At 50.5% G+C, this 50,689-nt stretch overlaps 1 protein-coding gene across 2 annotated transcripts; it reads left to right on the top strand.

Annotated features, from left to right (window-relative positions):
• Window positions 1-12,727: 12,727 nt before the first annotated feature.
• On the top strand, window positions 12,728-50,482 carry LOC116791233 (transmembrane protein 121). Of its 2 annotated transcripts, XR_004358655.1 has the most exons (3): window positions 12,728-12,832; window positions 28,838-28,842; window positions 33,723-33,735. XR_004358655.1 is itself a non-coding variant. In XM_032697034.1 (2 exons), the coding sequence occupies exon 2, from the start codon at window positions 46,922-46,924 to the stop codon at window positions 47,858-47,860; it is 939 nt and encodes a 312-aa protein (XP_032552925.1). In that variant the 5' UTR covers window positions 12,728-12,832; window positions 46,281-46,921; the 3' UTR covers window positions 47,861-50,482. The 2 variants fall into 2 exon arrangements, 1 of the variants encoding a protein (XP_032552925.1); XM_032697034.1 differs by lacking the exons at window positions 28,838-28,842; window positions 33,723-33,735 and adding an exon at window positions 46,281-50,482.
• Window positions 50,483-50,689: the final 207 nt, after the last annotated feature.

Genomic DNA, 50,689 nt, shown 5'->3' with positions numbered 1-50,689 from the left:
CTGGGGACAGAGGGGCACGACACTGAGGAGATGGGCTGGAGGAGTCCAGGGGCCTGGCAGAGAGCCTGAGGACCCCAGGGACTGCTCAGATGCCATCCAGCACACCTGCTGCAGAGGTTTTGTGTTTTATCCCCCCTCTGATGGATCGCTGGGTGATTTTTCTTGGCTCTGGAATGAGATGCAGAAAGCTTGACAAATGGGGAGAAGAAAAATTTCTCACGCCAGAATAATTCAATTTTATTGTATTCTTCACTGCACATCACGCTGCCTCAAACTTGCTGGGGGGTGAAAATCATTTGACAGAGAGTATAACATGCGGAAAGTGTCAGAAAGCTCACTAGAGGTGGCTGTGCTTTGGTCCTTCCCTGCTCCCAGCCCCAACTGCACTGTCAGGGTGGGAAATGCAAAGTAATAGGGCTCTGGGTGGTGTGATATTGGTGTCCTCTCCCTAAAATCTTGGTCTGTGTGTTGGACCAAAATGGAGCCCCAAGCATCTCTGATGAGCATGTATTTCCTTGTCAAACTTCCAAGTCATCCTTACTTTACAGCTTCAGTCACAGCCATGGTCTCTGCTGGGTAATGGCATTTTCTTCTTCAGAATTCTGCTGGAAGTTTGAATGAATGAAAAACTTTCCATTCTGCCCATTTTAGGAGCTGAGATGAAGGAAAAAAACTGTTTCCTTATGGCATGTGGGGTGGCTTGTTAAGCCCTTTGTGATGCTCTGCCATTAAGAAAGAAACAGAAATGTCAAACTCCACTAGCTCTTTTGTTTTTTGGCAGTTTATCATTAGAAGGTCCAAGAGACACTCCAGGCAACCAGAGAAGGATAAAAATTCTTGGAAAGAAAAGTCAGCCCACCATTCCCTTGTGTGATTATTTTTAGCCCTTTGGACCTAAAAGTCTGTGCTGGAGAGTGGCAGGTGACAGCGTGTGAGATGAGCACAGCCATGCCTATATTGGGGTGATGCAGGAGATGTGGCACTCAGGGACATGGCTCAGTGGTGGACTTGGCAGTGCTGGGTTAACAGGTGGACTTGATAATCTTAAAAAAGACCTTTCCAACCCATGATTTTTGATGCTGTCTCTCCCTGACACTGGGGAGGCAATGGACCACCTCTGGAGCAGCAGGTCCCTGCTCCATATCCTACCTGCCCCCAGGGCTACCTGGCATCACCCATGCACAGCTCTGCCTCATGGGCCTTCTCATTTTGGGAGGGATTCAGCATCTCTCCCTGCTGTGATTTTTGAAATAGGTGCTAGTACCTACTCACTGCAGGGGATGTGTTTCTTTGAAGGTCTCCTGATGCTGCTGCACTTTTATGAACTTATGTGTCTGGAGAGGAGGAGGAGCAGTGGGGAAAAATTAGATCTATTTGAAGTATCTCAGTAAGTGCTGTTAGCAGGACTTGCACAAAGGGCAGAAAGCTCCTGCAGTGGGATGGGCAGTACAAGACAGGAAAGGATGTGCAGCAAAGCTCTCACTCTGCTTCCTGGACTGAAAATATGGCCCTGTCCCTTTGAGCATTCGTGTTTGTGTGTGAGGGCTTGTGCATGATCAGAGGACCACGCTTGGGCACTGTTCAGTGCCTGGCATCGTTGCCTGCCCATGGTGTGGGACATCCCAGAGGCCTCCCCATATCATCATCAGCATCCCTGGGTGATGACTCCCTGCTGATGGCAATTTCTAGCCTGGCCAATTTTTCTACCTCTTGACTTATGCTTCATTGATGTTAGGCAGTACTATTTTTCTAAAATAAAAAAATGTTTGCAATGCCTGAATCAAGTGTCTTGCAAAAACCGGGATGGCTAAATATAGTCAATTTGCACAGTAACCTTCACCTGCCAAGCCAATGTTAATCAGCAGGAGAGCCAAGACTTTGCTTGATGGGGGAGCCTGGGGGCTGGATTTTAGCTCCTCCTTGTGTAACGGCACTCGTGGAAGGAGGAGCAGGCAGAGGAACCCGGGGGAATGCTGTCAGGAGGTGGGCAGTACAGGCAGTCCCAGTGTGGATGGTGGTACTATGGAGGTCAGGCAGTTTTGGAAGGATGTGGACTGCACCAGCTTGGCTGGCCTTGGGGTGAAAGAACCATCAGCCTTGCCTGTGTGGGGTGAGGAAGGTGTGAGGGAAGGTGACCCTTCCCTGGCTGTCACAGCTGGATCCTGCCGTGCCTCAGGTCACTCTCAACATCTCTTCCCTCTTCACTAATAGGATTTGGGAGCTTAGCTATGTTTCTGCAATAATGACAGCTTACCCCAGAGTCTTTCAGGCATGGCTGCTTGGCTGCCTAAAAGCCTGGAAAACCACTAATGAAAACTAATTCCTGGCTGGAGCTGTGGCACCCAGCACGCCTTGGGAGGGTGATTTGGCCACACGTGTGGCCACTCTTTCTGCATATGTTGCCCACAGGGGCTGCCAGCCCCACACCACCCCACAGCACGTCGTGTCCTTTGGGGACACAGCTGGTCTCCCCATGCCCATGCCACCCATGCTGCTCCACAAGTCTCTCTAGCACAGTCTTCCAGAGAGCTGCAGAAGGGCAGAGGCACTGGTTATGGTTGCAGAGCCCTACCTAGCAAGGGGGGCAGCTCTAGCAGCAGAGGGGCTTTTAATCTCACAGAAAAGGCTTAACAAAATTCAGAGTATGGAGCATTTCTGGCTGGAAGTGAGGAAGATGTGAGTGTGCTTTCGCTTTCCTACACCCAAGGCTTGGCATCCATCCTGACCTCCTCACAGATGCCCAGGGAAAAATTCATGTTTTATTTAGCCCTCTTGGCCTACTGAAGCAGTATTTTGTCTCCCCTCCCTCCTTCCCACTTAGCTGTTTCCTTTTCCTCTTCTTTGACACAGCTTGGTGCCTCCCCAGGTGCCTCCCCAGTGTCTCTGCCACAGGAATGCAGCCTAGTTCTGCCCTGCAAGTGCTGCTGAGTCTAGAGAATGATTCTTTTTTTAATTTTTGCCAAAAAAAGATGAACCTTTCAATTATCATCCTAATGGATGTGACTCGTTCTCCACGTACTGACACATAACATATGGCGCAAGATTACATCCCTCTAAATGATTCATGCAGTTCATCATCACTACGATTATCTGCTCCTTTCCACAGCCATCTCTTCCATGCAGCTAAAATTCACACCCCCTCTCCCCATGGTCCCTCCATTACTCCAGCTGCTGTGATATTTTCAGCCTCAGGTAGATGTTGGGCAGCTTTGCCCATCATACAAGTCATCTCCAGCCTGGCCATTTGTGCAATCCAGCCAGGTCACAGAGCATGCAGAGTTGGCTTCACTCCTTTCTTCTTTCATCACCTTTTGGCCAGGCCAGGGCTTCCCTGCCAGCACCTCCTTGATGAGGCTGCAAGGGCTGGGGACGCACATCCCACAGGTGAGATGGCTGGAGCAGTTTACCCACAAGAAGAATTTATTACTCCTGTAATGGAAAATTCCTTCAAGGAAAAAAGTACTCATTGCAATGCAAATTCACTATCCTTTCTGCAGAAAATAAACCCATTTTCCCCTGCACAAAGCTGCAGTAACCTATTTGTAATAGCCCCGCTCAACAGTGATATCTCCAGCTCCCCAGGAAAATTAGTGCACATTAGCACAGAGCAATGTGTGGGAACCAAGAGCAGCGTCCTGGCCTTGCTTATCCTTGGGACATTCAAGACGGAATTAACACAATTTAACTTTTCTGATTCGTGCATTTTGCTGGAGAACTTTAAATGGGTTTTTAATATAGAAGCCTGGTCTGCAGCATGTGAATCAAGAGCCTCTTGGGGGGCATTTACCAACCAGCCTGCTTTAATAGAAAAACCAGACCACGGTGACACACAAAGCTCTGTATTACAGGAGGCAAGGTAACGACGTTATATGCTGCTAACTTATAACTAACAGCTAATTATCCAATGAATTCCTTGGGAATGGAACTGATACTGAATTATTTAAGATCCTACAAAAAGCTCTTTTAAAAGAAAACATCACTCAGGCAGCAAGATAAGTACTCAAATGCTGGGAAAGGCCAGATTTGCGGTTCCTGCACAACTTTAATTTTGCTCCGTCTGCACTGGAATGAATGAAAAGCCTCAGGAGAAAGGAGTAAGTGATCATTTAACTAAACGTTGCGTAATAATATAGATGGGGGCAGAACGAAGATCAAGTCAACTACCATAAAACTAGCCCTGCCTAATTTCTGATGCTTGAGCTTTCAACCTTTTAACAGAGAGTTTGGTGAGATTTCCCAATTTTATTTTTTTTTTAAGTTTTCCCATGGCTCCAGGGAAACTCAAGGGAAAGGAGTGAAACTGTTCAGAGCTTTCCTGTGCCTGTGCCATACCAAGCCATCTGACTCGCTGGGTAAGGAGCAAGGCCAGCAGCTCCAGTCCTTGGTTGACCTGACAGCGTCAGCCGGGGTGTCAGATTAATAAACCTCAGCTGTCAGATCTCCCTCATCAGACAGATGTTCTTTTTGTCCAAACAGCTCTGGGCCTGAATCATTTGTCTCTTTCTAAAGTGTATCGAAAGGCTACCAGTTGCCTCCCAAGGTATTCCTGGGCAGTTTATTTTGCCAGGGCTGAAACCTGTCTGCCCTTTGTCCTGCCAGGAGTCTGGGGCCACTATGGCCTGTACAACCCCCCTTCCCCTGGCCTTCCTCCTGCCTGGGACCTCTCTTCCTCACTGAGCAGAGAAATCAGCACTGTCCCAGCTTCTGAAAAGCTCAGCAGGTGCCCCTATGCTTTTTGCAAAGAGCCTTAGATATACCTCAGCTGTATCCCCATTAGCTCTCAGTCTGAAATCCTCCAGGAAATCAAACAGCAACCCTCCAGGCATTTGAAATTAAATATAACCCAAATTTGCAGCTGCCTGGGCTTCTGCGGGGAGCTTTTGTCTCGCCCGCACAGTCTCCAGCCGTGCATTCCCTATACAGTCATTTGGCCCCCAACCATAAATCGCACAGTAAGACTGTACCTTGTCTCAGCTCTGAAGGGTTTGGGTACAAGAGAGTATTTCAGGGTATCACTAGCCTCTGATAAGACCTGCAAGCCAAAGCAGCCTGTCCAGGCAGCCTGATTTAAAAATATTTATCTCTAGTAAATATTGTTTAGTGCCCTTAATATCAGTTAAAAATGAACTGGGAAGTATTTCACGTAGCAGAGGAGCAAGAAGAGTAATTAGCAATAAAACCCCCAAATCCACCAACAGCCAGAGTGGGAAAATAGACAGCAATCAATGTGAAAAACAGCAAATTGATCTGGGAATCAGAAGTAATGACTGGAACAAATCGCTGGTCCAAGGGGGCAAGAAAGCAGCAAAGGGGATTTTCCAAGCTCTGAAGGAAGCTGAGCTATGCGGTGCTGGGGGCTGTAACCCCAGAGCTACACGGATGTGAAAAAGGCAGAGGTGGACAGTGACTGCTCCTGGTTTTCCTAGGGAGTGCAGCCAGCCAGTTGGACAACCATGCCCTGGTAGGAACAGCCTTGCCCTCCATCCCACTGTGAGCTCCCAGCCACCCATCCCCCTGCCTCCACAACCGTGCCTGCACAGCCAGCAGCCTGCCAGCTCCTCTACACCAGCTCTGTATAATTGCTCTTGCAGCTATAAATAATCTTTCTCTCCTTCTCTGCTCTTCTCATGACAGTCCCTGGGATGCAGAGGTTTGGCTTCCCCTGACTCAGCCCTCAGCGCTGCTCAGCCCCTTGGGTGCTGACAGGTGACTGAGCAGTGAGGACAGGCTGGGGACAATGGAGAGGTGGCTCTGTCTTGTCTCTACAGCTGTGCAGAGCCACGTACTGGCCACATGCTGCATCCCAGAGGGATGGACCTGGGGGAAGGGGAAGGCATTTCAGGGAGGGAGGTACTTTTAAGTGAGTTTTGTTTACAAAGGTGAAAAACAGAACAAAGAGGAGAAAGAGAAAGAGAGAGAGAAAGAGAGAGAGAAAGAGAGAGAGAGACAGAAAGAGAGAGAGAAAGAAAGTGAGAGAGGGAAAGAGATAAAAAAGAAAGAAAGAAAGGAAGGAAGGAAGAAAGAAATAAAGAAAGAAAGAAAGGAAGGAAGGGAGAAAGAAAGAAAGAAAGAAAGAAAGAAAGAAAGAAAGAAAGAAAGAAAGAAAGAAAGAAAGAAAGAAAGAAAGAAAGAAAGAAAGAAAGAAAAAGAAAGAAAGAAAGAAAGAAAGAAAGAAAGAAAGAGAAAGAAAGAAAGAAAGAAAAAAAGAAAGAAAGAAAAAAAGAAAGAAAGAAAAAGCATTTTCTTTTCCCGCGTGCTGATTGAAGCAAGGAGAGCTTGCAGGGATTTGTCTCCACGTTCTGTGCTCTAGAAGGAAAGTGCTAAGGAAAGCTGCGTTTTCACCAACTCCTCCCCTTGCCATGAGAAGGCACCACTAGACTACAGTCACTGGCATCCGCATCCCTGCGTGAGCTGTGCCCACCTTACCCTGGCACCCACAGCAGCAGGAGGCACCGTGCCAGGGGTGTCCAGGGGGACGAGTGTGGAGTTCCTCTCTACAGTGAGCAGTACCAGGAATGGCATGTCCCCATTCTTGCCCTCATTATCCCAAGACATGCCAGGTCTTGGCATCTCAGGAGGCATTTCTCAGCCATGGCTGCAGGAGCAAGGTGTATCACCAGCATGAACTTGGCCATCTCCTCATCCTGGTTTGGATGCAGATGCACCCCAGGGAGCCCATGGGGACAGACAGCTGCTAACAGGCATGTAGAAACCTTTCAGTGGAAACATTGCTCTCCAGAGAAACACTTTTTCAGCAGCAGCTGTGAGATTCAAAGTCATTTTCCCCCCTTCCATTTAAGAAGATACCAATAAAAAACAAGCACAAACCTACACCGTGGCCCCATTTTTTCAGTGTAGAGGAAAGCAGAAATTACACTATTTTCTAAGAAAGTCATGACCCAAATGCCCAGGGTTTAAAAAAGAATTTTCCCTCTGAAAACAACCGCTTTCAGCAGCTGGAGGTAAAATCCACGAGGCTTCCCACAGACAATTTCCTGGCTCTTTGAAAGCACCAGCTCCCCACTGGGTGCCCAAGTGGGCTTGGTGTCACCCCACTGGAGGACAGTGCTCAGTGTGACCTCTCCCTGGGTACCCAGCCCTGGCCGCTGCCCACTCACCAGAGCCAAAGCCGGCTGGTAATAGGGACCTAATTGAATCCACTGCAATTACCTTTCCCCCAGTTCTGTTCCCCCCCTGGAAGGCTGTGCTGTTTTGGGCTGACGGCAGCATCTGAAATTATCAGTGCTAATTCCCTATGGCTCTGTTTATTAGGCCAGAGGACTTCCCCAGAGTAATCAAACCCAGCCAGAAGATGCATTAAGCCCACAAAACAAACATCGGTATTTGCAGCACAAAGACCTTCCTGTCTCATTAAGATCAATTAGGTTGTCTTGAGCAAACTTTCCCCTTTCTTTCTGCTAAGCCGGGACCATTAAGCCCATCCTCCACCTAAACAAGCTCAACAGCAAATCTGAAGGTGAAAAATACCCGCGCATCACTGCTTTACTTCCAAGCAGGCTCTCTTCAAAACGGTCTGCAAACATAAAGGCATCAAGGTAGGGTGGATATTCAGGACACCTCTCTCAGAGCCCTCTTCCCCTCAGGAAGGACGCACACACACAAGTCACCTCCTCTCCATTGCTCGGGGGACCATCTCACCGAACCCTGGCACAGGTTGCAGAATCCTCTCTGGGTTGCTCAGATGGTCTGACAGGATGCCATCCCTGCTCAGCCTGGGTTGATATCTTAGTGTATTTATTGGAGGCCACAGCAAAGTCTTCCAGCTGGTGTAGAATGGCACGGCTCATCTGTGGCGCTGATTTACATGGAGCATCTGCTGCAAGGGGAAGGGAGGAATACATTAAAGCACTGTAAATTCAGGTGGTGGAGCAGCCCTGGCAGCCCTGGCTCCCCAGCAGCCAGGGTTAGCTGTCCCTGGCAGAGTGAAGGGTCTTGGGGGAGGACAGCCCCGAGAAATGGGGAGAAGTAATGAAAAGAGGTATTGGTTGGTCCCCTGGCACCAGCTGTGAGTGGGGCTACATCTTGGGCTGCATCCTGACCCTCGTGGGCTGCACACATTGACACAGCAACTGCAGCCAAACAGGGAGGGATATCCCCTCTCTCTGGGTCATAAGGACCACATGCCAGCCTGGCATCAGCGAGCAGAGGCTGGGTGTAAGCACCCGAAGCAGGTACTTCCACTGCCAATCCTCAGATCTGCAGCCTCCATCTCCAACTCCCTGCTCTGCAATAAGCCCACTTTCTCCCAGGCATGGCTGAGAATCAGAGAGAAGAGCAGATGTGACTTTGCTGAGAGCCAGCAAGAAGAGAAAAGAAATAATTAAACTCCTGACTCTGGCTACAAACACTGCATAATGAAATTAGCCCCTCAGTCCCAGACTGTGAACTTCCTGCAGAGCAGGCGAGCGCAGACTGCATAGCAGCCCTCTGAGGCTCCCACAGCAGTGTCAGCTCACCTTCAGGGGTGTTCATTGGCCCCACTCAAGGCTGGGCATCTGCTGAGCTCCCCACAAAATCACTCCCCCAAACCACGTGAGGCTTGTGGGTGCCCTCACAAACTCATGGGGTTCCCTCACCTCCCCACACCTGATCACAGACAGCAAGCTTGTGTGCTCTCAAGTGTCCTTTTCCCATTAAACTTAAACATAGTAGGACTTCTGTAGGGATTTCTGAATCACCCCAGGTTCAACTGGAAGAGGAGACTCTCATTCCCAAAAAAGTGGAGCCTGGCACAGGACAGCATATACTCCAGGCAGCTCCTGACTCCTGCTGCTCGGAATCCCCAGCATGGGAGAGAACAAATTTGCAACTGCTTGTGAGCCAAGAAAATCTTTCCAAGATGATATTACAGGGGAAAGATGATGTTAATTCAATGGAGAGGGTGTCTGTGTGTTGCTTGGGGGTGGAAGAAAAGGAGGGAGGGGAGCTGCCCCTGCCAGATCTGAGAACCAGAGGAGAAGCTGATAGGATTTCTGCTAGAAGGAAAATAACATCAACCAGCCTCTGGAGATTGATCTTTTTCTCAGAAATTTTAACATGCAAGAACTGGCAAATAAACAGCAATTTTAGAGAAAACACAGAGGGTTTTTTTCCCTCCTTTTATTTTGGAACCCAGAAGAGGCAGCCATGCAGGTCTTGCCCGATTACTGTGCCAGGATGCCTGCAAGGGGAGGACCAGGACTCATGCAGATGCAGAAAAAATTACATGCTTACGTGGCCTGCTTCAAGGTTCATGCTGTAAAAATGGAATTAAGGCCTGGCTCTGCCAGGCACAGCTGGAAGCTGGTGTTGGATATTCCTCCTCTGGTGTGCTTGTCCCAACCTTCTGCTCCGTCCCTTCACCAGCCCAGCTGTGTGGGCAAGAGGCAGCATCTCTGCCCTGAAAGTTGGCTTCACAGGCACCTGATGGGACTAATCCAACACAGCAGAACTGCCGTGTGGAAAGAGCCTGGAGCTGATGGTGCCATGCACATATGAACTTGCATCTTCCCCTTCCACTGGGGAAGCAAAACTGCTAAGTGCCCTTGATCCCAAATGGAAGGTGTTAGCTGAATTCCACTTTGAAAGTTCTGTGCAGCCTGGAGGACCTGTATCTGCAAGGACACTGAGAGGAAAAGAAAGCTTTGCAATGTGAAGTATAAAGTAGTGGATTGACAGAAGAGCCCCGGTGAAGTGCTCAGGCTGTTTTGAAGAGCAGCTTCTGCACCGAGCCCAGGAGAAATCCATGGGGACTCATGCTGGAGTGCCAGAAGCGTGAGGTGCTCCTGCAAATGGGCAAAGCCATTGCCTGAAAAATTGAGTGTTTGCAACTAATTATTTTCAGTAACTGACCAGGTTTATGGATGGTTGAATAATATTCATCAAATAAATTATTCATGATTCCTTTCCAGTGATCAGCAAATCAATTAGCCACAAACCTCCCTCCAATTATTCATCCAGCTCGAGCAGGATAAATGGGGAGATTTATGACACAACAAACTTAATGCATATTTCCAAACAGGGACCCTTAAGATCCATAAACCTTGTTCTGAGCTGGCTCAAATAACCCAGCACTGCGAGTCACAGTTAAACTCTCCGAGCTCACACCTTGTGTGCTGCCTGCTCTTTAATGTCTCCTGTTACCCACCATGCCTGGGAGGGGAAGAAGTGTTGATGTGTGGGCACGGGGCACAGAGGCACAGTCTCAGGAGGTTCAGCAGGGCTCACAAATGATCTGGAAAGTGAACACAGACGTGTTCCTTGAACAAATTGGTAGATATGGCCAAGGCAAACACGAGACCTGATGCAGAAGTAACAAGGTAAGCAGCCTGTGGTGTGCATAAGATCAAGTGTGATGACATACAAATCTCTACAGCTACAAACTCCACAGATATGGGCCTGTTGGAAAGCTGCATTTGTGCAAATTAACCTCTAGTGTTATAATTCACTGTAAAAGCATTCACACACCAAAATTAAAGAGTGTTGACAATATTAAGCTGCACAGTAAATGTAAGTAAGAGTTATTAGACTAACAAATAGTCGAATTAGCATAAGAGCTGCCTCTGCCTTGCTGGAGTAACAACATTAGAGGTTGTGTAAGTGAAGCATAATTCAGGGTAAGTGTGATAAGTGACCAGAACTGCAGAGCTATCTCCAAATTGCCCTGCTTTGCAAGACTTCCCATTCCAACCATGCTGGTGCTCCAACTCAGAATTGAGGCCTTCCTGCCACACTTGGCATGGACACAGATCTCTCATGGTAATCTACAGTACTGCTTGTTAATATGGTTGGAAATTAGGGTTGTGGCTGGCCTGCACAGATAAAGCAGGTCCAGATGCAGGAGGGCAACTGCTGTACATGCCAGGCAGAGCTTCTTTGCCTGCAGTGATGTAGGAACAGGCACAGGAATAGAAAGGCAGTCCGGAGGAAAAGCATCACTTGCAGCTTTGATTGATCTGGTTAGTGGATTAAGCTCATATTCATCTAAATACACTTGCTGCCTTAATCTGCTTTCATTCTGCTGCCTGGGAGGGCTCCCGTCTCACATAGTCCCATCCATCACTCCATAGGTTTCCTTCATTTGGAGCAGCTTTGGTTACAGGCAAAAGTCTGTGAAGACATCCGCCTTCTGTGTGATGACCTGGTGCAGAGCAGTCTCCTGGCTTTACTTCCAGAAGTGCTTGGTTTGTCTGGGTTCACTAATTCTCCTGTAGTTTCATACCAGCAGAGACAAATCGTAGTCACATCAGGGACCTGTCAGTCAGCCATGAGAGGGGGAACTGCAGCTTGAGAGGAGTGAGAGACTCTGGGCCAGCCGATTCTGCATTCCACAAGGGTCCCCCATTCCTGACTTGAAGGGACAGTGCTTTCCTTTGCAAAGTGTGAAGGTGCAATGGTTCCCTCTCCGCAAAGTGCTGCGAGCCTGTGGGTGGGAAGGTGTGAGCAGGGCTCGCAGTCCAGTGCCCCTCTGCCCTACACCTTTCAGTGCTGCACGTCCACGGTGATGAGGACAGCTAACCAAGGAGCAACTTGTCCTGGATCACTGGTTCTGCATCCCAGGAAACACTCAAACTGAGACTGGATGCCTAAGAAGACAGGACTCACCACGCTTCAGTCGCCACTCTCAAAAGTCAAGGTCTGTGGAGTTAAAAGGTTTATAGTGGCATCAGTTCCCATCCCTGTAATCCCCACACAAAGACCACATATGGCAGGATGCCTTCAGTGCTGTTCAGGTTGGAGCTGCCACAGCAATGAAGCATCGTACCTGTGGCTGGGCAGGGCTCGGAGAGGTAGGAAGGCAGAGAGCAATGGCAGTAGGGGAATTGCAAAATGGATATTGAGATAGGGCAAGGGCCTTGGCTCCCCGTGGGATGGTGCAGGACCTCTTGTCATGGCAGGACAGGCTACGGGGTGGGGGAAAAGACTGGGCAGCCCTCTTCCCATTTCACCTTAGAGCTGCTGAGCCACACTCGGGGTACAGCCAGGAGAGGGGCTTAAGGAGAGTGTCCGGGGCTCTGGGGCTGACCACAGCTTCCCAGGGTGGTAACAGGGAGTCCTGGGCGCTGGCAGCGGGATCAGCTCCAGAAGTAGTGTCTGAGGACTCGGTGGCTCACGAACTGACAGCAGTGCCCGGGGATGGAGGCGGGGTGAAGGAGGCAGGGGGTCTGGGATGGAGATGGAGGCAGGGGGTCTGGATTCCGGTGTCTTTTTTCGGTCCCAGGAATGGGAACACCTGTCCCGAGGTCTGGGACCAATCCCAGACCCCAGCGATACATGGAGTGGATCCCAGAGGACGGATTGTTCCCGAGTGCCGAGAATGGGGATGGGGGACACCGGCCGCCGGGATGGCGGTGGCGGAAACCTCGGCTCCAGGTGACAGAGGTCCCACGGGACGGGGCTGCGCCCGTGTCCTGCAGGCGGAGCGGCGGGCTCCGGGAGGCGCTCCCCGCAGCGGCCGGCACCCCCCCCGGCGGCGCGGGGCGGAGGGGCGGTGGGCACGGCCCCGCTCTCCGCACCGCCCCGCCGCCCGCCCCCAGCGCGCCTCCCGCGGACGGCGGAGCGCGGCGCGGGGCCGCGGGGCCGGCGCGGGGCGGCGAGCGGCGGCGGAGCGGCCCGCAGCCCCCGACGGCAGCGGCGGCGATGCGGCGGAGCGGGGCGGCGGGCGGCGAGGCGGGGCGGCGGGGGCGGCGGGCGCCGCGGGGCTGAGCGGCGGGCGGCCGGGGCTCCGCGGCCCCGGGGGGGGCACCCGCCCGCCCTCCCGGCGCCGCACACGGCACCGCACCCGCCACGCGGATTTACGGCGCGGACCGCAGCCTCCGGGGCTGTCCAGCAGGTAAGGCACCCCCGGCAGCACCCGGCGGCCCCCCGCCGCCCCCGCTGCTCGGCACCGAGCATCCCCCCTTATCTGCCGCGTTATCGACTCGCCGGGCTCCGGACGCGGCGCAAGTTTCCCCCGTTGCGGTCCCACCGGTCCCACCGGCTCCTTCCCGCTACCCCCCCGCCGCTCCGCCATCGGGTGCTGCAGGGATGGGGCTGCCCCGGACTGCGCCCCCCCGCCGGCTGCTCGTCCTCCCCTCCGCTCCCCGCTTCGCTCCGCATCCTCCGGGCCCCCCCGGCGGGGCAGCGGCGTGTCCCGGGGTTGCGCTCGGGACCGGCCGCAGTGGCGGGGCTGCGGCCAGGGGCGGGGGGAGAGCACAGCCGGCTGCTCGGGGTGGTGCGGGAGAAGCCTCTGTTGCTCTTGGACCAAACTTGGCTGCGGGGAACCTGCTCTAAGGGTGAGAGCCCCGGGAGGGACCGTGGGACTGGAGAGCCCCGAAGGGCATGCCCGGAGCCTACTGCTGCGCGGGGTGCGGGTGCCTCGCCCCACGGGGTCCGTCAGGCTCCTGGGGATGCTCTCCGCTAGGCCTTGGCCAGAGGATGCGAGCTCGGTCCTCCGCAGGGAACACGAACTCCCTCCAACCTTCTGGCAGCAGGGCTGAGTGCTGGGAGGCGCGGGATGTTCCCGTCTCCGCCTTGGAAACACATCCCCTTTGCAGTCGACCACAGAAAGCGAGTGTGGGAGACGTGTCATAGCCCGTGGGAGAGGTGGCACAGCCATGGGCACGAGGAGGGGATCGGGTCTCCCTGGGGATGCTGAACATGTTCTGAGGGGAACCTGTCCCTCTCCTACCCTGGTAGCAGAGGCGCTGCACACCTGCAAATCTGATGTGCACTGAGGGACGTGGGTGCTCCTGGGGGTCCTGCCTCACCAGTGCTTTTTGGTGTGGATTTTACTGCGGGGTTTTCCTGCGTGTGGAAAATCCCTGTTTGCAGCCTTTTCTTTCTTTTTCCTACTCGGTGGCAGACTGTCACCATCGTGCAGATGGGCTGTGCAGCTGAGCTGTGACTCGCTGTGGGCGTGGGGTATCGATCTGCAGCTCTGCCCTGCGGAAGGTGCACTCCGCCTGGCACATCGCCTGGGGAGCCTGATTCTGTGCTCCTCATCTGGAGGGAGGTCAGATCTGGAGTCCTCTCCTGGGACATGTCACTGTCATACTTCTCATCGGGCAGCTGGGCTGCTGACATGAGGGTTTAGATGTCCCGTGGTGGTTTATGCTGGGAATCTGGAGCCACTTTCACATGGGCCCACGGTAATGCCCAGTCCTGGTACCATCCCCTCCATACCTCCCAAGCTTGCTGACCCCCCCAGGGTTCTGAGTGGCTCCTTAATCTACCAGCGTTGATGCTGTGCTGGGCTGCATTCAGGATGCGGAATGTCCAAGCTGTGGCCACATGTCACAGGTAGCACTTGGCTTCTCCCTTGGATTCCTGTTGTGTGCAGAGGGTGCTCTGGGTTTATCTGCAAGAATGGATGGGAGTGCAAGACTCTTATCACTGCGTGCAAAATCCTCCTCCAGAAATCTCTTTCTCCCCAGTGTTGCTGACATAAGATGAAATAAGCACAGATCCTGCAATTTTAGGGCTCTCTACCAACAGTAGATCGGGCTGAATATAAGCCGTGTTTTTGTGTTTCACCAGGTTTTTATCTGTTTCCCAATGCAAAGCTATTGCTGTCAGAATGAAAACAGATGTTTAGCTGCCTGTTTAAGCCAGTTTTACACAAAAATGCCTCTGGTTAGGACACTACCAGTATGAGGATCTCCAGCCCCGTCCCATTTACCTGTGACTTCAAGGGCTGGCTGAGCATCACTGTTCTTAAACTCCTCTGGTTATCAGAGACGTATCTCCCTGTTCCCTTTAGAAAATAATATAAAATACAGAAAGATGTGCAAATGGTGGAGGAGCAGTGAGCTGAGGAAGTGAGGAGCTGAGGAGCATTTCCTCAGAGTGATGAGCCGAGAAAGCGAGCGTGGCTTGGCACAGTGTCTCACTTGGAGCTCTAGTCTGGCACTGAGTCCCCAACGCTGCTTCCCTGTGTCCCCATCTGGCTCTGGGTGCCTTGCTGTGCACTGCAGGCACCCCAAGGAGCTCTTCAAAGGAAACCCAGTGAAGGATCTGGGCCCTTGCCGTGGAGAGGCAGCAGCAGCAGTGGGATGGATATCCATCCCCAGGAGTGCCGTGAACACATACTGACCTGGGAGACATCCTGACTTATTCTGTTATTTAGCACATGGATCCAGAGAGAGAGTGCTTTCCTGTGTATGTTTTTCTGCTTTAACAAACTGATAGATTGCTATTTTGCTATGGGCCACCTAAAAGCACAGCCCGTACACTGTGTTGGAGCTCATCATCTTGCTGGTTTTCTTGTAGCTACTGAGACTGTAATTCTGCCAAGGGGTGGTGGCAGGAGAGTCCTGCAGGTCCTGCTGCAGGCTTGGGGTCTCTTGCTTTGTGCACAGGGGTACAGAGCAAGCTAGCACTGGCCTGAAAGGCCACAGCAGGGCTCTGCTGATTCCCAGCTTCCAGGTTGCTCCCTTTGCCTGTGCAGCTTGCTCCTGGTACTCTGACAAGTAGCTTTGTGTGTAAATGGGGATTTCTTCAAAACTCCTGGGAGGAGCAGCTGGCAACAAATAGCTCAGAGTGGCAAAAAACCCGTGTGTGTGTGTGTGTGTGTGTGTGTGTGTGTGTGTGTGTGTGAACTCCAGTCTAAACGGGAGAGGGAAAACATCCAGAGTTACAGAACTAATGCAAATGGAGTTGGCTTTCATCTCTCCCTGCAGCATCCTTTGTGGAAGGCATTTGCATTTCCCCAAAGTCAGTTCACTACCTATCCTTCAAGCAAATCCAGAGCTACAGAGCAAAGGAAAGCCTGTTTACAAGGTGTGGAGTGTCTCTCCAAGTCTGAAGAGAGCTGAACTCAAAATATTTGAGAATTGAAAGATCTTATTTTAAGGTAGCAACACTGAACACAGCAGAGGATGGCACACACAGACTGCGGTGTGCCTCACTATTGAGTATAGGGTCAGGGGATCATTTCTGAGCTCTTCATGTGGGAGGGTGACTGCAGAGGGAGGGGTGGACGGGACACTCATGAATTCCTCTGACCTCCCCCTGGCACAACTCTGCAATGCCACCATCATGTATGTGTTCCTGCAAGTGGATGCTGGAGCTGTCTAGCCCTGGTTAGATGTGTGGGAAGACTCCTGTGGCTCCCATCTAAGATCTGCCGGTGTTGGGGGCCCCAGGAGTCCTTAGTGGTGTATGGGTCTGCTGGGGCTGGGAGCTGCAAACAGCTGCCATTCCGGAGGAAGCCTCCAGCCCAGCAGAGGCACAAACAAAACAGGATTTCATGAGCACTCTAGCAATAGCTATTAGCTATGCTAAAAGGATTAACAGCTGTGCAGGAGTCATCAAGTGTTTAAAACATAACTCAAGCATCAAAGGCAGCTCTTATAGGCTCACATTTTCACATCAAGTAACTGTGAAAATTTCTATCCAACTTAATTAAAACATCCACTAGGCTCGTTAAAAACAACAAAAAAAGAAAAAAAAACAAAGGCCTTTCTTCCTTGAGTACCAAGACATTTTGAAGAGAGGAGTTTACAGCAAAGTACGCAGACTTTTTTTTAAAGAATCGCTTTTGTGAAAGTCTCCTGTCTCCAGATCAGTGTGGCTGATTAATCTCAAGCTTTCCAAAAAGGAAATAAATATGGTTTTGGTTTTGGTTTTGTTGTTTTGCTTTTACCTTGGCTAGGGACCACAGAAGAAAGATGAAAAAGTGAGAAGAGCTTTGTAGAGAAAGTTAGATAAGAGGGTGGAGGAGTGTCAAAACTAGACCTATAATAGGAAACAAACCACTGAAGTGCTGGTGAAAGTACCTTTCATCTTGAACACTCCAAGTGCTGTGCAGTGCATGAATACACACAGGAGCTGAAAAATAATCAACAACTAGCGTCACCACCTTTGCTGTTACACAGTCACCCCAGGCAGGTCACAGGCTCACTTGCCATCAATCCCTGACTGCCTCTTCACTTTGGATTCAGTTTAGGGCCTCTCCCTCCAAGGAGGACGTTGAGGTGCTGGAGCATGCCCAGAGAAGGGCAACCAAGCTGGTGAAGGGTCTGAAGCACAAGTTATATGAGGACTGGCTGAGGGAGCTTGGGGTGTTTAGCCTGGAGGAGACTCAGGGGAGACCTTATTTCTCTCTACAGTCACCTGAAAGGACATTGTAGCAAGGTGGGGGTTGGCCTGTTCTTCCAGGTAACAAGTGACAGAACAAGAGGAAATGGCCTCAAGGTTCACCAGGGGAGGTTTGGGTTGGATATCAGGAAAAGTTTCTTCACTGAAAGGGATGTCAAGCATTGGAACATGCTGCACAGAGAAGTGGTTGAGTCACCATCCCTGGAGGGATTTAAAAGATGTGTAGGTGGGGCACCTAGGGACATGGTATAGTGGTGGATTTGGCAGTGTTCAGTTAGTGGTTGGACTGTATGATCCTAGCAGTCATCCAACCTAAATAATTCCATGATTCTGTGATTCCATGGCCAAGATATGTTGTTGCTAATCAGCCCCATCCCAAGCCCCTGCCCTTGGGCACTTGGTTCCAGGCAGTAGCACCCTCATCTCCCATAGGAGATGTGATTTAATTCTCCTTGCCAGTGATGTGTCCAGTCTCAGTGATGTTGGGTCATCCCCAGGCTTCAGCATGTATTCCTCCCAGCCACTCCCACGCTCCTCTGTCTGCCTCAGAGGTCTCAGTTATTTCAAGTGCCCGGGGGAGATATAAAATAGGTAGACAGACTCCCTCTGTACAAGGTATAACTTGGGTGGTGCCACTGGAACTAGGGGTGCATTAAAGACAATATTTTAACTCAGTAAATGCTTTTTTGACATCCATAGAGGCCTTGAACATTACAGGATTTCATCCCATTATGCTAATTTTCTTGGTTTTGATTAATAATTAGCACCCCCCCAAAAAGAGTTAAATAACTCCTTTCTTTCCTCTTGTTTATGTGTCAGTTTGATTTCTTCCTCTTCACACTGTCCTGCCTTGTCAGAGGTTGCCTGGAAGGGCAGTGCTGTGAAATGCCACCAGGAGCTGAGCTGCTCCTACTGCGTCTTCCCAAGAGGATTTGCAGCACTCCTTCCTTCTTTCCTTCCCACTTGGCCATTTTCTCGAGGCAGATTGTAGGACTTGAGCAAACAGCTTTCCGTCCCTGGGAACCCTCTGGGTTGCCCCTGGGGACCAGCCGTGCTCCAGTGCCGTGGACAGCAAGCTGCTGTTGTTCAGGGCTGGTGGCATGGGAAGGTGTGCGAGCACAGGCTTTATACCCGTGCATTCAGTGCACAGTTGGGAAGTGAAACGCAGGAATTGGGAGGTAGACAGGGTTTTTCCATCAAGCGTTTATAGCACCTTCCTCACTTTGTGTCTAGACATAGCTATAAATGCGGGAGAGGGCTATTACCTAGGAATAAAAGTACTGAAACTAGCCCTGGAGAGCTCATTGCTGTATTTCCAAGGAACTGGGAGATTCCTTATGATTAATGCAACAATATCAAAGGCTATAAACTCACCACAGTTGGGTACTGAGTCAGGGGATACACTTACGATGTACCTGCCACTTGCAGCCTAGGCTAAGCATTAGCTACGGTCTCTCATCAGCCCCTGGCCATTCCAAGGGCTGCTGCTTGCTTACAGCTCAGGGGTTGAGCTCTGCTGACTCCACCAGCTGCAGTGGCATCATAAAACAGCCCAGTGATCACCAAGGTCCAATTTCTCATTGCAGTGTGGACCAGCGGTGGTGTGGAGGAGAGGAGAGGTCGTGAGTGGAACCCAGGCTGTGTAGCTCCCAGGGAAACAGCCTTCATGCCTGGTAACTTCAGGCAGGGGCAGCAGAAGCTCTGCTGTGTGCATGGCAGCACCTGTGCAGATGGGAAATGCCTGGGATCAGATCCCAAAACACCCAGTCCCCATCTCGATCCCATAAATAGTAGTGGGAGAAGTTATACCGCAGAGAGCTCATTTTTTTGGATGCAAATTCTGTTCTCTGATCTCTGCTTCTGCCATGTCCAGCACAGCAGGGTCTCAGTCCCTGCCTAAGGCTTTACAACACTGTTATAGCATCAGCAAAAGTAATAAAGAAGAGAATGGGCTCCCTGAAAAAATACCAGGAAGCAAAACACTGACACTTTCTTGACAGTGTCCACAGCGAAAACACAAAGACTTATTTTTTTCAGCTAAGAGGAACCTACCTACACTACTCTGAATGATGGAGCGAAGTGGCAGGGGATGTCTCTTCTGATCTCTTGGTTGAAGGGCTGTGATTACAGAATGAAAAAGGGGAGGGAAAGGGTCACATGGACCTGCTAGCCCATGGCTGACCTGCCTTCTGAGGGAGGAAAGGTGTGAAGGAGCAGCATGGCAAGTGGTTGTGCAGCAGGCAGGAGGTGGGAAATTTGGGTCAGCACCTTTGTGTCTGCGGGAGGTGCTCTCCAAGTTAGGTTTCATCCCCCAGGTTAGGTTTCCCCCTCCAGATTAGGTTTCCTCTGGAGACTGGGCGCTGTGTCTGGGTTTTATTCCCTCTGCAAAGTTTTCTTGTGTTGCATATTCAGGATTAGGAGGCACCTGGATAACATGGCCCCCTAAGTACCCAAAAATCTATTAAAAATTGCTCTCATTTGACTCCATAAAGAATGCCATTGGGAATACAGCAACGTTTCTTGGATGTGAGTAAATATTGGCCTTGAATGAACTTGCTGATAATGGGAGATAAGTTATCAACAGCTGTTTAACCTAATATTACTTCCATACAAGATAACACTGAGCTTTTTCAAGAGGTTAATAACTAGATGCAGAATCCATCACTGCATACACAGACACCTGACAAAACGCAGCCTTAATTTTTCCCCTGGAGCTTTATTACAGATGAAGGAGCATGTAGCAGGGAAATGTGCTGGGTGGGTCAGGCCTGGCTCCAGCAGCAGCCAATGTTGTTGAGCTTGCGGCTCTGTGCAGTAATCAGGGGGACAAGGGTGCTTTCCTGAGGGTCTAACTCCTCCAGATCAAAGGGGCTAAGATGGCATCATTATATTAACAGAGCTTTTGCTGCTGCTAATCAGCCTTGAATGTGGGCAATGCTTGTATTGCACATCTGAGCGCAGTGATCACAGAGCAAAGACTGAAGGAAGGCACGTGGGTTATGCCTGGCATTAATACAGATATTTGGGAGGTGGTGTCAAAACACAAAGTGTGGATTAGTTGTGGATCACAGGATCACCATGAAAGGGATTGCAGCTGATGCTATACAAGATTTTAGCCCACAGCTGTGGGTCTGTTCCAGCCTGCTGATGGACCTGTAGTTCCACAGGTTTTTAGAAAGAAGAGTTTGGCAAAGGCCAGAAGCACACAGGGAGACTGGAAGGTTTCTCTGCAGAAGGACTTCTTCCCAGGCATCTCCGAAAGCATGGAGCTCAGGTAGAGGGTCCTACATGTCTCCAACCACCTTCCCACTACCACAATGCAGGACTACACTGGCTGTTTTAATTATGTTCCTCTCACTTGATCCTGGCCGTGGATGCTGTAGACTTTCAGCATTCAGCTTCACAAGTCAGAGCCAACTGCAGAGGGAAGGGCTGGGGCGGGATGTGGAGGGTGTGGACCACAGTCTGATTTCTTCTTCCTGCAGGACCCACAGGGCATCTTAGTGCTTTCCCTGTGTTTCTCACCAGTATTAATGCCTGGCTGGGACATGCCTTAGATGTCTCTGAAGACACTGATCCGCTTGACTGAGCCCTCGGTGGAGGCTCCTGGCAGGGCTGGGCTGGCTTTTGGTGCTCCTGGCTCACAGCCCCTGCTTTATCCGGCAGACCACACTGCTGCTCAGCAAAGCTGGCTGCAGGTGCTAGGACAGCAGCTGCAGTCCTATTGACCCCCGTGGGGAGGATAAGTCCAAATGAAGACCCTTGGAAATTCAGCACAGAAGACAAAAATCTGGCTGCAAATCTGAGGCTCAGACTGTGATAGCTCTGCAGACAAACACATGTGAGACCCCAGCTGTGCATCCACAGAGAGCCTGTTTTGAACATGGATTTGATGCTTGGGATGCATAAGGAAAACTTCATCCTTTCCCATGAGCCCATCACATCTTTTCCTTCTTCCAGAGGAAGCATCTGAAGTGGATCCAGGTCCCTGCACCCATGGAGGAGACAAATCCTCAGCTTCCCTGGGACCAAGGGGTTCTTCCTTGGGTCATGAGTCTGGAGGGAGCAAACAGATGAGCACCTTGGAAACATCCAAACTTCTCATGGTCTCAGGGCTGGAAGGGTCAGAGAAACATTATGACCCCCCCAAATGAAAGAAGTCTCTCCATGTCCCACCACTACAAGAGCTGTTGCACAAGTAGATGGGCCCATGTGTGGTTTCAGGCCATGTTGCACTCCTGGTGTTTATATCCTATCTGTTAGAATAGCTGGGAGCAAGGGCTGTGTGTACTGGAGGCACTCTGGCCTTCCTCACTCTCCGTCATGTTACACGCTCCAGGTAGTTGCTTTTGGGCCAGCCCCATTAAATGGTTCATAGCGTTCCCTGCTTAAGCAAGCACATCTCTGGAGTCTTGCTAGTAGCTCCAGTTAAGAAGAAAGCTGTGCTATTAATCCTTGTATGTGGCTCCTTTTTCCCAACTCGGGCATTCCAGCTGAACTTTTCCCACCGTGCTGTTTACAAACCAGGCAGCGTGTGAGTGTGCCCTCACCTTCCCACACACCAGACCCAGCAAGGCAGCAAACAAATGGCAGGTCCCTGGTTGTCCTTAGCAATTAGCAAATAGCTCCAGCTGCCACTGCTGTTGCTCTGGGATGGCTTTTCTCTTTCCTGTGCATTCATTTCTGCAACAGCAGCAGAGCCAGGCAGTGCAGGTTCGCTCTTTTATAGCTACCCCCTGCCCTTGCCCATCATTTACACGGCAAGGTTAAAGTGCAGTGTGATAGCAACTTTATTATTAAAGATACTGAGTTGTTATGTTATTAAAGTTAGGTCAGCCTGGGCTAACCCTTGTGGACTTCTGTGCCTGCATTTAAAAAGCACGAGAAATTCCTGTAGAACTGTTAGCTTTCCTCATTCTAGGGCTGGGCAAGTTCTTTGTCCAAGCAGCTGCTCCCTGCTGTGGACTGTAACCTTGTGATTCTCTTCTAGAGCTGGATTTTAAGCTCCTGCTGAAGTTTGCCTTTGCAAGCAGGATCCTGGCAGGCAGCAGCTTCCCTGGTTTTCTGCATTTCTAGGAGAACCTGCTGTGTCGTGGTTCTGCTGACCAGCACGTCCCCTTGCCCTGTGCCATCTTCATGCCAGCACTTCAGCTCCTCAGTGTGCTGGTACTGCTACCAAAGCTCATGCTGCTGCTACACATTCTTTTCCTGGGCAGCTTCCACATAATTAGTTTACCTGCAGAGCTATTGGCTCCTGTTTTAAAGCTTTCTTTTAATCCCTTTGCAAAATATCCAGCTTCTGGTTTACTCTTGTTTGAATTCCCCTGATGTATCTTGAATTTCTTGGAGCATGACCACTCGTTTTCAGGATGCAGCACAGCAGCAAGCACCTCGGGCTCCCCGGGAAGGGGAGCCTCTTCCTTCCACTCCTCCCCATCCCTCTGCAGTTCCAGCGATATAATCACTGGCTTGCTGAGCTCTCATTTCCCTGATAGAAATCAATCTCATGTTTTCTTTGGTGTCTCCTTTGATATCTTGACTTTTCTGATCTTCTCCCTTTTTCTGCAGCTACACAGCTCACCCAAACTAATAACCAGCACAATTTTTCGCCTCATGTAGCATTGTGTGCCCTCAGACCTTGGGCAGTGCTTGTGACTCCCTCGCTCAGGATGGAGGTCATGGTGGGGCTTAATCACTTTGTAATTAATTTTGTCCTCCTGTGTAACCAGGCTTTGGCAATGAATCCATGCAGTCCTACACAGGTCTTGCCTCAAATTGATGGGTTCACAAGAGTAGCGTTGCTTTGAACTCCTTCTTCACACCTAAGTCTAGTAGGGGGAGTATAGGAAGTTTATAGCTGCAAAAGAACTTTGCAAAGTTGCATTGTGCTCGATTTCCATGGCAAAGGAAAAATAAAACAATGCAGGAGAGAGGGAAGAAAAAGTAGAGAAAAATGCAGTAGACATAAACAAAGAAAATGATGGAGAGGGGAGAACAGGCACCCACACTGTGGATTTGTGGGGAATTTATAAACCTGAAGCCAAGTAATCACAGAGTTTGGGCAGTTTAAGTGACTATTGGGACTCATTGTTCTTCATTAACCTTCCAGCCACCTGAGTTCAGGTGTCAGCTCAACATCAAACTGCAGCTGATCAAAATTTTCTCAGTTTGAAAAATTGCGGGGAAATTGGGTTTTCAAGTGGCTGAATGTCATTTTAAGAGGCCCTTGCCTTCCTCAATATCGTTAAATCATTCAATATCAAAAAATTGAAAATGGATATTTGGGCCTGAAAACTCAGCTCTGGGCTCCAGCTGAAAAGAGCTGAAAAAATGCTGCAGTGTTTATTTGTAAGTGAGGAGCCTGTGTTTTTCCCCATGTGCCATGGGGGTTTTCTTCCCCCTGCCTCCCCAGAGAGCTGGGGCAGGATTCAGGTGTTGTCTTGCCCAGAGAGCAACACAGAAAGCAACTTCAGTGAATAACCTTGTTTTTCATCTGCCTCAGCAGGGGATGCTCTCCGTTGCCTCAGTGGTAGAGGATGTGCAGGGAGAGAGTAAGAAAGACACCATCAAACTGGGAAAGCCATCTGGCTTGAGTAGCTCTGGGATGGGGATTGTCCATCATGGCTGTTTATTTGTTTGGGAGGGAAAGTGGAAGTGGGTCCAGAGTGTGAATGAGGCTTTCCCCGAATAGCTCGACTTGTCAGGGGCTGAGAGAGACATGCCATGCAAACCCTGGGTCTTCTGTTTTATTTATGTGTTGCTCATCTGGAATATAGGAATTACTGCTGGAGTGACAGGGGTGTCAGATGAAAACTGCCGAGTGAGGCATTAGTTGTGGTGGATGTGGTGAGGAGTGCCCGTCTTGGAAGATGTGGTGGAAGCCAAGGTGAGCAGCCTGGATGCAGGCAAAGTGACTGAGGGAGTCACCGTGGGTGCTGATGCCACCAAGGCACCCCTGATCAAGGCCTTTCGGTTCCATGGTGGCCTCCTACAAAATTCATGGCCACTCTACAGCGCAGTGGGACTGACCACACTTCTGCATTACATTGACAGCAGAGCAACCTGGTCAGAGAAAGTCATAGACAAAATGTATGAGATCAGGCATGCAATGTTCTTGTAGCATTCCCCAAACTCAGTGGGACCCTGTACCTGTGTGCTTGTCCTATACTTATAGTGAGAGAATTAAGGGGCCCTCCTAAAACTTGCAGTCTGGTGTCATGCTGCTGCTCAGCACTGAATGGGGCAAGCTCTGCCTGTCTCCTGCACTGGGGTATTCTTCAGTGGCTGTTGCTGTAAAGGTCGTAAGGTAATGCAAAATCCTACCAGTAGCTTCAACTGATCTTCTGCACCACGTTACTGAGTTTAAAACAAAGTATTTTCAAGTCGTCGCTGGGAAGGAATTCATCGTCAGCCGGCTGTCAAGCTTAATTGGGTTGTCCTGTAAAATATCTTGCATATAAGTAAATCAAAAAGAGTGGGGCTCATAAAAGGGCCAGCGTGTGGCACACTGATGTTATTTATAGGCTTCTCTGTGATGCTCATCACCATGGCAGCTATGAAGGTCGATGCTGACAGTTATACGGGAATGCCACATATGTTTTTAGAAAGCCAAGTGTATGAAATGAAGCGGTGCTTACGTGTTCCCGTGGAGCTGGGAGGCAAGGCTTTGGTGTCCTGCAGGGAGGCCCCAGCCCCAGGACCATGGGATGGGTGGGGAAGGGGACATGGCAGGTGATAGCAGGTCTGTGGGCTGAGGGCTTCCGGGGTTGTAGAGCCCACAGCTTTGGTGCCCTGGGTGATGCATCCTGACATCTCCTTGGGAAAGCTGGGAATAAGCCAAAGGGGCCAAAAGTACCCATGTAGAGGAGGATGGAAATGCCTTCATCCAATTTCTCCTCTTCAGGATGAAGCACTCATTACCAGCCTGTTTTTCATACCTTTCTGTTTAATTATACTGAAACCAGTGGTCATTGCTCTGCTAGTGTCTGATAAAAGCTTACTTTCTACAGCTGGCTTTTTTATAACATTCTTTCTTCTTAAAAAACGAACAAAAGCAGCATCTCCTCATGTCAGTTCCTTAACTGGCACATAAAAAGCTTGCTCCAGCCACATCCAGGCAGAGCTGGTTTGAGCATCTGCACCTCAGCCTCCACCTGGAAAGCAGCCTCTTGCAAAACTGTTATCAGTCCCAGCAGCAGTGCTGTCTCCAGCAGCGATGCTCCAAAATTACTCTCAGGGAGATGTATAGCACACCCTCAACGTGGTCCTTCTATTACAAAACCACCTGACCTTTTAGATGGGCCAGTAATCCCAATTCCTCCAAATACATGGTCAGGGGCTTTCATTGAATACATCTTTGTCTTCTCGCTTGCATCAGGATGTCACAGCTCAGCTGTGACCCTAGAAACCCAGGACTTTAAGCCAGTCCTTCATGGATCTCTCTCTCCCTCTGAGAAAAGCTTGCTATAAACATACATCTTCCTTCTCCTTAGCTAGCTGTGGCTTTCCCTTATTTTGTCAGGAGTTTTTTCTCCAAGGAGAGGAGGGAGTCTCTTCAAGGGGGTAGTTTCTCAGCAGTGTCCCTGTCGTGCACAGTGTCTTTCCTGTCATCCCTGCTCCTCTGCAACAGAAGCCAAAATATGCTGTATTCCTCTCCTATGCAGGTAAGCAGGTGATTCTTCTCCTTCTGTTCATGTCTCCTCTCCTTGCTCTCTACAGGCAGCCTTAGTTCCCTGGCTGCTGTTAGTGATGGACCTTTTGTTTCCACTAAATAAGTGCTGTTTCCCCATGACAGCCACCCCTGGGCTCTAACTGCTCCCAGCCCTGCACCTGAGCTGTAGCGAGGACACGTTCCTCACTGTGTCAGGAAAGCCCCAGGGGACATAAAAGTCATTATTAAACTCACTGTTTCCACCTGTTGATGGTAACAGTATTTCTATTCCTGCAGGAGCATGGAGGCTCTCACATACACGTTTGTAAACATTCAATTTATGCTTTCTTCATAACATGAAAGTGCCTTTGCCAAAGGCATTTGATAAAGAGTTGAAGTAAATAAACTCACCGGGAATTTTGTTTTTTCTGGGAAAGTCAGGGGCTGTCCTGGAGCTTATACAACCACTCCCAACCACAATAATTTACTGCCCTGGCATCCACTGTTAGTCCCACAAACATGATGGGACCTGCTTGTAGAAATGAACCCATGTGGGTAATGAATGTTAGGCAGTTGGTGCGATGCTTTCTCTGCCTCCTACAACTCCATTCAAGAGCTCTTCTTGCAGAGCAAATACATGGGGTCTCTTTTTGCTCTAAGACTTATATGGTTATTAAGCTTTATTCAGTGGAAAAAAGATTGCAAGGCGATTCAGCTTGCTAGCTAGGTCATGAATCCATGTATATGTTATGAATGGAAACTATATGCATGTGCCCTGGGCTTTGCCCAATCATATCAAGCAGTAATACAAGTCAAGATGAAAATAAATCTTAATACCAACATACCCTACATGAAGGAAATACTTATTTTAAATAAAACCTAATTTTAGCACGTCAAAACTGTAGCTGATCCACTTTGTCTCACCACAACTTTACATAATGACATACATACAGGTATGAATATAGATATTTGTATATATGCTCCTTTCCCCCCTATTTTTTTGCTGAATGTAAGTGCCCCAAGAGCCAGGACTTGTTCTCTCAGCGGGGACTCTCTCTGCACACTCTCAATCCTTCTCTCCCTCACCTGGGCACAGGGAAGGCAGCACGGGCACCCAGCCCTGCCATGTTAACACACAGCGTGATTTCTCTGAGCAGCAGCAGCCGGGAAATGCCAAAGCATGGCTTTAGTGCTGATTTCCAGCATCGCTGTGATTAGTTGAGTAAAAGGAAAGGCTGATGGGCGTCAGGCCCAGGAGATGCTGGCAGGGGATGCTGCCTGCAGCCCTGCCTCCGTTGCTGGCCACAGCTGGCCCCGCTGTAGTGATTTCAGTGCTGGCAAAACAGCACCATCAAAATTGCAGCATGGGATTGAACAGAGTGCATGCCCTTTGTCTGGAGAGAGAGCGTGGGGAACGCCAGAGGTTGTGAGGGAATGCCCTGGGGGAGTTAGAATATGCTCCAGTGCTTTGGAAAAAGTAGCAGAGAGTTTTGCTTTTCAGCATAAGAATAAAAGTACTTTCCAGCGTTATGCTTTCCTGCATCCTCCCCCTGCAGTGTCGGAGTTCGATTATGCAGCTATATTAACTTCCACTTCACCTTTCCGTGGGGCTTCCTTCCCCTGCACACTTTTTCCTGTGAACAGCCCAGACTCCTTGAGCAGAGATGGCTTTGTAGGAAAGGTTTGGATGTCCAGCAGTGAGATGGCATCAGGAGAAGCCCGTCTCGTTCCTCCCCAACCACGCAGTGATTCACACAGCAGTCTGTGCCAGCCAGCTCCTGGGGACAGCCCGCAGACCACAGCCATGCTGGGGCTCACACAGCCTCTCCCCGTGATGCTTCTGCCTGCCTGAGTCCTTCAGGGCTGAGGTGTGGGGCTGGTGATCCCCATGGTTGCACTAAGAGCCTTGTGATCCTTGCTGCCTGGGAAGGCACAATGCTCTTGTGTGGCTGCAGGAGGATTTTGGATCACACTGGGAGCCAGTGTGAAGTGTCTAACGCTGGTGGCTGGATATAAGGCTCTGCCTGTGAGCCAAGCCAGGCTTGCAGGCTTGGGAGCCAAAAGCAAAGTTTTTGGATCCGTTTATAGAGTACTGCTGTGATTGTAAAGCCTCTCACGACAAGACTGTTGTGGGAAGCCCAAATGCTTGGGAGCAGCTACTGGTGCTTATGTGAGGCCGTGGTGGTGGAGCAGCTCCGGAGAAGGAAACACCCATGGGAATGTGTACAGGTGTGTGGATTCCCAGAAGCTACTGGGAAGGGCTGTGCTGGGGTACTGCCTTTCTAGTAATGGAGAAAGGGCTGCCAGAGCCATCCTGAAAGGAGAAGAGAGGTGCTGCTGCCCTGAGAAGGTGCAGTCCTAGCCCCACCACTGGAGGAGCAGAGCAGGTAAAGGAGATGAAATGACCTGCTACTCTCTGCTTATTAAAAGAAAATGGTATTTTCTGGCAGCACTACAGATCTGACACCTTGATCCATTGAAACGTTCTGAAAATATAAATCAGGAGGCAGCGATCAAAGCCCCCGGTGCAGGGAGACTTTCTCCTCCCCCTGCTGCCCTCTCCCAGGGTAGGAGAGCCCCAGTACCTGCTGGCAGGTAGATGTGGACAGAGTGGATTATGAATGTGGGCTCCCACCGCAACACCAGTTTGTGGGGAGGTTTGACTGGGTGATGCATCACTGAGCCCATCACTTCTGGCTCAGCCCGAGCAGTTCTGGAAGGAGAAACTGATTGTGATTTAAAGATGTCAGAATCAGGAAATCCATCATGTCGCTCGCTAATCTGCTGCTGTGATTGATTACCCTCCCCATTAACTGCCTGTTACAGATATACACCTTATTTCCAACCTAAATTAGTCCCTGGGCATGGCAGCATCATGTAATGATGCATGGAGGAGTGTGCAGGGGCTGAGTGGCAGCAGGGGAGCACAGGCTGAAGGCATGGGCACCTACTGCCATGCTTGTGTGGCTGCTGCCAGCACCCATGGGCCAGGAGCAAGGGGAATGTGAGTCCCCGTGATGGATACTCCCAGAGCAGCTGGGGATGGGACCCCTGCTGAAGGGCTCCGGGACTTTGCAAGGGTGGTGGGGTCTGCAGGAGAGGGAAAAGGGATGGTACCCTGCCCCAGCCACTCAGGGGAACATGCTCAGGACCTGCTCTCAGAGCAGTACATCACGTACCAGTCCCCTTCCCATGCAGAAGGATCTTCTGGCAAACAAACAAAAAAGAGTCTTGCTCTGGCTCTGAGCTAAATTGTGCAGTAAATTAAGCCTGATCTGCATGAAATTTCCTCCACATATATGTTCCAGGGTGAACCTGCAAACAGGTTTTATCCAAATTCTTCTGTCTTTTGTCTTTAATTTAAAAAGTTAGAATCTCCTGTAATTGCCTCTGCACTCGTGGAGAACTGGGTAACACTAAGAAACCCTCTGGTGGCTAATTGAATGCCTTATAAATGTTCTGACTGTAAGCAAAGTTCCCTGTCTTACATTATAAAGATATTTAGGTCCAATTCTGTGCTAGGGTGATAATTTTATGAGGGATTTTCATATCTTTTGGATGCAATATGGAATGGATCATTACCTTTTTTTACACTTAATTGCTTTTATCATCCAGAAATAGTCGGTGTTTAATGATAATAAAGAGTGTCTGTTAAGGAGGCCAAACACCACAGCCATTATTGCCTCGTGGTGCTCCAGTGCACAGCTCCTCGGTACAGCACGTCGTGTGTCACCCACCCCCCTGGGCAGAGGGGGATGCTGAGGCCAGGGGAGCAGCAGCTCACCACAAATCACCCAGAAGAAAAGAGCCCTTTTCCAGAGGCTCGGACCAAAGACCTGCAAAATGGGAATTGTCTTGGTTTCTCTAGCATCCATGTTTCCTGCCTTTCTGGTACCTTACCCCCGGCAGCCAGTGCACCAGGAATGCTTCTGCAGCAACTGGATGAGGTGGCAGAGCCCCCTGGTCCAGGCACCAGGCTCTAAGAGGGGACCAGGAACAGTCTGCTTTGGTCCAGCACATGGCAGGCACAGAGCTTCTCTGGAATCTGCTGGATTGCCTTGAACAAAGGAAATTTGCTGCTCTTCAGGCATCCGGATTGCCTGCTGGGCCGAGCTGGCACCTCTCTGCCAGCTTTGCTCCTTGGAGGCAGGGATGCAAATCCAGGTCCAGATGTTTGCTTACTCATGTTGCCCATAGCTTTCTAAGAATGCATTTTTCAATGGCCTTCTACAGCTTTTAACTGAAAGCACTTACATCATTTATTGATTAATTATTAACTCTTTATAGATGCTTGCGAGGCTGTCATAGACATCAGTAGAGTCCTACTGCTGCTTATAAGCTCATCAGCAGTTATTGTAATTGATGACAATAAGCAATCTGCTGACCTGTTGGGCCCTGCAACAATTGATTAACTATTCATTAAAACATCTAGAAATTATTTATGAACCTTTTATAAACTATTTATAAGTGAGTAGGGACAGATTTATTCGTTACTGTGTATGGGCATGCAGTGGAGGGATGGAAGGAGCCCTGAGCTGAGATTCCAGCAGCTCAGCTCCAGGCAGAAGGAAACATGCCCAATGTCACAAGAAAGCCTTTGTTGCTCCACCCATTTTCCCAAATTACACTGGCTTCCTGAAGGCCCAGGGGGTCAAGTTCCCTGATAGATGTGGGTCGTTCTCCCAAGGATCAGAAATAACACAGAATGGAGAATTTTCTGCTATTTTGCAGAGTCAGGTAGTTTAGCTAAGTAGAGGCTGGCGAGAATCCAGTAGCAGCTTTTTAATACACTGTTGGGCTAAACTTAGAGGAGAGGATGAGCAGGCTTGTGTGATGCTTTGCTTCTAGTGGCATAGGATTAAATTACCATCCCATTTTCCTTCATATTAGTATGCATGGATATAGAGAGCCAAAGGCAGCAGCTGCCAGCAAAACCCCGTCGGCTGCTGGGTTCTCTCAGGCAATGAGCTGGTTCTTGGGTAAATTGGGGATGCAGTGCAAGGGTCAGGTTCAGGGCTTACGGCTGAACATGACCATACCATGGATTATTTAGTTTTTAGGTTTTTTTCCAACTAGATAATGAAAAAAAAAAGCTGTTTTCTACTACTTTTAGTGCAGTAGGGGAAGGAAAGGTGGAGTGGCCTCACTCAGCTTGGACTTCATGATTCTTTTCCATGTTCCTGATATGTAGTGTTTGTACCAAGAATGGAGGCTTTTCCAGGGACTGCCCAAAATGAGTAATGCTGCTTTTGGCTGTGGAGTCCCAAAGCACTTACTGCTGCTATGGGTTATCTCCAGCCCACAGAAACATGTATTGCTTGACACTGAGGAGCCTCCTTGTCGCTGGAGCTCACCATCTCACCATCACCAAACAGAAGTTGCAGATATAAGCTCCCCATGTGTTGACAGATGAAATGACACCTGTAATGGGATCTTAGCATCTACAATCACTTCTAACAGTCCATCCATAATCTCACCTGCAGCAGATGCTGTCTGGCAAGACACAGGGATAAGTGATGACTTCCTAGGAGCTGGTGTTTGGTATAGCATGTCTATCAGCTAGCAGGGAGGGGACAGATGTGCCCTTTGTTTATTGTGCAAGGTTCACTCTTTCCTTCCTCTTTATCTGCATTGTTTTCTTACTGAAGATGCTCAGCTGGGTGCTGTAGGCCAAATCATGGACTAACTGCAGGGCTGGCTTGTTGCTCAGCAGAGAAGGGGATCCCAGCATTAGGAGCAATCTGACAGTGGCAGATTTGTGTGGTGAAAAATGGTTAGTTGTGCTTCAAGACCTTGTTTAAATTTACAGAAGGGGTATGTTTATACACATGCAATTCATTCAGTGGAAAGCTGTATATAGTTATTCAGGTATAAACTGGAGTAATTCAGGATTGGCACTGTATGTGCCCTAATCAGTTTAAAGCTGAACTGAGGTCAAATTAGTGCAAGCCTGAATCTAGCTGTGCTCTCCCCATCCTGCTATAGCCCAGGGCCTGAGGCTTACAGGGTATCCTGCGGGGGGTACCTCACATGAACATCATGCGGAGTGTCACTTGTGTTCCAGCACAGAGAAAAGAAAAGCCGGCTCTCCACAATCTCTCCTGCAAGTACACTGGAGCTATTTTGAAGTACAGCACAAAGAAATCAGCTATCCACAGGAAGGGAACACAAAGGTGCACCCAAAAAGCCACATCTGGCTCAGTACTCATGTAAGAACACTCAAATCAGTGTGGTCCTCATTCCCCCAGGAAGAGGGGAGATTTGGAGAGTCAGAGGACCCACCACCCCAAGCAGGAAGCAGGACTGAACCAGGGGGGATTGTATCCCCCCCAGCTCACACTGCAAGCTGGAGCTGCCTCTCTGGGGACAGGGAGCAAGCCTTGCCCAGGTCAGCTCACTCTGTTCCTGCAGGAGGACTGCAGAGTTTAGTTACATGGTTAGAAACACCCAATTGTCACTACAGGAAAGATGGACAGCCATCATCACACAGGAGTAGAGTGATGGCTGTGCCACACAAAGGAGGCTGGGAAGAGAGGGTTTGAAAGAAGGGAGTCTAGGGAAGGGCTCTAGGGCTCCCAAGGCAGGAATAAACACCCAGAAATTGAACTGAAGAAAAATACTGGGGGAAGCAGCCCAAAGAGCATCTCACAGAAGCAGAGATGCCCTGGTGGCCAAGGTCTCCTCTGAGTGATGTCTCATCCCTGGGCCAGCACTTGTCAGGGAGAGCAGCAGAGTGGGACAGAGCTAATGGCACTAATGGATGTCCCCTGGGAAGGAAGCACAAGTGCTGTGGTGTCAGCCAGACGCAGTCTGGGAGGACAGTCCCTCCTTTGGCAGGAGCCCACAGTTGAGTAAGCAGAAAACAGCAAAGTACTGAACAACTTGAGCTGTGCTCTCCTCAGGAGTGGGCCAGGGCTCTGTAGGACATGGTGCAAGGAGAAAGGAGGGTCCCACCATCCCTATGTCCTACCCCACTGTACTGGTGGTGGGTGCTGCTTGACTGGGGAGCGGGGCAGCTCCATCCCAAAATCAGAGCTCCCCTTAGCAGAGCATCCAGGCCCCAGCCATGGTGGGCAAGCACCACAACGGGGAGCACCATCACCCCCAGACAGTGCACCCTCATGGTGCACAGCAGGAGCAAACAACCCAGCTGCCATTCTGCACTTAGTTGGTTCACCAAGGCCTGAAATAACAGAAATTGCATTGAAATCAGTCCCCAGGGTGCTAGAAATGCTCCAAGTCTGGAGAGAGCAGGAAGCTTCTGGTACTTTCCCTGGAAGAGGTCGGCTGTAGCGGGTTTTGTGTTGGAAAGCTTAGCACAGCTTGTTTCTGTGGTGGGAACGCTTCTCATATGGTTTTGTGGTGAGCTGAGTCTTTGCCTAGTGCCTGCACCCTGCCTCAAAACCTACTCCACCAGGACAGCCAGGCACTAGGTGAGAACCAGGGGGTGTGAGTATCCCCCCCCAACTCAATTTCTGCTGCATCCCTCAGACAACAGAAATTCATGATTTTCTGTCCCGTATTTGTCCTCTGTGCTCATAACCAGCCCCTCTGGGCTGCTGGTGCCCAGAGAGCAGTGTCTGTGTTGCACAGGGGTACATCCCTACAGGCAGGAGCTAAACGTGGTGGTGGCTACAAGATGCAGGCTTCATGTGGGCACTATGGCAGATGTTGGCTACCTAATTGCACAGGAATTAACCACCCAGAGTGGGGCCGTCCTTACTTCATGCAAATTTGTAAATACAGGGAAGTGCTGTTTGTAGCACATGGGGCGTCAGAGCAGACAGGTACCCCTGGAGCTGCCGTGGTGGAGGATCCCCTGGATCCTCCGCGGTGGGAGGTGGGCTTCCAGGAATCCTAATGAGAAATGGTTGCCTAATGAGACAAATCAGGCTGCGGGGAATCCCATGGGAGAGCACTGGTGGTCCCATTCTCTCCCAGTCTCCCCTGGTCTCCCTGAATCTCACCTTAGCAGGGTTTCGTCATTGTACAGGAGGGATGCCTGTTGCCCTGCAAACACCAATTTTCCTGTGCCTCTTAGATTTGAAAATTCAGTGAGAAATGCCAGAAAGACATTTACCATGTTTCATGTTATTTCTCTGAAAAACTGGGAAATATCAGCTCCATTCCACACTTTATTCCCAATTCCCAAAGGATGAGCCTCCCTCCCACCAGGGGAGAAGGTGCATGATGACTTTGTGGCCATTAATGGACAGAAGGAGGTTTTATTGCTGTTGCCTTTACCTGACATCAGTTGGGAATGAGGTTTGAATCCTAATCCTCTTCCTCTGGAACTGTGTTTTCTAGCAAACTATATTCATTGTTCCTGAAAAGTTCAAACCATTTGCTATTTCAAAGTCAATCTAAAGTTATCAGCAGAGGGAAGGGGAGGTGGAGGGTAAAATAACCCTGGAGAGAATGGATGCATTTCTGAGGCTGAACAAAGCGTCCTAAGTTGGCTCCTAACCATTCTTTGTAATTTTTTTATTTTGCTTAAAAACCCACGTGGAGCTGGTTTAATGTATTTGCCAGGATGGGCTGGAGTGGTTGTTCCCAAATCCCATGATGAGGTGTGGTGTTAGCCATGGTGCATTTGCTAGGCTGGGATCAGCAGCAAGAGAGCTTTCCATGCACATTTTGATTTAAAATGTGAAAAAAAGAGAATGAAAAATTAGTCCATTCTGAGCACAGTTAGAAAAGAACAACTTCAAAAGTTGACAATTCAAGGCAAGTCTCCCTTCTTAAAAGACGATTCTAAATTAGCCATTTTGGGTCAGTCTCCATCTCTCATCCTCTTGTCCCTCCCATTTCATGAAGGGGAGAAAAGCAGCAGTTCCTCACTCTTAAATAGCATCTTTCAGCAGCAGGCTAAGCTGCAAAACGGATTAGCTTTGCCTTACAGCTCTGTACACAGCAATTTCAGGCTTGCACAGAAGTTGCATAGCCTTTCCAAGCAAAGTATTTCTCGTGAAGCCCCTTCTGGGGATACCGAAAGATAGAAACAAGACTCTGAGGCAGCAGCGTGCTGCGGAGCAGGGAAGCAGAGAACACCAGGCAGTGGGACCTCTGCTGTCACATACAAAGCTAGCACTGAATGTGTGCAGAGCACACTTCCCTGTCAGCAGGAATGAGGAGGGAAGGAGTGAGCCCAAAGCCTGGAGGGGACCCTGATGCTGGGAGCTTGGATTCAGGGCTGAGGAGGTGAAGAGAGACCCTGGGCAAGCATCTCCTCCTCCTCTGGGCCCCTGTAGCTGTGGGTACAGGGGTGTCAGAGGGACTGGTGGCAGGTCCTAGCCTCAGCCAGCTGGCCCGTGGGACAGCACTGACACTCTCAGATGGGGGTTGCTTTAGCAATGGGTAAGGGCAAGGCAAGCGCTGCCTCCAGGGATGCTGCATCTGAGCACTTCAGCCTGCTTTCTTCCCTTGTCCAAGCATCAGCTTTTAAGCTTGCCAGCCTCCCCTTCTGCAGGGGACCTCACCCGGCCACATCCTCCTGGCAGGAACTAAATTGCTCTTTTTATGGTAGGAACTAGCTCCCATCGCCTGCTGTGGCTGTACTGTCCCACGCACACCGTGGCTGGGAGGGGGTGCAGTGGGAGTCCTGGGGATGTGCTGGCCAGAAGAAAGCCTTGGAGAGGCTGGAAGGCAGCCTCTGCCCTCCCCTGCTGGGCAGGGAGTCCGTGTGTGACCAACACAGGCGATAACCTCAGCCCGGGGGCCTTAATGTCAGTGCGGATGTCGGAAGCAGCGGCCGTGCGGACTCAGCCAGTCATTTCACGGCCAAAGCACATTCATCGTGTGCCCTCTCTCTCTCCCCCTCCCTCCCTCCCTCCCTCCACAGAGATACCGAATAGCAAGAGCCTGCCTTTGAGGTTGGAAGTCGGGTTTAGAATTTTAATGATATCCTGTATCCCACAGCCTTTCATTTGGGGAGAAACTGCTCTAAATGACCCATTTTTCTTCATATAATGATAATCATTACCAAGAGGAAAATGAGCACTGAAGCCAGGCACAAATGCAGTCACATAGTAGATGGGGTGGCTGATTCTGACTGGCAAAATGCTACATGGAGAAATAAACCTTTTATACTTAGAAGGAATGTAAAGATGACTTTAAACATGCATGTAAATTTGGAACAAGTAAGTCACGGTGGCTTGAAACAGGAAGCAAGAGACAGCAGCCATAAATATTTTATCTCTTTGGCAATGAGCTCCAGCACAGCAAATTGTCACATCCTCCTGGGGGAGAGGATGCCTGCTTGTGCTGTCGGATGGGGAAGCTGCAGCATCTCCCAGTTTCCATGCTGCCTCTGCACTGAGCACCCTCCTCACCTGGGACATGGCAGTGAGGAGCACAGGAGCTTCCCCACACTAGGGATAGGCTCCTGCTCCTGTCTGCTTACCCTCCCCATCTCACACTGCTCCATGGGCCAGCATGACACACAGATCCTTCCAAGCATGAATCTTCTACAGGGATCGATGATTTGGGTTTTTTTTTTTCTTATTTCTCAGGAGGGAAACAATTTCATTAGCAAGGAAAGCCTGAAAAACCAACAGTTCGTGCGAAGTAATGGCTTAATCCCAATGAGCAGCAAACACCTCTGCACCTCAGGGTGCTGCCTAACCAACAGCTCAGACCCTTGCAGGGACACCCTGAAGTTGTTTTAGCTGGATCGCTGGTGGTCTGAGCTGCACAAGGTGCATGGAAGTGTCCCTGGTTGGCTGGCACCGCAGGACAGATGCAAAGGAGAGGGTACCAGAGATCTTGACTGAGATACACAGGTTGTTACCTCAAATCCCTGGGGTCATGCTCATCTCAGCCACCCCAATCACTTCCTGCTTGTGTGCTGGCTGGTGCCCGTGCAAAGGGCTGTGGGCAGTTCCCAGCACCTCTCCAGTCATCCAGCATCACTGTGTCGCTGCCTGGGAGGCACGTGGAGGACCTCTGAGAGGGCAGCACTGTGGAAACCCAAATGACTCCTGCTGGGAGCTCTGCAGTGGTTCCTTAGCAGTGTGTGACACAGTGTGGGTGATCCCACTTGTAAAGATGATGGGACCAGAAGCTTTCATCAGATGCACTTCTCAAAGCTCAGATCAGGGCATTTGCAGCCCTGGCTCTTTGACCCTCCCAGCACTGATGAACCACTGAGGTCAGCAACCAGAAAATGCACCACAGAGCAGAGCCGCCATCTGTGTTTCCAGGTTCTGGAGCAAAGTTGGGGAACTAGGCTTGGTCACAACTCTGTGTGACCTTGGAAGCCATTTTCCTTTAGAGTAGGCATCAAAGCTCAGCTACTCGCTGAAGGTGGCATTAGGCTGAACACATTGCAAATTGCTGGTGCTGCGTGAGGGTGTGAACAGAAGGGGCTGTGGTGAATCGTCTTTGAGATGAAACTCAAAGCACTTCATTTAGTGCTCAGATTTCAGTCTAGGAGTCAACAGCTGCCTCTGACCATTGTGTTCAAATATCTAAATAATTCAAGTAGGTGTGACCCAAGGAAAACCCATAAGCATATAATTCATTGGGAGTGTGAGTCCTGATCCTAGGTAATTGCTCTCTTTTGGAGGAGCCTGTAGCAGCCCCTTGGTCTGGCTTGTATACCAAGGATGGAGCTGGTTAGACCTTTGAGTGACATAAGAAGCCTGGTCTCTGGGTGCTGGAATTGAATTCAACACCACCAATACAGATTTTATTAGATTTATTAGATGACTAGTAGAGAGAAGGCTAGAAGCTAGAGGAAGAGAAATGTCTCCCCAGCAACCTCCGGGCTGGTGTTATTTTTCTTGCACTGTGTCAGGTGGGTGCAATGCTCTTCTCCCACGTGAGGCCAGAGCAGCAGATGCCACCATTGCCTCCACCCCAGAGGCTGAGGCATGCACAGAATGGGGAGGGTAACCCCAAGCTTGGTGCCAGAAAGCCTGTTCCAGAAGGATCTGGCAGTGACATGGACTTAAATGGTGGAGCACAAGTGTAGAACTGAGGCCCATCTCTAGCCTGTGGCATCATCAGCCCCCTACCGTGACTCAACTGTGATTTAAAACAGGTTAATAGCTGTCTGCTGGAAGATGCACCACCAGGTTCTCATCCTGCTAAGGTTTCATGATAAACAACTATTGAGCTATTGTCATCAGTAATTAACATTGGACCAGCCTCACCCAAATAAATTCACTGACTGCATGGCAAGGCAAAGGTTCCTTGATTTTGCAAATTACCCAACACTTCCTTCTTTCATTGTCCCAGCGTTATGAAGATTTGAGGTGAACTTTGCAGCACTTGAACTCAGAAAAGTGGCACAATAGTGAAGCTTTACTGGGATACACCCATGCCCTGCCGCCTGCACACAAGTCACTTCACTAGGGAGCAGAAGTAGCTGAGCTGCCTTCTCATCTCATGGGGAACTGGATCAGCTGTCACTATGACAGGCTGAACAGCTCCACACCTCCTCTCAGGGGAGCCCATCACCTCGTGCAGGCCAGGCCAGATGGCTGGATAGACCTGCGGGAGCAGCAGCGTGGCAGGTGTCACCAGAAGATGAGACCTGCTGTCACAGGAGAGGCTCTGTCTCAGGAAGGTCTCTGAGGAGTAGAGATAGGGGAATAAACCCTGTGGGGACCAACCAGCAGTACCACCTTAGGGTGGCTTGGAAACAGCCAGCAACAAAATCACCCCAGGGATTATCCAGATCCCCCCATCTCTGCTGCCAGTTTACACAGAGGCTGAACCCTGGTGGTGCTGGAGGGACAGAGTCCCCCTCTCTGTGTTTGGGGTCCTCGGTGAGGTTTGGCAGTGGCACTGCCCACAGCCCTGTGCATGGCTGGGCAGAGGGTGGCCTTGCCAGGCTCAGCAGGAACCAGCAGACACAATCTCCTTTTATCACAGCCACTGGGCTCTGCTCCTCCATTCCACCAGAGCAGTCAGCAGCTGCCTCCTGTTAATTAAGAGCAGAACAATCAGTCTTAATCAAAGGCCAGACTGATGGCAGCAGTAGCAGCCTGCCCAGCTCATCTCACCTCTACTAGTGCTGTGCTCAGGACAGAGAGGGAATAATAACAGGAGCATAGTTGTTTCTCTGCGATTGCTGCCCAGCTGCAATGTGCCACCACAGCCTGGCGACAGGGACAAGCTGGAGGCAGCTCCCAGGGAGGGCAGAGATGACACTTGCTTTGTATAAGGGCTGGTTGGCCTCTAGAGGTGCTTCCCCAGCTATATGACACCAAAGCCAACTCCTCTCCTTAAGCCCCCAGGTCCTCTGCTTGCTTGGGGACATAAGGAGAGTAAGCATTCTTGTGGCAGCAGAACACTTGGTGTCCTGCCACCCTAACACAGCACCTCCCAAAAGCTACTGAGTGCAAAAAGTACTCAATACCTTCAGCATCAAGTAGCAGAAATCTGTGACTACAGTTTAAGAGTCAGACACCTCCATCCTCCCAACTCTTCCCTTTGGACCTTGCCCAGCTTTACATGCATCAGGCCTCCTACACTCCTTCCTTCCACGGCGTGGGTGAGGGAGGAGATAAGTGGAGAGGTACCTCACCTGCTGCCTTAAGTCTGACAGCCAGCCTGGCCCCAGGTCGGAGGAGCCAGCAGGTGACTCTCTGCCCAGGTCTCTAGAAGAGCCTGCAAGCCAGCCCCTCATCCCTTCAGCCATCTGCTTCAGAGTCATCCCTGTCTGAACACCCTCTCACAGAGGCAGGAAACGCCTGTGGATTTCAGATGCATCTTCCCCAGTAGATCTGTGGAGTTCTGCCCCAGAGCTCCCATAAGCTCCTTCCCTATAAGCATGCTTTTAGCACCAGGAAGCTCCCAGCACTTTGCTGTTTATAGCTTCAGACACCAGCTTCCATTTTATTTTAATTAGCTGACTCCCTCTCCCACCTGGCTCTCAGGCACCTGGTACATTAAATGAGGATGCTGGGAGCAGCACTCCCAGGAAAGTCTGTGCCTCTCTACCAGCACCCAGGAGAGTGAGGACAAGGATGAGCAAGAGCAGGGGTGGGGGTGTTTTCCAGCATGCAGTGGAGGAAAGCATCTGTGTGAGGACTGTGCTCTGGCTCCATGTTTTCCTTTCCCCCAGTACTGACAGTGTGAGGTTATTTGAGGACATGGCAGCGAGTCACATGCAGAAGTACATCCTCAGGCTACTGACATCAGATCCAGGTTTTATGCTCCTGGCCTGGCTTGCTTGTGGTGTTTGCATTCCTGCCTGTTGCTAGCACAGGGAAAATCCAACCTGTGGTCTTTGTGTGCAGGTGAAACTTGGTGACCGCTTGGGTGAAGCCTTTCTATCCAGGAAGGTACCAGCAGAGGTCAAAGCTGCTGATGTGTTGCTGTATTTTAGTGACATGACTTGTGCAAATGCAAGTTGCAGGTGCACTGTCAGCCCTGCCGTGCCTGGAGGAGGAAGGCTTCTGTGCACTGAGTGCCTTTGTTCCCAGCACAAGGATGGCACAGCATCTTCAGATGAAAGCAAAATAGTTTCCTAGGCAGGGGACAGGAGCTGCTTGGGGAGCTGGCACTGTCACAAGTGATCTGGCTAGGGAACCAGCGAGCTTGTTTGTTATACCTACTGGCAGCACACTGTAGGGTGGGCTGGAAGCGTGCTGGAGGAAATACCTAAAATCCAACAGCATCTCAAAAAAAGTGGAGAGAAAGCCTGGAAAAAAACAACCAACCAACCAAAAAAAAATGGTATAGTTGGGTCAAAATCCCCTGGCAGGGGCAAGTCTGACACCACTGAGAGAGCACAGCATTTGCAGGAGCACTGGGGCTGGGAGTGCAGGGGCATGGGGAAAGTGCTGAAGGACTTTGGCAGAGAAGCAGAAGGCTCAGGAAGACCCCTGAGGAGGGAAATGCCCCAGAACTGGTGAGGAAAGCTCTGTTGAAGGGAGAGCAGAGGGTGGAAGGAGCCTGCAGTAGGGAGAAGAAGATGGGGACAGCTCCAAAATCAGGACCTGCACTCCACAGGCACTGAGGTCCACATGCATCTCCCACCATGGCAAATGCACACGCAGACAGATGTTTGCCAAACATGCCCCTTTTGGCAAGAAAGCAACAAACCGTGGGAGATTCTGACACTGTTAAATCTGGGGTTTGATCCAGATCAGACAAAATCTTGAAAATGAACCCAACTTGGAAACACCAAGAAATTCCTCTACAGAAACATTTTGCTTAGAAAATGGTAAATTGTTTTGGTAGAGTCAAAACATAGTATTATGATTTCACAATTTACATACAAGTCAGAATGAATCATTTACCTTCTTTAACTATTTTTAAACACCCGAAACATCAGAAAAGCCTTTTTTTTTTTTTGTGACACATCTGTCAAATATCGTCAACCTCAGTGTGTTTGTGAATGGGGAGATGTTCCTGGCAGCTGCAGCTGCCTGTGTTGGTGGGAGAGCCCTGACCAGGATGGCTGCGGGGGACAGGACTGGGAACAAAAAGGCCATCCATCTATTCTGTGCATGGCTCTGCTTTGGGCAGGCAGCAGTTCCCCACCCCATCACCAAAATGATCTGGTTGAGAGGGTGGTTTTATTTTTTCCCGACTCAGGGAACAGTTCTGATACCTTCTGCTTGGGTTTGTTTTTGGGAAAGGGGGGTGAAGTGAACCCCAAAGGGGACTGAGGGTGTTTGCAGCATGAGAGCCCAGGTGATGCACTCAGTGGTGTAAGCAGGAGCTGGTTTTGTCTGACATTGCATTGTTTATTTTGGGCAGGTTCTGGGAACAGTTTGCAGCTCTTTCCCCATTTCTTAATGTGCCTACACAGTAAACTATCTGTAATCATTAGCAAGTGGGCTGTTTCCTCCTTCAGACACAATTAGTGGGCAGGGTCCGGAAAAATCTTCCTCAATCTCATTTCCTTCACAGGATGCACTTGAGATCCCGGATGCCTTGGAGGGGGCAGGGTGCAGCCGCTGCCCAGCAGCAAATTCCCGCAGGGTATGAGCATCCTCCTTCCGTCAGTCCCCAGGGACTGCCGGGGTGGGGGGGGACACACACAGGTGAAATCTCACCCTGCAGGTCAGTGAGGCTGAACCAAACACCCGCCAGCACTGACTGTCAGTGAGGTGAAGCAGGAACATGCAATGGCACGGGGATGACATGGTTGATAGTTTTTTCTCAGTCAGAGGAGAATTTGCCCTGCCTGTAAGCCCCATCTTTACATCGTGCGTGAAGCTCACAAATAATTCTGGGGTCACAAATCATGAAAGAGATGTACAGCCTTGAACAGGCTTCCTTGCCCTGACCTCTGCCAGGAGCAGATCACTTGGCTGCAATTCAGCTGCTCCCTGGAGCACAGCCAGCTGCCAGAGAGCAATGCCATCGCCTTGGTGGCCCTGCTGCAGCTGCCCCCTCATCCCCAGCAAGTCCTCCTCCTGCCTTACACTGGGGACAGGGCATAGCAGCCAGCAAAAGGGCTTGGTGGAGCAGCAGCTCTCCAGGGGGCTGAAGAACTGAGCGAGGGGGAGCTTCAGATTTACAGTCAGGAAAGCTGGAATAAATCAAAGCAATTAAAGTGCAAATGAAGCCTTAAGCAATGCGGCATCCTAACTACCTGGGAAGTGTGTTGTGTGTACTTCTGTCTCACTCCCCCGTTTTTTTATAGACAGAATTCAAATTACCTAAATAATTTAAATTAATTTGCCGGGTAGAGCCAGCGTTTGGGAAGCGCCTGCTGGCATTAATGAGACTGTTTTGCCAATGGCTCCACAAGCCCTCTAGGCTTGTCTGTGGCCCCTTGCTCCCCAAACAGGGAGATGGGATTTGTGCGGGTGTGCAGGGATGCTGGCATGTCCCTGCACCCCCAACACTCTTGGGTGCAGTGTCTGGTGCTGTGCCAGTGGTGCTGGGCACAGGCAGTGAGCAGAGGCAGGAGAGGGTGCAGGAGGGCACTGTGATGGGTGTCTGCGGGTTGCAGATACCGGTAAGGGCAGAGCTGGTGGTAATTAATCACACACTGCAATGAGCCACCAGCATTGCAGGAAAAAGCACAGTTTAATTTTCCTGCAAACTGCCTGGGCTGGTGTTGAAGCAAGGCTGTGACCGCACGTCCGTGGGTAACCACAGGTGCTTTATAGCGTCCGGGAAGGCTGGAAAAATTGGTGCAAGACCAAGAAATAATTCCTCAGCCAGAGCAGAGGCACCAGGCTAATAGGGGAGGGGCTGGCTTGCTCTGATACTGCTCACTTTCCCTCAGTGCCAGAGGAAACAGGGCAGAGATGAGAGTGCAAACCCTGCCCTTCAGTTGTGTTTGGACCCATCTGCAGGACCCCTGAATCTTTCCAGGAAATCACAGCTCCCCCATTCCCACTGAAGCCTCTCCCGTCCTTCGGGGAAGCTGGGAAAGGGCAGGCTGGGCTGGGAAATGGGGAACCCTAAGCACACCCGAGAAATGGAGAGGGGACATGATGCTGCCTATCCCCATGCCATGCTGGTGAGACTGGATGCTGCTCTTGGGCTGAGCCTTGTCAGCTGGTCCCAAGATGCTGTGGGTGTTATTGAGGGCATTTGCTTGCTCCAGTGCAATGGAGCTGTTTGTGTAGGGTAGAATTAGAGGAGAATATGCAATTAGGGATTGAATTTTGTCCTGGTAAGGAGGCCCATGGTTGCCAAGACTGAAGCATCACTGCAGTACTTGCTCGTGGGAGTGCTGGCACCAAGCAGGATACATAGGCTGTTAGATCCCATCCCAGAGGAAGCTGCCAGCTTGTCTCACTGGCATAATGCTTCAAGCTTGTTATGTTCAGGTGAGCTGCCTTTTATTTACAAGAATTTCTGCAGGAAGAAAGTTTTGTGATTACTTGTCTAAACAAATATTTGCCTCAGATGTGCTCTTGTGGCTCTCTGTAATGCTTATTGTCTTGTTTATCCAGCACAGTTTTCAAACAGTTTCTGAATGTATTGTCAGATGCAGTCATTTAAAAGTTATAAATCAGGATTTCCTGGAGTAATGGTTGTTTAAAAACTACTGACTTTTCTCTGATAGTCCTCTGAGAGTTTTACGTGCCCCCTCCCTGGTAGGATGGTCACACATCAATCAAATGGACAAGATCTGCTCCATGGATGGGCAGAGACATATTTCCCAGGAGGTGGGGAAAACAGCTATTGCACAGCTGGAAAATAAGGAGAAGGGCTTGCACCACAGCAAGTGCTTAGAAGCTGTTTGCAAAAGGCAAGAGAGGTGCTCACCCTGGGTAAGGTACGATTTAACCCAAGAGGAAGCAGCACTCGAGCCCTGTGATTCATCTCGGCCCTTCCATCCCCTTCCTCTGCTCCAAAAGGTCACCACAACAAAGGGACATGTTTATCAAACCCATCCCGAGCTGCCGCGAATCATTCAGGAGCAGATGCGAGGGAAGAATCTGCCATTTGATCTCCTCGGCACCGGTGGTTAAAGACTTGTTGGCTGCTGTTGTAAACACGGTGAATTAACACCGTTCAATGCCCTGGGTATTTGCTGAGAGGCAGGAAGGGGGTTTGAGTCTGCTTTCATGAAGGCATGAGGAGAGCTTGGACTGGGAGCTGTGCCTTGCCCCAGCTTCCCAGACCCCACGAGTAACGCACAGGGCAGAGGGCAGAATTTACCAGCAAGCTGCTTCCTAACCTTACCGTGCTGTGCTGCAACCCACTGCCCTTTAAATAACTGCTGTCTTTTGAAGGCATAAATACTTGCAGGGTGAAAGAAAAAACCCACCATTCCCTCCTGAAAGACCTAATTTATCTGGAATTATCCATCCTTGGCTATAAATCCCCTGTAAAACTTGGCATGAGTTTCAAAGCAGTTACAGCAATGGCTGTATATTTTTATCCGAAAGCCCAAGAAAGAACACACTGAAGCCCCAAACAGCAGCTACGAGACGTTGCAGAGAACTGCGCTGGTGAGAGTGGGGCTGCAGGGAATGCCTTGCCTGGGAAGCACCATGTAGCGGTAGTCATGACTTCCCACATCATTTTAGGCTTCTTTCTGAGCAATTCCTGCTTGAGAAATTATTTTAACACACCAGTTTTCTCTGCTGGGCATGAGTAGGGCGGCAGAAGAGCAACTGAAGGTCCTGGCTGGGGCAGTGTATTTAAGTCCCGTGCTGTGACGTTTACTGAGCACCGCATCCTCTCCTGCCACATCCTTTGGGAACAAGGGCACAGGTACACAATTCCCTGCTGTCCACCTACTCAGGCACACGGCAGGGCTGGCTCTGACTCATCTGGCTTCCCACTTTCTCTTCTTTGTTCTTTTTTTTCTCCCTGAAGCAGGAGAGAATCCAGCTTTAATTTAAATGAGGCTCCATAAACATAAGCAGCTGCAAAGTAGGGCAAGTTTTTAATGGCTTACATCTCCTTGGGCTTGGCTTCTTCCCTTCTATCTCCACCTCCACCTAAAAGATGAGAGTGCTCAGGTTTGTGAGTGTCCTTGGTAAGCTAGAGGTGGGGAGCAGGAGCAGTGCCGCTGAGTATCTCTGACAGCTCCCAGGGCTCTCAGCAGGTCCTGGTTCCCCTCCTGTAAGAAGGGATGCTCCTGAGCCCCAAGGAATGTTCAGGGTTCAGGGTGGCACCTTTGCAGCCCTCCAAATCCAGGTCAAGACTCAGCCTAACCCCAGCAGGCCGGGCAGGGAGTGCTCACAGACCCAGCAGCCATTTCCACCAGTGGGTGTGGTATGGAGGACTGGCAAGGTGCAAGTTTCATGAGAGATGACGATCCATGGGAGTACACAACCACAGCGGCCAGGTCCCACAGGATGAGTTGGGGGGGATCTGTAGTGGGATCTGTGAGGTCACACACTTCCTGGGAGCAGCTATGCACATAGGATTAGCTGTCACATGGCATGTGATGGGTGTCTCTGGCTGTGATCATGATCTATCTCTGTTTAAGCAGTTTGGTAGCACTCTTGAGTGCACTGGGATCTGTTCACTTCTGGGAGTGTGTTCCCTGCACAGAAAAGATTAACAAGTTAATTAGCGAAGTGCAGCATGGCGAAAAGGAGCTGTGGCCCTGAGCCAGTCCAGAAAGCTGCTGGGACCTCATGCCACCATTGGGACAGCTTTGCTTCATCCCCCACGGGCCAGCCCTAACCTCACCCTTAATTGAGGAGGGATGGCCCCACACCCTGTGAACTGCTCAGTAACTGGAATGCCATGGCCATAATTTAGCAGAACTGTCCCCAGGCTGGGACCTCTGCAGAGCACTTGAGCCTCTCTCTGCACCGCAGCTGAGACATGGTTGGGCTGGGATACCTGGAGCTGGGGTGCTGTGAGCCTGCCTGTCTCCACTGGCATTGTGGTTTCATGTGTCTCCTGCAGAGACAGCAGGAGCACCCAGAGCATGAGCTTGCCAAGGAGTTTTGGACAGAGAGTACCTGTGTAAGGGCAGCATTATGTGTTTCCATGCAGGACACCCTGTGCTGTGTTCATACTCAATAAAGAGCGGTGGGATGGTATCTGGTGGGAGCCCGGTTCATGCCAAGGTGTGCTGGGAGCTGAGGGGGATGTCATCCTCACCATCCCATGCTCAGCACACAAAGGGACCCTAACACTCATTCTCTATCTTTTCCAGGGATGGAGAGATGCGTGTACAGCTCAGAGCAGCAGGAGCCCAGCACAGCCCTGTGGGGATAGGTGTGAAAGTGGTTCCCTGTGAGGACACAGTGGGACCCCCCAAGGCCCTGGAGGAACGTGGAGTCTTGCTGGGAAGAGGGAGAGCTCCTCTCTGCCTGCTGCCCATTCACTTACTGTGTTTCCAGGGATTTATACCAGGATTTGAGGCTTGGAGCCTGGAAGAATATTAGTACCATAGGATTGCTGGAGAGCCTGACAGCAATGGGGGATGCACTGCAGAGGAGGGACATTCCTTCAGGAGGGCCTGCACGTCCGTGAGCCCTGGCTGCTGGTGGTGGAGGGTGCCTGGGGCTGGGCTGCTCACCCAGCCCTGGGCTGGGGGCAGAGCCGCGGTGCTTGCAGGGCACAGCCAGCGAAGGGCGAAGAGCTGGGGTAGGGTCTGCAGGGACAGCCCCGAGCCCTGGGAGACCGGGGCTGCCAGCAGAGCCACTGCTCCTCCAGGCACCTCTTCCTGGGGTGGGGGTGGGTGACGCAGCGACCCTTGGTCCCTGGGCTCACCGTGGATGTCCCTCCGTGCACCGCCGGCAGGACCGCTCCCCTAGTGCCGGTGCAGAGGGACGGAGGGCCGCTCGCCTCACCATGGTGCTGCCACCACCTGACAAGCGCCATGTCTGTCTGACCACCATCGTCATCATGACCAGCATGGCCTTCATGGACGCCTACCTGGTGGAGCAGAACCAGGGGCCCCGCAAGATCGGTGTCTGCATCATCGTGCTGGTGGGAGACATCTGCTTCCTCATCGTGCTGCGCTACGTGGCCGTGTGGGTGGGGGCTGAGGTGAAGACAGCCAAGCGGGGCTACGCCATGATCCTGTGGTTCCTCTACATCTTCGTGCTGGAGATCAAGCTGTATTTCATCTTTCAGAATTACAAAGCAGACAAGAAGAACCTGGAGACAGTGGCCAGGAAAGCCCTGACCCTACTGCTCTCCATCTGCGTGCCAGGGCTCTACCTGGTGCTGGTGGCCTTGGACAGCATGGAATACATACGGACCTTTCGGAAGAAAGAGGACTTGCGGGGGCGCCTCTTCTGGGTGGCCCTTGACCTGCTGGATATCTTGGACATACAGGCCAATCTGTGGGAGCCACAAAGGACTGGCCTGCCCATCTGGGCAGAGGGGCTCATGTTCTTCTACTGCTACATACTCCTCCTGATCCTGCCTTGCGTGTCCCTCAGTGAGATCAGCATGCAAGGGGAGCACATTGCCCCACAAAAAATGATGCTCTACCCCGTCCTCAGCCTGGTCACCATTAACATCGTCACCATCTTCATCCGGGCCATCAACATGATCTTGTTCCAGGACAGCAGGGTCTCCACTATCTTTATTGGCAAGAACATCATCGCAATTGCCACCAAGGCGTGCACTTTCCTGGAGTACAAGCGGCAGGTGAAGGAGTTCCCCCAGAATGCCATTGCCCTGGAGCTCCAGCAGAACTCCCTCTCGCACAACCAGACCATCCACAGCACGCAGGGCATCCCTCATGAGCCGTCGCCCACCAGCGAGATCCTCGACACATGAGGGATGCCCCAGCCAAGCGTTGGTTCAGATAGCCCCGTGCTGAGCAGAGGAGGGATGCTGCTTTCTTGCTGCCTGGTGCGAGCATGACCGACACATCCCGGCAGGGAGGGCTCTTCTGGGCACAGAAACACCAACCGCGTTTTAATTGAGCTGTGGAGTGTCCTCTAGACGTCTTCATCTCAGGTATAACCCTAGGAGTCCTCCAGACAAACCAAATGTACTTGCAAAGGACCTGAACCAGCTAACCCTCTTTCTCCCTCCTGCCACAGTCTCCCCTCCCCAGCAAAGACCGCTAAGGTTGCAATGTCCCTTTTTACTCCCCGAGCACCTCACCTTTACTCCAAGCCTGGATCGAAGATTTTGTTACTGGAGTCCTTTTTATGGAGTGGGGACAGGGGCATAGGGGTGTGGATTGGGGGGGAAGGGGGGGGGACATTTGAAGCAGTAAACCCTGTGATCGTAGCTGTCTCTTATCTCCAATGGTTGTGTTTACAGTTTCCTATTTATATGGGCCCTGGGGGCTCCTGGGCTGCCCTGGGGGCTGGTGTCCTTGTGGTGGGCAAGAGCAGGAAGCCCTGCAGTGGGGAGCAGGGGGGGAGGCTGGTGTGGCTCTCCTGCCCTGGGACGAGGGGGACCGTGCCTCCACCAGCGCACTACGCCAACTCTGATGGGAGCAATATTTGACAAGCTGAAGCTAATCTAATGCTGGTGTTTTATGTATTTCATTGACTCCAAACAACTCAGCACAATATTTCTATTTTCAGAAGGGTCCCTCTCTGTCTCCCTGCCATCGTGAGCCTCCCTTCCTGCAGCAGCCAGTGCAGATGCTCCAGACCCCCAGCACTGCTGCTGGCAGGAACGGGCACCCAGGAGGACTTAGTAATAAGGATGGCAGTGATGCATTTCACTCCGGCATTGAGTGTTTTTAAAGAGGGCTGCTTTCCACAGCTACTATATTTTTAAAATAAATATTTGGAAAAAAAAAAAAATCCCCAAAAAAGAGCCTGGAAGGATGTGGTGCCCTGAGCAGGTGGCTGGGATTGGGGATGGCCCAGCTGGGGTCTCCTCTGCTGGCATGGGTGGTGCTGATGGGCTCAACCGGCCACGAGCAGCGGGGTGGGAGGTGAGGACCAGACAGATAATAAAAGCCCCATGAGAGCAATGGCTTCTGGTGGTCTCTTTCCTGCCAGTGTGGGGAGGGATGGGGGCAGCTCCCATGCAACCCAAATCATTTGTCTCCTCCTCTGTCCATCTCCCCGGACCACCAAGTGCTGTCACAAGGTGCTGTGCCCTGAAGTCATTGAGTGATGAGTGCAAAAAGGAAATAAATAATTTTTCCAGCTGAAATGCTGCCCCAGGGCTGGGTGCCTCACAGCTGCCTGAGCCTGAGGGGAGGCACAAAGAGACAAGCAGAAAACTTGCATCTCAAACATGCTGAAGTGGGATATTTTTGCTTTTTCTAAACCAAACATTTCATATTGAGGAGATGGAATAAAATGCCTGGTGCTGTTTACATTTCTCTTCCATATTTTCACTTGGCTCTGCTCATTGAATTTGACCTAAATCCACAAGTCATTTTTGTTTCCTTCTTTTCAGCCCATCATGATCTGTCCAAAACATTTCAACCAGCCCTTATCCAGACTTCCAAATTTAGGACCAGACTATCATAGTCCTGCTTGTCCTCCCTGTCACCCAGGGATGATTCTAGTGCTAATAAATCCACTGAGAAATAAAATGATATCTTTGCCAATAATAGTGAGATTGCAGTAGATTTAGCCAACTGGAAAAGTTTCTTCCCTGTTTTCCTGAGAGAACATGAGAGGAAGAGGGTAGGTGATTTAAAAGGTATTAGCAGAAATTAATTAAATTGCTAAATTATTCTGGAATACCTGTGGAATTACACATTACATCTCTACTGATTCCATTAAAATACATGCGATTAGCATTGGTGCAATTAACTCCCTAGTATCTAATAGCTTTCTGCTGCTCTTTAGGTCATTAATTTATGAGCTTTTGTTTTATAGCTCGTCCCCAGAACTGAGCAGAGGAAAACCCTCAGGAAAATCTCTGGCATGGTGCTGTGCAGCCCTTGTCTGGGATGTGCCAGCTCAGGCAGTGCCCAGTGTCAGGCTGCACCCTGATACAGTGGTATTTTACCCTGGGGATAAAATCAGTTATCTGGGGGGTTACTGTGACAGGTCGCTGTGTGTATTTCTGTTCTGTCTCACCCTGACAGCTAGCTCTGCATCCATGCCTTAGAGTGGAATAATATATTATTATATATTATTATAATATATTCCAATTGTATTTGAATAATATATATTACAATAATATATTCCAATATATTATTCCTTGAGCCTGATCTATTGCTAAGGTTGCTTGGGGGGATGTCTGACTGTGCCCCCTGAGTGGAGCCTGTGTGGAAAGGGAATAGTGCTTTATCCTCCTTGTGCCGTAACCTCCAGGAAGGCTTAGGAGTCCCCTCAAGATTTTCCCTGAGGTTGCAAGACCCTGCTTTCCATTGCTGACATGGGGCTGTTGTCTTTGTGGAGAGGGATGTCCCTGGGGAAGGGGAAGGGCTGCTTTAGAAGCAGAAGTGGGAGCAGAGGTCCTGGAGGCGATGCTCACCTGGGATGCTGTGCTGTGCTCAAAGCCCATGAGCTCTGTGGTGAGGGGAGGGAGAAGAGGCTTTTCTCATCTTCTGCTGTTCAGCATCCCCAGGGGCTCTGTGCATCGTGTTTTTACTCAGCAACACAACACTTTCTTTTCAAAGCCTTCTTGGAAGGAAGAGTTCCAAGCTGGCCCCTCCACAGCAGCTGCTGGAGGAAG

Source organism: Chiroxiphia lanceolata, chromosome 9 (genome assembly GCF_009829145.1).
Source record: "Chiroxiphia lanceolata isolate bChiLan1 chromosome 9, bChiLan1.pri, whole genome shotgun sequence".
Taxonomy (NCBI): Eukaryota; Metazoa; Chordata; class Aves; order Passeriformes; family Pipridae; genus Chiroxiphia; species Chiroxiphia lanceolata.
The sequence above is the reverse complement of the archived record's forward strand: the minus strand, read 5'-3'. Positions and strand labels throughout refer to the sequence as shown.

Bases quoted from the DNA above. Each gene is read 5' to 3' on its own strand.
- LOC116791233 (XM_032697034.1), top strand. From the start codon at position 46,922: ATGGTGCTGCCACCACCTGACAAGCGCCATGTCTGTCTGACCACCATC.